This window comes from Bradysia coprophila, unplaced genomic scaffold (genome assembly GCF_014529535.1).
Source record: "Bradysia coprophila strain Holo2 unplaced genomic scaffold, BU_Bcop_v1 contig_350, whole genome shotgun sequence".
NCBI lineage: Eukaryota > Metazoa > Arthropoda > Insecta > Diptera > Sciaridae > Bradysia > Bradysia coprophila.
The window spans coordinates 3857138-3929226 of record NW_023503608.1 but is presented as its reverse complement, the minus strand read 5'-3'; the positions used below and the strand labels follow the sequence as shown (position 1 = coordinate 3929226).

At 34.3% G+C, this 72089-nt stretch overlaps 4 protein-coding genes and 1 non-coding gene across 5 annotated transcripts; 3 read left to right on the top strand and 2 right to left on the bottom strand.

The window, feature by feature from the left end:
- Nucleotides 1-20747: 20747 nt before the first annotated feature.
- Nucleotides 20748-50726, top strand: LOC119080314 (macrophage colony-stimulating factor 1 receptor 2). Its single transcript, XM_037188589.1, has 6 exons — nt 20748-21370; nt 23614-24347; nt 46706-49198; nt 49259-49452; nt 49514-49859; nt 49948-50726. Exons 2-6 carry the CDS (start codon nt 24218-24220, stop codon nt 50253-50255), a joined length of 3471 nt encoding a protein of 1156 aa, XP_037044484.1. The 5' UTR covers nt 20748-21370; nt 23614-24217; the 3' UTR covers nt 50256-50726.
- A 2168-nt stretch (nt 50727-52894) lies between these two features.
- Nucleotides 52895-53685, top strand: LOC119080315. Its single transcript, XM_037188590.1, has 4 exons — nt 52895-53011; nt 53075-53203; nt 53261-53325; nt 53384-53685. The coding sequence occupies exons 1-4, from the start codon at nt 52988-52990 to the stop codon at nt 53472-53474; spliced, it is 309 nt and encodes a 102-aa protein (XP_037044485.1). The 5' UTR covers nt 52895-52987; the 3' UTR covers nt 53475-53685.
- Nucleotides 53686-64283: 10598 nt separating this feature from the next.
- On the bottom strand, nt 64284-64386 carry LOC119081172. The gene has a single exon (XR_005088455.1). It is a non-coding gene; the product is annotated as a U6atac minor spliceosomal RNA (small nuclear RNA).
- Nucleotides 64387-64862: 476 nt separating this feature from the next.
- LOC119080313 (conserved oligomeric Golgi complex subunit 6) lies at nt 64863-67365 on the bottom strand. Its single transcript, XM_037188588.1, has 9 exons — nt 67206-67365; nt 67036-67146; nt 66326-66975; nt 66173-66264; nt 65954-66114; nt 65637-65888; nt 65394-65577; nt 65213-65331; nt 64863-65149 (listed from the first exon to the last, which is right to left on the bottom strand). Exons 1-9 carry the CDS (start codon nt 67284-67286, stop codon nt 64919-64921), a joined length of 1881 nt encoding a protein of 626 aa, XP_037044483.1. The 5' UTR covers nt 67287-67365; the 3' UTR covers nt 64863-64918.
- Nucleotides 67366-68484: 1119 nt separating this feature from the next.
- On the top strand, nt 68485-69517 carry LOC119080312. Its single transcript, XM_037188587.1, has 2 exons — nt 68485-68651; nt 68730-69517. The coding sequence occupies exons 1-2, from the start codon at nt 68588-68590 to the stop codon at nt 69158-69160; spliced, it is 495 nt and encodes a 164-aa protein (XP_037044482.1). The 5' UTR covers nt 68485-68587; the 3' UTR covers nt 69161-69517.
- Nucleotides 69518-72089: the final 2572 nt, after the last annotated feature.

Below are 72089 nucleotides of genomic sequence, written 5' to 3'. Positions count from 1 at the left end.
AATCGATCTTTTTTTTTCGTTGGCCGATGCTATAATATTCACAAATCAATTTTGTGATTAAGCAAATAATATACCTGCCTGCGTCCAAAATAAATTTCTTAATTAGATTTTTTTGTGTGGTATAACACAATAGTACATCAAATAAGACGATATACGGTATAAAAAGCTGCTAATCATGTTTTTAGTTGATAAAAAGACTGGAATTATCGCTTTGAGTATTTTATTCATATTTTTAGATCCTTATTGGTTTTGATCATAAAATTTTTTCTAACCGAAAAATTCTAAATTTGGATATTTGTAATAAAAGGGAGTGGATTAGAAGAAGACTCCAAGAATGGTCAGTAGAACATTATCTTTAACAATGAAGATATATCACCAGCGACTAGGCCTGAGCGATAATATTTTGGACTTTGTTGATAATTAGCGATAATAGATAATTGTTCTATCGAAAATTAATCATAAAATATCGATAATCATTTGTATTTTGATATTTCGATAAATCTATAAAAATAGTTAAAATTGTAATTCTATTTAACATTTAGTACGCAGCAAAGCGTTGTCCTTTTTAATTCGAATAAGATATATTTGATAATGATCAAATAATCGATAATGATTGGATTAATCAATTTTGTCGATAATTTCTTTCGATTGATATTGGCCATACTGGTGACGACGGAAATAAGCGGCGAGCTTAGGTTTTCTTTGTAATAAAATGTAAAGATTCAGAGCCGGTCCCTTGTAAGTCCATGACCTAACATCGACACCATAAATATTGACTTTTGACTCACCTTTGACTCTTGAGAACATAATCTGTTACGACGACAACAAAAGTAAGCAATTTGCTGTTGAGAAAATTTATAGAAAAAGTATATTGAAACTAATAAAGTAAAAGATTCTTCATCAAACACTAAAAACTAACCAAAGAAGTAACAAATTTGTAAAAAAGATTCAAACTACTTCAGATTTGAATGACGAATAGCTTGTTAGACCGTCCTGGATGAATTTGCGGAACAATTGTCTCTTTCTCTATTTCAGCTATAGAGTCGTGGAAGTAAAACTGTACCAAATATTAATTTTTTATTCAAATCGAAAAAAAAGACTGCTCGTATACGGCGCAGTCAGTAAAAAAACGATCTTTTCAATCAACAAATATTACAATAAATAAAAATCATCCGCTCTATTACTTCCTAAAGTTCCAAGAATACATGCCGCATTGCCTCTTTGTATAGCAATAGAAATTTTCTGCAACAGATAATCTCTGGAACCTGGCTCCCCTGATGCTCTCTTCATCAACGATCCCAACTTGTCAATAAATTTCTTTGTTTCTGGACCCATGCAACCTAATGATTCAAAGGCAAGGGGGGTAAATAAATAGTTTTTAGACCCGTACGAAGTACTGGGGTCTTATAGGTTTACGCATACGTTTGTAACACGTCGAATTGGACTCCCTGAGTAAGGGGAAACCTATTGTGGTTGTCTAGAGATGCCAAATCCGCGAAAAAAAAAATGTCCGTCTGTCCGTCTGTCCGTCTGTCCGTCTGTCCGTCTGTCCGTCTGTCCGTCTGTCTGTCTGCACGATAACTTGAGTAAACGCATCCGATTTTGAAAATTCTTTTTTTTCCCGTTTGGTAATGTCAAAAGACAGGCTAAGTTCGAAGATGAGTGATTTTGGATCGACCCCTCCCGAGCTGTGGCCCAATAAGTGCTTTACGGTTTTTCGAAGATATCTCCGGACATTTAAACGTTAAACTTGTAAGTGATACGTCAAATAAAAGGTATTTACAATACCGATCGACAAAAAAAAAGTTTATGGAAATCGGATGACCGACTCGTGAGTTAGACCCCTTGGTGTGGAACAGGCACAGGGCGGCAAGCAGTTTTTGCTTGTAGGTCGGCCACATTTGAACATATTTCGTCTGTTTTAGCTTTATTAGATAGGTATTGACCGTACCAATCAGGGAAATTTTTTTTAATGAAATTATGTTCTCCGGAGCGTGAGCTAGGTCTCTTGGAGTGAGCTCTTATCTGGCTACTCGGAAGTACAGTGAACGTGGTGTATTTTGACAATATCTCGAGTAAATTTTGACCGAATTTCATGAATTTTTTTTGTTTGAAAGGTATTAACGAATGTAAAGCGTCGGTACTATTTCCGGTCTCCTAACAAAATGGCTGCCGGCGGCCATATTGGATTTTAGTAAAATAGAAATATCTTGGGAAAAATGATACTTAGAGAGTTTCTGTTAACATGGAAATAATTTGTTATGTGTGTGGGGTTTCAGGGATTTCATATACGGACATCTATATATACCTATATACAGCTATATTGAGCTATATACAGGCATATAGAGCTATATAATAGCATATATTTATCTGTGAAATGTTTATTTATAGTGAAATATACTTAAATATAGCGGTATATAGCTGTTTAAATAGGAATTTATGAAATTTGTCTTCGTACGGGGCTGTCTATATTGCCTCCGGCAATTTAGTTGTATATGATAACAAGGCAAATAGTGGATAATGTAAGTGATTTTAAAGGGAGAATAGTTTTTCAGCAGAGAAGAAAATGAAGTAAGAGAAATGAAGAGTTTCACATTAAAGGCTTTTGATACGAATAGGTGTTTCGTACGGGTCGGCGTTAGCTATGTTCTTTAAGACGTATATAATGATTATGCTTAAATCTCTCCGCTTTATCTGCAATAGACCCTGCTTTCATAGAGGATTCACTGATGTATGAAGGAGCCAAAGTATCACGTATTGTTACATCCCATAAAAGTGATTTTCCATGACTCCACGGAACTACTGTCATACCATCAGGTCTTTTACCGTCGTCTCTAGAAATACCAGGTGGTTGCAAAATATTAGGAAATCCTGCAGAGGAAAATGCATGACCAAAAACATTATTGACAGAATCGTGTTTAGCAATAATCCCTATCTTTAATTTGCACGATAAACCATGCAAACCGTCCTTCTTAACCACATTACCACAATTACACTCTTCACACAACTGGGATCCTAAACGAAGACCGACAGCAATTCTCGCTGCATTGTTATCTAATAGTAAACCTAGTTGACTCGATGGGACAACCTGCAAATATTTGTTTGTGATATGAAAGTTGAATCAGTATAGGCTAGGATGGAGCCATTATCGCTTTAGGTGTCCAAAGTAGTAATAACAAATTTGAAAAACTTTAGAAAGTTTTAAGGGTTTCTTCGGCGCTCCTAGTCACAAATTTCTCTTAATTTCAAACATTCGTAGGTGCATCAGTAAATATGACTCTCTGTCCGTCTATTGCTGACTTTTTTTTCGTAATCAGTGTAACCAACCTGAAATTGGAATCTCTCTACAAATTTCGTTCTAGAACAAAAGTTTAAGCAAATATTTAGATTTTGAAAAGTGATTTACAGATTGATTTAACTTTTCATTATCATCCAATGATAGACTCGTCGTTCGTTAAAGATTAAGATTGTTTCATTTTTCTCGAATCAATTTTCTGATTGTAATTAACAGAAATTTCTAATTTCATGTTATCGATCCATTCATCTCCAGTCTCGACCGGTTACGAGACATTTTATTTTTTTAAATGTTGCGAGTATTGTCATTAAGAAACGACAAAATAATTCGCAGATCCGTTCAACGATTAAACATATCAAAATTCATTGAAGACATCTAGGGCTTGCCATTCAAAATTGTTAACAAAAAAGTTCTCTTTATTCATTACAACTCCCTAAGCTTTCATAAAACTTTCCAAACAACAATGTTAATTCATCGAAAACATTTTCAAACCACAGACAGAAGCGGTTAGCACTTTGCAATTCAATTTTATATAATTTTTGTTTAAGAAAATTATGATGAAGAAGACGATGATGTTGTTTTCGGTTGTTAAATTTCAGTTAATGGGTTATTATTATACGACCTTAATGTTAAAAATTTCCTTGTTTATAATTATATGATTTGATGAAAAAAAAAAAATTTGGAAGTCATCTCGCGCTTCAGTGATGTATGGTATAATCAGAAATAATCGCTAAACAAAATAATGATAATCAGAAATAAGAATCGTTAAGTGTTCGGTATGAATGAAGTCTTAAAGATAAATTATATTCAAATTTGTATTATATTTCTCTAACCATAAAAATTGGTAATTTTATTAGGTAGGCTGTACATAGGCAATATACCAAAGCAGATCATAGCAAAGCAAAATTTCAATTTAAACATGCCAATTAGAAAACTATATATACATGGTACGATACGTATGGAAGATATTGTTAATGAAATCTGCTGCATGGAATCAAAATGAAAATTATTAATTTAACAGACAGAATTTTATGTATTTTTTACGAAGCGAACATGTTTACCTGTTTACCATATTTAGTGAATTAATTTCTTAATTCGATTAATATAAAAACAATTCCCTAATCGAAGCGAATTTTTGAGAAATAAGTTGAATTTGACTTCCTTGAGTCCGAATAGCATACTAATATCATAGCTAACATCATTGACGTAGGTTCAATTTTATCGCAATAACTAGACTTAGTCATCTGAAAAAAACATGCGTTCCTGGCTAATGCCATCGAATACCTAGTGTAAGTACTTATAGTAAAATGTATGTTAAAACAATATAAGTAAAAGATTTTGTATGACCCACAAGGGGTTAGTTCAATTGAACTAATTAACAGGCCTATGATAAATTGCCGTACGTTTATGAAAGGTTTTTTACATCATTTGTTTGAGCAGAGGTCTTAGTCTTAAAAAATCAAACGAAGTGACTATCCGAGGATGTATGTATAGGTAAACTTTAAACAACATCTAGTTGTAATGACTTTCGTTTCTAGTCTCATAAATGTGCATTTTTGAAATTTAATAGAAGATTACGTTCCTGCTTCTAAATTTGTATTAATCAGTAAAAAGGTGCGAATTTTCCAACCACTCCAAACAACAAATTTTGAAGCTTGACGTACTTTATTCTACTACCTATTATCATGAAAATATTTTCGCTTATTGTCACGATTGCCGAATAGTACATTTCGTACCTAGGACTAAAAGTCTTTTTTAGCGAGTGAGAGGTTTCCAGAACAAGCCGAAGGCGAAAAACCCTTTTTGACCTTCTTTATTTTATGTTGTAGCAGAGGTGACAAGCACGACTTCTTTTTACCGAAGAGGAAGCTTAAGTGTGCTTTACGTCCCTCTAACAGATAAACATTTAATTGAACAAAAACCGAGGTGAATCCTTGGTTCATAATAGCCCACAATAACCCACACTAACCACTTGATACGATTTAAACGAACCGAATTTCTAACCTTCATTTCCCAATATTTCTTCCACATCACATCGTAATTTCCTTACAAAGTCAACAGCAATTCATTTATTAATATTCAACAGTCAAAAAAAAAACAACAATAAAAAACAAACATCTTCAATTAATAATCATTTATGTTTTATTGAACCAAATAATTGCTACGATCAATAACTTTTACAATATTCAATAGACCAAAAAGATGTGGCAACTGCAGTAGTAAAGCGACCTTAAAGTAATTTTTTTTTTGTGTAAGAAAAAGTCTTTAAAAAACGTTTTTCATTGCGGTTTTGTTTGATATATGGTCAATTTAAAACTAAATAAATAGAAAAAAAGGTGATGACTACTGAATTGCGTTTTAATTTTAAAAAGACAAATTGATTGATTTTACTTCTTTTTTTGATTGAAGGTATGCCAGGTGATCGTGATTTTGGTTGTGTATTTTTCACAATGCCAAATTCTTTTGTTCACTTTCATTGCACTTACAACAAAATTTTAAAATCAATTATTGTTGATTCGTTTTTTAGTATTGTTATAAGTTCCATCTATAGTGAGCTACAAGTTGTAAAAAACGAAGTCAGGGTATTGGAAACGAAAACAACTGCAAAATAAGTTAGAAATAGCCAGAAATAGTGAAGTTCAATAGAAAAAAAAATCACAATAAAGATTAATTTACTTTTCGATTCGAGGTGAGGGTTTCATTACCCTGCCTGGTGACAAGCCTTGAAATGATGAAACCCATTTTTTGTGTGAAAATCTGTCCTTTCATCGAATTTGACCTTTTGACGGCCTTGAGATGTAAAATCAGTTACAAAACTAAGGCAACAGAAGTCTCGGCTTCGATTTGGATCAAAAAAATTCAATAAACTTGTACATCGGTAAATTACAAGCTCAATTCGTGTCAGCGCTAATAAAAACAATTGCCAGTTAAATTCATCCAATCAAAAAAGTAGTGTCGGAGGTGCAATAGATTTAACGATCCAATAATTTAACCGAATTTTATAAATTTTCAAATTTCGTATGTACTGCAGTGCAGTTATAGAGTTAGGGGCTGTTCACATATGACGTCATATTCAAAATTTACAAAAAATAGTACGGAAATGAACAAGAATACCTTGAAAATGACTAGAAAAAGTCCAAAAATGAGTATTTTTGTTAGTGTGACGTCATATGTGATACGTTCCCAGAGAAAAAATGGTAATCGGCGTAGCCTTCTCATATACAACGTTGGGCTAAGCCTCAATAAAAAAATGTAGGTTGTCAATACTTTTTAAAGGCCCATAGAACTTAGCGTCATATTTTTAGCCGAGGCGGATAGATAGATACTCAAGCCAACTGCCTATACTGATTTATTTCGTTGATTGTCAAATATTTCTCTAGATATTAATCTAAATCTGTAAATCTTAGCACTGCTCCTAGCATTAACGCGAGTCAGACATAAAATGCCTCCAAATTTTGATACATTACGTATACGTGTTTAGTAAGTTGTGTGTCAAAGGCTTTGATACCATTAGAATCAAAATTAATATTTTCTCTGTTAATGTTAGGAGTAGTGCTATGTCTACTGTCTACACTTATTTATTCAATAGGTTTCTTCCATCGTACGGTAAAAACGAATTTTGACAGGCCGAAAACAACCGACCGTCATCCACAGAAGCAAACATAACCGCAACTTAAACAAATTTGTTCGTTAAAACTTCAAAGTGAGGTTGTGTTGGCTTCTCTGTGGATGACGATTAACATTTTGAACGACCTTGGAAGAAACCTATACTCTCCTTCAAACCAGACATTTTTTTAATTATTTTAATTGAAGAAAATTTAAATCAAAGTTCAGATTTAGGGTTTATCTACTAAGTTCAATAGTTATTTATGTAACTGTTGTGGACGGTATATCTTAGGCAATTTCGCGAGTGCCTAAAATAAACAGTCCACAACAGATGAATATACAACTTTTGATGCTGAGGGCCTAAATAACGAGAAAAATTCCGATATTTATGCCCAAAGCCTGAAAATAATATTCCGTATCGTATATCATCGGTGTACAAAAAAAAAGAATTACTAGAATCTACACACAGAAAATACAAATTCTAAGTGAGCTCTAACTTTCCTCAACGTTTTTTTCCAACTTTCATTTTTCAAAAATGCTTCAGAAGCATTTTGTTTTTCAGAAGTAAAAACAACCATTTAACCAACGTAAGTAGCCAAATAAAGTCGTATGTAAGGTGTAATTTAATGGTTGTTTGTACCGCTACTCGAAACCACCTCGTTCACGTCATTTACATTGTATAAAGTTTTGATTTTTCATTCATTTATCTTTCATTTTCATGATAGGTACTTTTGAGTCTAGAAATCTTGTACAAAACGAATTTCAGCACTTTGACAGCAGTAACTTCGTGTGTGTACGACTGTCATCATCAAATCCAAGAGTATACGGTGTGTTTACGTTTGAAAAGTGTAAAAACCCATCAATTTATCGACATAAATTGTTAGAACAACTACAATTTCTCACTAAAATTTAAGATTTCCATAATGAGTTCAATCGAGGAAACACTCGATGAAAAATCAATGCAGAAAATAGCAACAATTTATCGAAATAGCGTCTTAAATTATGTTTACATTTGTTGTTTGTGTGAGTGTTCGTTTACAAACATTGCGGACACCTTGGCCCACGTTGAAAGTCATTTTGATGAAAAAGTAAACATAACGGTTGATAACAATTATGAATTCGTTGATATTTCGGAGGTAGTGAGTGACAGATTAGACGGAAATCCAATTAAAACTGAACATGTCGATGATATTTCGGCAATCGATAGTGAAACATTGGAGGACGCCAGCTTTTTTGGACAAAAACGATAATGCCCCACAATAACAGTAATTCCCAACAATAATGCCCCGTCAAAAATGGCGACCATTGTGAATGCATACACATGGACAAGTCAATTTTCTATTTATTTTTGATTTTTATTCTAAAAGTTCGTCCGGATCTATATTTTATCACAGCAATCCGTAGATCTAATCTGTAGCTAGCTAGCGACATTGAGCTGGAAAAAATCTATTCACTTTACAACGCGCTGTACGACGACTAACATCATATGTTCCGCTTGCAGGTTAAGCACGTGTTTGTTATGTAGTGGATGATATTTGTCGTCGAACAGCGCGTTGTAAAGTGAATAGATTTTTTCCAGCTCAATGTCGCTAGCTCGCTACAAATTAGATCTACGGATTGCTGTGATAAAATATAGATCCGGACGAACTTTTAGAATAAAAATCAAAAATAAATAGAAAATTGACTTGTCCATATGTATGCATTCACGATGGTCGCCATTTTTGACGGGGCATTATTGTTGGGAATTACTGTTATTGTGGGGCATTATCGTTTTTGTCCAAAAAAGCTGGCGTCCTCTATTAGATGAAAATCGAGTTGAAAGTGAAAAGCAATTGGAATGTAAAGTAGAACAAAATTGTAATGATCTCCAGAACATCAACGAACAGGTGGAGGAATTCACCAGCAAAGAATTTGTCGGTCGTTGTAAACTATGTAATAAAACCTTCGACGCTGTAACACTATTGATAATTCACACCATAAGTGAACACGCCGGAAAACCTCCTTTCACCTGTCCTCAGTGCTATCAAAGTTGGGACAATAAATTCACATTTTTCAACCACCTGCAAAAACATATGGACGAAAATGAAGTAGCTTACGATGTCTTGATCGACAAGTTAATATTAGGCTGTAAAAAGATTGTTAAAAGACGCACTACTCCACTGCCTCAATATGAGACAAAATCGCAGAGGACTTGCGACATTTGTCTAGCGTCGTTTTCCAACAGAAAGGAAATCTATCGTCACATGAGAAAAGAGCACATCCAAAAGTCCACATCCATATTTGAGTGTGAAAAGTGCAATCGTAAAGTTACCGGAAGGTTTGCGTTTTATGCTCATCATTATGGTCACTTGACAGACGGTGATGCAGTCAGCACCCTCGATGAAAAAGTTCTGCAAGAAAAATTACGAAAATTTCTTGTCGACAATATCTACTGTGATGAATCAACGCCGGACAAAAAGTTTGGTTGTAAACTTTGCAGTCATTTGACTATCACCACTCGGAAGAGTGCAAATCTTCATTTATTGCAACGACACATCCATTATGTGAGATACAATATATCTAGAAAATATCCTTGTCCGCACTGCTACATGAGCTTCGCGTATGCTTCGACTTTGAACGTTCACCAGCAGATTCATGAGCAAGAAAAACAATTCTCCTGTTCGATATGCAAGAAAACATTTGCACAGTTGCGTTATTTGAGAACCCACGAAATAACTCATTCGGATATAAAGTCACACCAGTGTACGATATGCGGTTCAACGTTCAGGACAATGGTCCGGTTGAATTATCACCTACGAACGCATTTAAACGTTTCATCGAAGTGTACCATATGCGGCAAAGAGGTGAAGAAACACCGGCTGAAGCAACATATACGAGACGTTCACGAAAACAGTCATCGCCCGTACAGTTGCGGGGATTGCTCACAAACATTCAAAACAGCCAGAACACTGAAAAATCATTCCTACCGACATACTGGCGAAAAAAGGTACGGCTGTCGATTCCATCACTGTAAGGAAATGTTCATTTCAGCCGCTGCAAGACGGTCACACGAGCGGTCGAAACATGAACCTCATTAGTGAATTTTTCATGCGTTGTTGTTTTCACTCGAAAAGTGATTATTTTACTTTCAAAACTGTGTCGACCGAAAAGTGCAAAAAAACATTTTGTCAAAATAGTGAAGGTATCTGTGATAATCATGAGGATAATCAAAATCAACAGTCTGCTTCGACTCTGCGACCTTCGTATTTTTACTCACACATTCGGCAACATGTTTCCCGTTTTGAAAAGGTGAGTCAAAATTTTACTTTTCATTAAATGTGCTAAATAGTCACAAGACACAAATAGCGAGCGAAAGTAAACTAATTAACTGTCGGTTTAGTAGAATAGAAATCTCTTATTTCTATTACTTCTCTGATGTATAGCAAAACTAGGTAAATAAAACAGTTCTAAATCTTCAGACTATGTAGATGTTCATTGTTCAGCATCAAACTAAAAATTGCAAAATTGAGAAGGTAGACACTAGCACAAAAGGGACGTTTCTCCCCGTTTTACGTATGGTGGGCATTATTCATATAAAAAAAATTGCGGAAATAGCTCCTTAATGAATGATTTCTTTTTGGACACGACAATCTTTAAATCAACTTTTCTCAAGAAACCTTTATGTCCCATTTTTGGGTAAATGAAGAAGTAGATCATGATGTCTACTAAATTTTTCTTTATGGTATCCTGACTTCACAGTTAAAAACCGATTTAGAGTCTTGGCCAAAAATAAGTCAATAGATTTACAATCACAATGATAGATTTACAATGAACAATTTTCGTACATTTGTGAAGCGTCCTTCCCCCACTTATCCATATTTTACCGTCTCTACTCAGAATGTAAGAAATATTTACAGCGTGTGATAATGGCATAGCAAACAAGCATACCACTAAAAATAATTCTCAAATCTACTACTTCATTTGATCAAAACATTTTCGACAAATTCGAATTTAATTAGTTTTAACATGCAAAGACGCTTATCGTTTGTTTGTCTTGTCAATTGATGAAGCAGTGATGATTGTAAGCAAAACAATAGTTATTTACGTATCTATGTTGGACAATATGTTATTGGCAATTTCGCGAGTTGCAGCCCAAACGAAGTGAGTGCGACAAGCGAAAGTGGCTAAAGTCTACAGTCCACAACAGATCACGGTGTGGTTGAACAAAGTCTAATTTAAAGTGTTTTTGTTTTTCTTAATTACTATTGGTAATGATCTCCTGATCATTTTAGGCCTAAAGTAAGAAAAAAGTCGGCGGGCGGTTTTTGAGATACGTATACAACTTTTCATGCTGAGTGCCTAAATTACGAGAAAAATTCTGTAAACTTGTCCTACGGGTGGACTTTACTTTCGTGTTTATTCGAATGAATTGAACGCAATTATAAAAAAATATCGGAGCTTCTTTAATTGACTTCATTTTCAGAATTCGAACGATCAATTGCATTTAGTGAAACCGTTTATTGAAATAGTTGAAATTCATGTTTAACGATCGCATTCTTAAAAGAGTTATTATTTCGGTTTTAACGTGAGAAAAAAATATTTTAAATGAAACGTCGTTGTAAAATCGGAAGCAAATTCAACAATAAACATTTGTGCATCCGACAACTGAAATACGACCTATTTTGCCATGATTTTTCATTAAGAGGGATTCTTTTGAAAATCCACCTATCAAAATCGGACCCATTTCGTCTGGGATGGATATATACATGGTTTGAAAGGTCTTTGCCAGTAGACCTAAAAACAGGCCTCACACAGTCTCGAGCCACACCTGGTTGCTGGTGGAAGATCTCCGAAGTTGGAAAAATAGTGTTTTTTATCCGAAATTTTAGGCCGTTATAAATGATCGTTCCGGGTGAGAGTGGGCTCGTAGGAAAGCTGAGCTCAAGTACTTTCAGGTCATGCCTAGTTTGATTAGATTCAGTTTTTCAGTTAGATGTCAGTTTTTCCCGAACTATATATCGTGCGGGAAAAAACTTCATTTCTTTATAGTGCGGGAAAAGAATTACATGAATTTTTCTATGACTATACGATTGATTAAATTTAATATGGTGAATGTGAAGTGTGTATGTTTTCAAGTAAATTGATGTGTTTTGTCTATTTCAGTTGTCCGATGCACAAAACGTTGTTCGTACCTCGACAGGAAATGGATTTTTTCAGACTGGTGCTGTCTTGGTACGAAAAATACTATTCTGTGCCTTAGAATCATAATTCGACGTATTTCGTCACTGCACCTACGATCGAAATGTGATTGCTAAGAAAAGCTCAAATTGTTGCAATGTTTTTGTTTTGTTTTTCGTCTCATTATGATCCTTACGGCACACAAAACATAGTTCGTTACTCGTGACCAAAGCAGAATTTTTTCAGGACACGTCTTAAGCTTGTCCTACTTAAGCCTCACTTGTGAATAAAAAATAGTTATCTACAAATGCTAATCGATGCCACTCTTAGTACTCATAATTAAACCTGAAATTTCAAATACATTTCATACAACCAAATCCAACACAACACCAATTTGTGCAATAATTCTGAAATGTTTCCACATTACCGACAACTTAGACCTGAGATGTGCCCAGTTACGTCAATAGATTATTATTTTGCCAATAATTTTTCTCAAAATGCTGAAGAGTCATATATACACAAATTAAATGCACAAATGGCATGTGTAGTACATTTTGATAAATGGTTTTTGTCGTCGTGTAATAATAAAATTCCATAATTATAGACATTGAGCGACAAACACCTGCATATTTATTGTTTTTACAGATTATAATTTCAATTTTTTTTCCGATTAAATCAATATGTTTGCGATGGATCATCTCAACAAATATTAATAAACAGCGAGATAAAAGCCTAAAAATCGTGATGTTACCGGCACAGATTCATCATTCCATAAAATTGTCTTTATAGTCGTGATTGGGATTTTTTTTTCTCGTTTTGTTTTTATTATTCTTCATCTCAGATTATTAATTTATTGATGAAAAAAAAAATATTTTGTCTATTTGTTGATGCGGATACTATATTTATTTACTTGACAATAAAGTCGATTGGTTATACGTATAAATTTTTGTAAGAAAATAAATATTACATCATTGTTTAGGATTGTTTTTTTCTTCTTCTCTACGGTTGTTGTTGTTTTTGGCTATTTTAAGATAGAAATTCTTATCACACGCAATATACATATGAGAGGCAATACTCGATACACGAGACTAACAATCAAATTAAATGCTTTGTTGAATCAATTGAATAAATATTGGCTATTGGTAGGGAAGTAGGAAGTTAACTTTGCTAAAGATTGGCTAATAGCGCCATTCAATGATAAGCTTTTTAGCACCTCTAACTATTTCCTAATACTTCTGTCAATTGAAGTACCCAGGAAAAATACTTTTGGTCTTCTAATTAAAAACACTGTCGCTTGTCGCATGAGTTCTTTTTTTCGGATTCTTGACTATAAGAGGTATTATTGTGAGAACGGAACTCGTCAATCAATCATTTTGTTTACATGACAAAGTGTGTTTGAAATAAAGCTAAAATGAATGGAGGGAATTTTTAAAACAAAACAGACAAATTAATATTCGTTAGGAAAGTTTATGTTTTATCTGAGTATCATATTAGGAGATTATGCTGATGTATTAAACATTTTAGGGGTCATAAATTCAATGTAGACTTGTGAGGAAAACATTAGTTTAGGTGTTATTCATAATGAATCAATAAAGGAAGGCGATTAAATTTTTGCAATTATCGTCGTTTTTGGTTGAAATGTGGTTGTTGCTGTAAATCAATCAGTCACGAAATAAATAGAAACGTCTTTCAGACAACGCTACAGGCTACTTTTACCTTGGTGAGACCTACTACGGTAATTAGTATAAACACTGTCAATAATTTAAATAAAATAATTTTGTATTAGACATTCAACAATAGAGTTAATTAAGTAAAGTGGCCCTTATACCTTTACTTTGACACCAATTTGATTGTACTATTACAACAGTATAGGCTGACTGAGATGTAAAAAAGACATTGCCTAGGTCCTCCTAGAGTTGAAGAACAAAAGTGACTCACTATTTTCTTAAAACTACTCTTGGACCAAAATTTGTTACGTCAATTGTGTAAGCCCAAGTGTTTGATACAAAATCTATTACTTCAATACTTTTATCCCAAATTTCCAGCCGGTTTTTCTTGTTGCCGTTTTCGACAGTAGATAACGACTATAAGATTAATATAATGTAAGTCCAAACTCAGTGGAGCTTCATCCAACTAAAGCCATTTTAAGCCATTTGCTCTTTCTCAAGTAAGTAGGCAGTTGCAATACAACTGCACGCATTCCTAAACATGCATTGTAAGGTTCGTAATAGGTTTGTAAGCGTGATTTGAATCAGGTTACCTTCAGGTTCAGTTTAATGGACCTGAACTCGAAATTTATCATTTGAAGTTTGATGGTTTCAGATCGAATTCGAATCAGGTTGAGATTAAGTCAGTTGAAATTTTAAAAACTGCAAACGATTTCCTTTAAATGGAAGCAGCAACTCTTCGATTTTTCAAAATACTTTTTTTCGTCAAATTTGAGACGGTCAATCAACAACAGCTTGAAACAAATAGTTGCGATTACAGAATGAAATACCAAAACACACACATAATTCCGATCGCAGCTTTTTTGTCTAGATTTTCAAAAAGCATTCGTTTCAACTAACAGTAATATCTGTATCGTCTGCATAAAATCCACTTAATTTCAAAGTTACAAATGCTTAAATTAAAAGTTAAATCAAAATTGCAGTAATAAAACCGAGAGATAAAAAAACCCATCGAACTCCACGAAACAACCGTGTTAATCAATTCGATAAATAATTTATGTCTCGACTGAAATTAATGTGTACAATTGAACTCACTTGTTACATGCACTTTAGTTATACAGATTAACCTCGTGGTACAATATCAAATGTTTAATAATAAAATGGTTATAATGAGATCATACAAATCTGCAAGTTGTTCAAATAATTTTCAACTATTTAACATGAAAAACTGTAGCAATTTATTCAAATTATGTGTGGGAACTAAATCTGTGTTTTTGTGAAACGATTTTTGCTCTCACTTAAATCGTATCAAATGCAATACGAAAATGGTGAATAATAAGTGTGCAATTGCACATGAATAAGGACTTAAAATTTGTATATGGAATGGTAGTGTCATATATCAAACAAAATATTAAAAACATTCCGATGACTGACACTAATTTTCAGTTAATCTTGTTTATTGTGAAATTGATTGTAGTAAGAGGAATTTAAATTGTATCAAACATTAAAATAACAAGTTGAACGCTTTTCGGAATCGATTCGGGAAAAAATAATTGTTGAAAACGTACTGCCCTGTAGTGCAGGTTACATCGCTATAAATGGTGAGAAATACGAATATAATATTCGCATTCAATTTATCGAAATTTCTCATTCAATCATACAACATCGCATAATAAATAAAATATTCCATGAACCCAAAACCCAATAGCTGAAATAATACAATTTTATGCACTTTTACTTTACATACAATGAAACACAATGCATGGTATTAAGTATCACCATTATGGTCATGAAGTTGTAAAATTTTCCAATTACCTTACAGGTTTTATTTGCGAAGTTTTTTTTACATAAGAAAACTGTTAGGACTGATGGGTTGCATAGGGTGTCTTTGCGATCATTTTCTATGAATAACTAGACAATGATTTACAACTTTTGGAATGTACTCATATTGTGGTTGGATGGAAAAAGGGAGACCGACTTCGGAGTCAGTAGTCCCAAGCTGATGCATATTTCATTAAAATCACTTTTTTGACTTTTTTGATTCACCATGATTTACTGCATGCGATTTACATCGATTTACTGAAGATTTAGTGGAGTGAGTCACCTTTTTGTGGATGGCACTGCCCTGGGTATAAATCACACTTCAGTTGGCCCTGTTGCTGAAGGGACAGCTAGTCGAGATTGAAAAAAAAATAAAAGGTTTCGGGATTTGGTCTGTGCTTTGTCGGAGATTGTGAGTTCAATGACTTATATGCCTATATGTCTATATACAACATTCCATGGCTACAAACTAAGAAAAAGAGACGTATGTAGCGCGCCACTTTTGTTTACTAAATAGTTGATTAGGTTGAGACTTCAATAAAGTTTGTTTTTGGTAATAAAAATTTCAGAAAAGTTCTGTCATTATCAACTTGCCCCACTTCACTTTCAACTCATTATTAAGATTTTCTTGTTACAACATGCTTCCCTGTAATATGTTATATCCTTCTGCCAATCAATAATTGAATATCTTAGATTGGGATTCTGGAAGCTGCCAAAAATGTCTGAAGACATGACTTCCACATCGATCAATTTATTCAAACGTGTGATCACCCTGTACCAGCGGCTTTTAAATTCTCGTATAGAAATATCTACAAATGAATAGCTCCTATCTTCGAAATTTATCGAATAAATTATTGATAAACGTGTTTGGTTCACATGCATTAATATTCAAAATTGCAATTTTGTATTTCGTTAAAAATGGTTAGGCACAAAAATAGTGCAGCACGCAACTTAAATATACAAAACATGGAAACACAGTCAGTTCCACCATTGACTATACAGTGTGTCTTGTATCGCATTATTAAATTATTACTTTCATGTATCATTACACTCGCATATACACAGCACATACAATTTAGTTATGAGAATTTAGTATTTTTAATTACAGCATGTGAGTTCGGTTTCACGGGATTTGTACGGTAAAAAAAAGTTTATTTTTACTCATTACGATGTTTTCAAGCGATGGTTTCGATTTTTGAAATGGATAAGACGGTTTTCATTGCAATGGCAATTGTATAATATTGTAGTTTAATAGATTGTTGAAATTAAAATTGGTGACAACAACGGAGCGACCCAATCTAACACGAAATATAACTACAATGGAAAAAACAACTTATTGGATATTGTGTGTGGCAATAAAATGAGCATAATGTGTAAAAGGTTTTGTTAGAAAAACATGCAAATAATTCAAATGAGCTAATCGTTTGATTGTTTGAATACTATAATGTACACTCCGTGTAGTCATATTATATTAAAAGTGTGTTCGAGAAAGGAAACACCGTTTACGAAGCTTTCGTTCGTATATACACACAATATTTTATTAACAACGTCCGTCGTTCAAATTGCATAATATTTTGTGCAAATGAAATATTTTTCCAATGTTTTTATGAAAATAACAAATAAATATAAACAAGCCACACACATATGGGTACAATTATTACGTTCAGCATTTTGTTTGATTTTGATGATGATAAAAACTGTTCGTCATTTTGGACAAATAATGAGAAAGCTGGGAATTATGGTTACGAATCCATTTCATGGGAGAAGTAGACACATTAGCTATGTATTGCATCAGTATCTTGCATTTAACATACGTAACAGTTCTTTCAAACAAATGACAAGATCTTGGACACATGGTAAGTAAAACATATTTTAGGTCTGATCTTTAAACTAACAAATTACTCGTGCTGTTAGTGTGATGTTTTAGAAGATATATTTATCGAATAGATAAGATATAATTGTAATCTGCTTGAAATGAATAAAATGTTCTAGATTCGGTTGTTTCAACTGTTAGCGGCAGCGAGGATCAAAATAAGGTATGAGCTGACCGATGTGTGTTTATATAGAAAGAAATAAACAAATGAAGTAAACGATTTTAAAAATTAATGTTAAAGCAAATGAAGTAAAAGATTTTGTGTTAAAGCTATGAATTTTGACTTAAAGTTGATGATCAAAGTGTTGATATAATATGCTTGCCGTCTATGAAAGATTGACAATGAACCGTATCTTTTTGTATCACATAAAGAAAAAACCTCATCAACTAACATTACTACACCCATGTTTAACCAAACTAATGATCAATTTCGTACCGGATTTTTTTTTGTTCACTTTACTCTCGCCTTTATAATTCAAGTGGCAAAATCATGAAAGAAGAATGTTTTTTCTTCCAATTAAATATAATTACAGATCGTCTTGTCTCTTAGAATTGTTCCATTAGTCAAACTGGAAATTTATTTATAAACAAAAAAAAGTCTCTACACGTCAACCTGCAATGCGAACGACGATAAAAAAGACATAGAAAAAGTTGCTTCGTTTATACCATCCAATCTTTTATCAGCAAAAAAGTAGATTTTCGATTAAAAGTTTCGTTAGACAATTTCAATTTGAAAAAAAAAAACCTTCCGTGGAAAACATTTACTCATTAGGAATTTTTCATCACCTCTACCATAACATTCTTGATTTATAATATGAGGTGTATGCTACTGCTACATAGATCTTATTTAACCAGAAACTAGCACGACTTACTTGTTACTGAACTGGCAAACTACACAAAGTTATTGAATATTCCACTCATGTCCAAGTTTTTATAAACCAAATGATGAAAATTGATTTTAACATTTTTATCGATTTCCTATAAAAGCGAAGTAGGTACTTGACTTGACATGGTCTGAATGTTGTCCATGTGTTTCGTTATAATGTTTTCTTTTTTTGTGTTGAAGGAATTGACGGTTATTACACTCTGAGAAGTTTATAGGTTGCAACGATGAACGCAGATCCCAGAGGGGTTATTAAACTATAGATGGAATCTTGTTCGCTTTTATACCATCTACAATATCTTGAGTTATTTATTTCTGCGAGGATATAATTAAATTCAAAGAAAATATTCTTTTTTATCTTGCTGGGATCATGTCTCTTAAAATGAATGAAGAATTGTGATTGTTGTAATCGAAAATAGTTGTCTCTTAACGATAGAACGAATCGAGTTCAAGCCATTTTTAAGGCTAGTTGTGTCGCAAGGTCCGACGAAGAATTGTTACCAGCTTCGTACAAAATTGAAAAAAGTAATCATTCAGACTCAGCTTCAATTGAAAACCTATTCTTGTCGACTTTTTAAGTTTTCTAACGTTCCGCAGCTTTGTTCCACATCGATTTTAAAGTTCTTAATGTAAAGGGAAACCGATGTTCGACACAGGTCGGACACAGGTCGGAGATCTGAACCTGATTTTGCCCTAAACCTAATTGTGAGGTAAACCTAATTTTGACCTAGACCGAATTTTGACCTAAAACTTACTTTGACCTAAATCTAATTTCGGCCTAAAACTATTTTTGACCCAAATCTAATTTTGACCACGATACGTCACTATCACCTTCTACTTTAGACACTTGTTACGCAAATTGCTATTAAAATTGTGCATTTCTTTGAATCATTACCAACGATATAGCTAATCTAGATTCTAGAATCCTATGCAACATAAGCAGGTACATGTTGTTAAATTTACCTCTTTGAATGTCGGCGCACATGTAAGAAATCGATTAATGTTATGTGTTTTCAACTCGCTGCTGTTCAGCAAAATTCATTAAAATTTAATTAGTGACATTGCTGAGTGATTGTTTCAACTCTGTGTTATCCAGATGTTTGTTTTTTTATTGAAAAAGAAATCTGTTGTTAGCAATGATGTAAACAATAATAATTTTCAGTCTGTTCATCTCATTTAATACGTTTGTCATTAAGGTAATTACGATTGATTTTCAGCAATTATAAGTTCAGGTGTTTAACTTATTCGCGTGTGTTTTTGTGATGGGAGTGGTATTTCGGGTCGGACTACGATGATGTCATACACTTTTAGTCATTTATATCGCCAGATTATTGAATATACTAAACTATTCTCAATAATACCCTGTACAGTACGTGCTTCTTATCCGCAACCATAAATTGAACGAACCGATGGCCTTTGTGGATTACTGATACATATCAAAGCTGCATCGTAAATTCAACTTGTTCTGTTTGCTAAATGATTTAATGCAATACTCCGAACATAATCGCGTTGTATGCCGGGTGGGGCCTCATGAAAAAATATAAAAAGTGATTTTTCTAAGATTTGTTTGTGTTATGTAACTAATTCTCATGCTTAACATTCGTTGAGGAAATGATGTGCACAAAACTGTATAGAAAAAAATCGAATGGGTCCGTCCAACACGAGCCAATAAATCAAAATATTCTTATTTAACGTGTAAACTACTTGTTATTGGATTAATTTATTGTAACTAATTGAAAATTTTCGTGATTAGTGTATATAAATTTACAATTATTATCATTATTCATTGTACGGTATGCTCACGATGCAGTGGATTTCTACGTAAACTTTCTACGTTTTTTGCTGTTCATTTCCTTAATTCCTTTGAATTTTATAAATATCACTTCGATGCAACGAATGAGTTCATAGAATTTAAATGTAAGTTGTAGCCTACATGAACAAAAGCAACGATGCATGTACTTCCCGATCTAAATATCTTTTTAAAGTTTCCTTAAATCTATAATTATACCCTTAGGTGTCATCCCATCAAAATTCGAAGCCATTCTAGAACCAAGAACCTTAATTCGCTGAAATTGCAAATAATATCAAACACGATACATTAACGTCAAACAACATTTTACCTTAACGTCCACAAGTTCACTCTTCAATGGAATCGACTATATCAACCAATTTCATTCATAAATCGAAAGAGCTTTTTTCAATTGTTCTCTTACTCGAATTCAATCTAAACAAACCACAATTTTCTCTCTCTAATGTTTCAACAAAAATTAGGAGGGAGACCGAGAGTGAGTACGATCCAATCTTAAGCTCATCACATTTCTTCGTCTACCTGTTGCTTGTGAAAAGTGCCGATATACCAAAACGTAATTTACTCCCATACCAACCAACTTTTAAAGTTTTGAAAACTTTTTTTTCTTCGTCGTTGTTGCAGTGGATTTAGCAAAAACATTTTCAGTTGTAGTTCGGCTGTAGTACACGATTCGCGACGGCTGTTTATTTCTTCATGTATACAATATCGTTAGATTAAAAAAATCGTGTGTATGTCGACGATCGTAAAATTAAATGTTTCAATTTGATGCAGAAGAAGAAATCGATTCTGCAGAGCATGCATTTTTTTCTCATTCAGCATCGTGCACATTTCGAATAAAAAAACTGAAAAACGCCTTCCATGTAAAATATGAAGATGTGACTGAGTAACGTGTTATTATTGTAATATTCGTATCGGTTGTTTACAACATTTAAACAGGCATTCTTCAAGTATTATTGTTTCGGCGCTGTTTTTTTTATAAAGTTGATGCTCAGATCGAAAAGCGTTTTATTTAAATTGAAATACCTGTTTTCGTTCGTAGTAAAAAATTTAGCTGCAGAGAATAGCAATACTCGTGCGAAGTACATTTTCCATAAAAATTTTGTGAAAGTTGCGAGAAGAATGTTGTTTATTTTTGTGACTTAAACGATCGAAAAAAAGTGGTTTGACGATCGAATTAAAAATCATAGGAAAGAGGTGATTATATGTGCGACAAATGGCGACAAACAAGATCTAATTGGATTAATTATTTAATTGTGATGTAAGTCAATTTATTATACTTTCCATGGCATAATGTTGAGTCTATTTATTTTTGGCTGTTTAAATTTCTCTTGCATTTGCGTTGGTTGAGTAAGTTTAACGTTCAACTGTTATGTAGATTCTTTTTTAACACCTAGTTTACCTAGTTTAAACATTAAATGCAGGAAAATCCTAGCTATTAGAGCTACCAAGATTTACCGGAATTGATTGAAATTTTCCGAATTTACGTTTTGATAAATTCAGTAAAATTTGGTAAATTTCGGAAAATTTTGGTGAATTCGGGAAATAATACCAATTTAACTGTATTTCGTACGACTAATGTTGGCCTTGCTTTGACTGGTATTTTTGAACAAACCTCAGCAATTTCTGCATTAATGAGCCAACTGAACCAATCCATTAGAACTGGCGAGACAGTCGCAAATTTATTTAATTTAAAAGCAAGCCCTACAGCAACAATACATGTTGTCAATCAAGCGTTATATAATGCCGTTTTTCAAACAGTTACAACGTTAGAACGAGTTGTTGCGAACTGGTACTTGGGCAGGTTAAGTAATATTCAAATTTCTCTGAAAAATGCATTTGCACACACCTGTGCAAGAAACGCATAAAGTGCTGTTCCATTATTCGTGCACGAACAGAACTTTAAATATTTTTAATGTTGTCTATGGCTTGCTAAAGACATTTGATCGCTCGGCAAAATTTATGAATTTTGTTTCGTGTGCAGCAACTTGTACAAAAATTCGAAAATGATTAATCGAACTACAACAAACGTGACATTACTGATTGTTGAACGACGTTGAATGTATGCTATAGGCACGTATATCCATATATTTGTTGCAATAATGTCCTTACTGATATAGAGGTAACAGAAACTACGACGTAAAAAATGGAATAAAAAATTTCAAGAATTCTGAATGTTAAGTAGGTAGATGATCAATGTCTTATCATCAATAAAATTCATTGGTTCGTTTATCAACTCAGTAGTGTCAATGTTTGATATTCGCGTTGAATTTGCATTTGTTCGTTACAAACTTGTTGATTTTTCCACGATGTTTTTGAAAATTCGATTGCCGAAATTTAGCAATGTTCTAAAACACCTGTCTTGGATCAGTCTTCCATGTAAACTGTGCGTCATTAATCGTTTTTATCTAACCATGTCGAATAGAATATAGTTATAGAAATGAAATTGCAACAATAATAAGGAATATAGTCTTAGTGTCTGTCGTGCGGATGTCTTTATTAGACAGCGTCTTTGTTATTGAAACTCTCCAGAGGTACTGGCAATATTGCTTGCTTGATCCTAATATCCAATTTACACACTGCACCCCCTGGAAAACGATCCATTACTTCATTGTGGACGGTAGATTTCATTCATTTCGAGTTGTAGCCCGAACGAAGTGAGGGCAACAAGCGAAAGTGCCTAAAATCGTCCTACCACAACAGATTCGTATATAACGTTTCATGCAACGGGACCGAACTACGAGGAAAATTCCGAAATTTTGGTACTGTGGTATCAAAACTCATTTCCCCAAGGCTTAGAAGAGGTAATAATATAATCTTAATGTCATCCGTGTGAACGTCGTCAATGGAAAAAATGATGAAACTATGTTGAAGCTGAGAACATCTCTTGTTTGATCTTAGAACCTATTTTACTGCTGCATTTCCGGAAGATGAGGCATTACTTCATTGACACGATCGTTAAAACTGATTTTGCGGAGGGCTTGCAGGGTTAAGGAGTAAAGTAAGGGTGCTGCACAATGGCACTAACGAATATGGCCTCGGTGATATATTCCAAAACTATTATTTGAATTGTAATACGGAATATGCTCGTTAATAAAACCAACCAACATAGGAACTTACTTAGCGTCCTCAGACTTGACAAAATAAAAACTTCCAAGCAAGGACGTAATCTACTATTTATCAACTAAAATTTTCCGAGAGAAATTTTCAACAAATTTATCAGTTGGAGACATCGTACCATGCCTGCTTGTTTTTTGTTTAACTTTTTTTTCTAAATTCAGACTTCTTTTTTCGCGAACATCTGCTAAAGATCAGAACCTATAATTTTAAGTATTTTTATAACTTTGTCTAGACCAACTATAAAACTGCTCTAAGTATCGTTCAAATATTTAATACACGAATCACGTCTTTAAAAAAACGACTCGCTCCATACATTCATTAATTGAAAATTTATTAGCTAAATGAATGATAAATATTTAATTTAGAAAAAATATATACTTTCAGGTGTTCGTGAGAGATATCCAACTAAATGCGTTCATTTAATTGGAATACAATCCAGCCATATTCAATCTAACAACTCTAAATGGAAAGTTTTATTAAATTCAAATTAAACAACACGTTCAAGACAATCCCATAGCAACACTTATACAAACAGCTCCAGTTTTTGAATCGGTTCGGTATTTCTTATTAATTAACAGTTTGCAAGAGCTTCGGTTTTAATAAGTGAATTAATTCAGAATGTGAACCAACAACCATAATAAAGCAAATGAAAAAAGTGAAAATTTTAATTGAAGAAAATACACATCACATACAGCAATAATAAGAAAAAATAATAATTTTTTTTAAACAAAGATGCGTGAAGAAATTGTTACAAGATCTTGACAGAACGTGTTTGCGGCTGTTTTATTTTTTTTCTTCTCAGTTTCGGAATGAAGTTGCTTCAGAAGTGAAATAATATGAAAAATGTGAACCAATAAACTTGCGGGAATTGTTTCGGTGTTTACTTTTTTGTTGTTATTTTTCGTTTTTCTAAAGTTTATTGCTGCAATTATCTTATACGAAAAGTTGATTAAATGTGGATTATCCATAATTGGGATTTCGGTTATCGATGATGATTGTACTCATCATTTTATGTCTACTTGGCACTGGTACACAATTCACTGTTGCTGTGGACGAATTATCTTCGGAACAAATTGTTACGGTTGCTAACGAGACGAATCATGCTGACATCAGCCATGGTAAGCTTTTAAATAACTTTTATGTTTAAATTATTCTAAGTGGTGATTTGATCCGATTCGAACAACATTTTATTTCAATTTTTACTTCAAAAAATTTTGAAGTCCGGGCCGGACTTTGACTTTTTTGATTTTGACACCTATAAAATGCACTTAATTAAAAATCACAAGGATTAATTCCCACCGCCTGGTCAGAAAATCGTCTGGGGTCCGCCCTTGACGAAGCTTTGAGGTTCTATGGAAATGTGTAGGGGATTGATAACATTCAAAATAATTTTTTATTGCCCATGATTTCGTCTTATTAATCGGCGGTAGCTAACTCGATTGGAAACACCGAATATTCCCATCTGTTTTTTTTATAACAAAAGTTTCCATACTGGAAAACCATTACCTGCGAATTTCACTTCCTGAGACTTTTGCACTTTTGTCATTCCTCGATAGCTGTAACTATCTACTGTAGTACTAGGCTTGTACCTCGACTTGATTCCTAAGTAATTCATGTAGAAACTTCAGCCCTTAAGAGCAACAAATTCCTTAAAGTTTATTCGAATTCAATTAAACAAATTGCTTTCAACGTTAGTCATCTTAGACATCGTTAAACATCTTGCAAAAAAAAACAATCACAAAAGCCTTTTCACCAACTGCAAACAAACCGAATATAAAACTCAAAATTAGTAAAGTTTTTTCACTCAGATTCACCTAATTACAATTCAAGGCTATGCCGCTTAAGAAGAACTTCGCAGGCCTACATTCAAATTTATTTAATCACCTTTTGTATGGTCTCGTATTTGATAAATTTATTATACCCAAACACCCACCCAAAGTCACAGTATCATTAAAAGCGAAACTTTGAAGTAACAAAAGTGTTTTATGGCAGTCATATTTCACATATACCCAAAGACACTAACTAATCTAAATTTATATTTATTTTACTTGGAATTGTATGAAATAATAAAAACCAGAGAATATGAAACAATTACATAATTGCACCGCATACGTATGTTACTACTCGTCTCGTAAATTGAACCATGAATCGTAACAATTGTAACAATACATTAACGTTGCATAGAAAAGTTATAACAAGGCTTGTGTAGTATAATTTTGTTTGTTATATTACCATCATGCAGAAGAAGTAAATGAATATAACAAGGTGTGCTGACGAGCTTAACAACGAGTATAATATTGAATGAAAACTCAATCGTTTTTCTTGTTATGTACCGCTGTTGTCTATGATACATCACAATCATTACAACGAAGAATAATAAAAAAAAGTTTAATTTCATGTTGCCCCGTTCGTTTAATTTGAAATATATTAATGCATGTGTGGGTTTATTGTTTTGTTGATCCGTTGATCCTCTCTTTTTATCGTACAGTTAATGCTTTTTTATTGACCAATCCGTACTGAAATCTTTACTCATAGAATGCATTTGGAAATCGTAAATTATTATAAAATTTATGTGATCTACAAAAGAACAAAAATGTTTTCAACTCTGCTGTTTGGTTCCAACTCTTATTATGTTTTGTGGGTATTATAAGAAGATTATTACAAAATTGCAAGCATTGGTGTTGTTTATTTATAGCCAATTATAGACTGTAAAGAGTTTGTTCTCATTCTTGTTTAATGAATAGTTGGTGGCTTTGCGGTATAAGGTAGAAACAACAAAGATTCGTTCCATTCATTTGTTATTTAGTAATTTATTGCTGAAAAGCTTTGATGAATCAGAATCAGTTTGTTGAATTAACAGTCAATATTAACTTTGCCTGTTTTTATCAAATACATGATGTTTTTGAGATAAACATATGTCTTTCAGTAGTATTTTTGTGGAAAAATTACAATAAAAAAATACATTTTACGCTCTATTTTAAGTCGCTTCTGTCCTATGTTTATTGTTTATGCATCGATTGCGTTGCGTAAGGCAAAATAAGAAAATAAGACTACATTATTCTCGTAAAAATTTGAAGTTTTACAGACTGTTGAATCAACATATTTCTTGAAATTTTGTGAAATTTAGATCTATGACAAGTGCTTGCTATATTTTAGAACACAAATTAACGAAGAACGATCATTTAAGAGTTGTCTTTATATAACAAAAAAAGAAACATTTGATATTCGTCCAGGATATTCTCGGAAGATGTACCAAGTACAAAAATGTTTTTTTTTGTTATATAAAGGTCAGACAAGTCTTAAATGATCGTTCTTCGTTAATTTGTGTTCTAAAATATGGAAAGCACTTGTCATAGATCTAAATTTCACAAATTTCTGAGTAGCAGCGCACATTAGTACTTAACGGATGAGAACTGTGTTGCCCACCACACAAAAATATCACATATGGGTATCGAGGAAAAACTGAGATCTCCACATTAATAATAAACAGTAATCTATTAAAAACAGTTCGTTAGTGAGGGCACAGCCCTCGCCAAACTTCACCAAGGTTCCATCGCTTTTGAGAACTTTTCCAGAGGTCATATTTCCGGCCGTTTATCATCAAATTTTTTGAAGTTCATTTTTGCCCCGTTAGTACTCGAGCTCAACTTTCCAACGAAACCATACACGTCTGTGTCCTCGCCACCTTACGGAAATTATATCCGGACTACGAAACCATATTTTTCGACATTTGAGCGCTCACCCAGCCATGAACCGATTTCGGTCGGTCGAGATTCAAAAGAATCCCTCTTGATACTTCAGCTCCCTAGTCAAATCAAGCGCTCCTGCCTGATTTATTTTACTCTGTCGTGCTTCATATCTTGTTGGTGGTCATTTCTACACATAAATTTTGTTAGAAAATTGAGAGTTTCATCTTTGGTGCCTATCCACAGGCTTTTTTTTGAAACGACGTCTGTAACACCATTTTCGATTCGACAACATTTTTATTGCTCCCTCGATATATAAAAATGTTTGAGCTTAGTTGTAGAACCTTCCTTAGAAGTTAATCCGATCGCAAACATTTTTATTGCATTTATGATTGATGATCACCATTATCATCGGATCCGTTCGATAAATAAACAATTTGTTAGTCAATAAAAGTCTCACATTGCCGATGTCGCCAGCAAAGTCACACACACAGAACACGTTCAATAAAACAGTAACATCAATGAAAACGTTCTCAATTATAAATTTTATGTGAAACAAAACAGTGTCGAAAAAAAACAACTGAAAAAAAGAAAAAGAAAAAAAACTTTAAATTAAAGAAGGAGAAGAAAAAAATTGATCGTAAAAAAACGCTGAATTTAAATAATTGATTTTTAATATTCTCTTAAAGCTCTCGTCTGATCATTATTATAATAACCAAGACTGGTTTTATTATTAAAGACAATACGTTTTTGTTAATTCCTTCAGTTGAGATGATAACAAAACCCATCAGAATATTCCAATTATATCTGTTCATAGGTGGGTTAGCAACGAGAGTACCTACTCATTTATATATAGACAGACAGAGGCAAATGTTTTGCGTTGTTTTAAAATTAGTTTGTACCCAAAGGTGAATTGCAGGTCAAATTCGTTTCTTTTATTATATATATGGGATCCGGTGCGGTGTGTATATAACATTTGATTTGCCCATATTATATTAAAATCGCTTGCTTCATACTAAATTACATACCGACATCATTTGTTGAGAAAACCGAACAAATAAAACCAATTTTTAGCAAAACAAAAACCAAAATTGAATCAAAGTCATATTATGTTCAGCATTGAAGTTGCACACCGACTTAATTGTATGATCGATTTTTCAATTGGAATTGAAAATCTCATTCCAAACAATAGAATCTGGTGATCTAGTTCATGAAATCATTCTGCGATTTTGTTTACTGTGTTATTGTTATTCCAACAATTCAAATATGTTCGGTCTGTTATGGAGAATCGACAAATAGTATTCACATTAAAAGGGGAGTGGCGCATCCAACGATCAAAACAATTTGAAAATATATTCACGAAATGTGATCACAATACGATAACACGGATAGTTTGAACAAAACCGATCTGACTACTTTTTTTTCCATTGATCGATTGGTTTTATTGAACATTTTGAGATTGTTTTTTTTTTCCTTATTGAACATCGACGCGCAATAAAAATATGTTTATAATCAATCGATTGTCATGAGTCATATAATATAACTGAGAGCATATATTGAGATTTATTTAGACGTGCATGGTGTTACGATGGATGGTTGATGGTTGTCGATCGGATCAGATTAGTGATTGAGACTTAAACAAAAAATTAAATTGAAATTACAGGTGTGGATATAAATCACTTGCGATTACCAATTTAATAAGTAGAACTGAAACAATCATCTATCATTATTAAGATACGGTTGTTTCGGAACGAAAACAAATTTATTAAATTACGTTTCATACCTCCTCGGGACGCTTGACTTTTTTTTCGTAGGTTCATGCAACACGAGGCTTATAATATATGTGAATGTATTTACCGCCATAGTCATCAGGAAAAATTGTATCATGTCGTGAGCGTAGCTAATGTGTATCTAATGTTCAAAATTTAGGGAGCAGCAAAATATATTTTTTCAAACGCACAAAGAGTTCGACCACACAAAAAAAAAAAACAACAACTGGGATTGCAGAAAAACACTTTAGGCGCAAAAAAAACAATTATTTGTAATATGAATACTTCAGATCTCGCCGCTGTAGTCAAAATATTTCACAGTTGAGCTTTATCTACCAGTATCATAGTCTCTAATTTGGAAATAACTTAATAAAAAATTAATATAAATTGAAACCATTCAAATAACAGCTTCCGAAAAAAAAAGATTCGGCAATAACGCAATTCAAACAGGTGAAACCGTTTTTGTTGGTGGTATTAGGCCCGATCACCAAATTATCAAACGTTGATTTAGGCCGAAAACACACGATCAATTTTGTGTTGATGGGACTGACAATTATGCTGCGTTTGCCTTTCCAATATTCATCACAGGCTAAACAATGGAAAACGTAGCATAATTTTGTCGATTCCATCAACGCAAAATTTCTCGTGTGTTTTCGGCCTTATGCAGACGTTTAAACTTTAAAAACCATTAGAACTTAGTTTAGTCTTAGATTTTTGGCTGAGATTATCATTAACCTGTTACAGACGGCTGTCATCTGTTATCGACAACGACAGCAATAATAAACGACAAGATTTAACTAATGAGGTATTATATAGCAAAAATTATGTTCGAAACAAATGAAGTAATAGATTTCTGAAATCAATCTCTGAAAATCTTCGATCAAATTAAGTAATAGATCAGATATAGTAAAACTGTTAATATGCTTGCCGTCTGTGACAGGTTAAATCGTGATGACTCATTTTTGTGCCAATGTAAAAAAGTGATGATCATGTTGTCTTCAAAGAAATGATTTAAGGAATGTCTTGGTCAAAAATATGCGACTAACTGCTGCCCTGATTTGTATAATAAACTTCCCAAAAATGACAAGAAATTATTTTCATGAAAAATTTAATTGACAAATAATTCGTATTTAGAAAAGGACATTCACTCAAAGAAAACTCTAACAAATAATTTGCATAACAAACTTAATTCAATTATTTATTGTCATATTTGCCAGAGTTAGGGTTGTTATGCAAATTATTTGTTAGGATATCCAAAAAAACTTAACATCGAGAATCAACTTCAAATAATTTCAAAACGTCCTTAAGTTTCTTATGCTTTTAAATGATAACATTTTGGAAATTTCAAGAGAACCTTAACTTGAAAAAAATTATGACAAATAATTCGCACAAAGAAACTGAGCGAATTAGGTCAGAACTTCTATCGGTCTTTAATCGGTCAATAAAATTTGTGAGAAACATGAAGTGAGCTGGAAGATACTTCAAAATCGTAAAAATAATGAAAAGAAAGCCTATACTACACGAAATTAAGCAGCCTTGTCTAGTCTAAGTGACATTCCTCCTCCAGCAGAATAAATTCAAATTTGAATTTACAATTGCATAAATTCATGGATGTCTGGCCAATTTTGTAATGAGTGATTAGAAAAGCCTCGTCAAGGACAGTAGTGACGAGGAGACTATACGCCATTTACTGTAACTGCCTTCATTCATACAAATTTCATAACTTTTTTGTGCAAATTTAATAACAAGATTAGAAAGCAATCCTTTCTTCATCGGTCAATCAACCTGTGATTTCTACTTTTTCAAAAAAAAATTAATTTGTAAATTAAAGAATTAGAAGAGAAACTGAGCCAATGCCATTGGATTAAAAATGGAAATATTTGTCCTAATTATATTCACACTGCTGATGGGTCTTACAGAAGACGGAGTCTCTATATGCTCTAATCACATACCACTTGAAGTTTGTTTCATTGAGTTCATTAATGAAATGCATACCCACGAATACCTCATCACTTCAAGAATCCTACATTCTGATGTACCAATTTGCAGTAGCAAAAATATTTCTATAATTCAATGAAATCAAAAAAAAAATGCTTTGTCATATAGGTTAATAGAACATCAGATTTACAACCAAACATTTTACCATATTCCTATACCACAACTGAAATCACCAACTCAAAATTTATAAAAACAATCCAATAAAAACATTAACAACAAAAAAAGACCCATAAAGAAGAGCACAACATTCCGATTCATTTTACGTTATGATTATAAAAGTAAATCGCTTCGGGTCGTTAATAATAACGGCATTTTCGCGCAATCTAAAAAATATGATTGATATCGTAGCGGACTTCTGTTGAACTTTTTCTTTCGGATACATAATTACGTTTTATCGTTTATGCCAATCAAATTATCATCAACACTATTATACATTTGGCATCAATTTATGCTTAATGTACCATGGACTGTATATGCATTCATTGTACAATGAAAATGTTTTTTATTAGGCATTTCTAACATACACATCGACCGATGTGAGAAAGAAATGTGTTTTTCATAGTAAATTTTACATTTTGTACTTTACTGTGTTGTTGATGGCAATAAATTTTGAGCAGAAAGTTGAACCCACGATATATATAGTTTCCATTTCAATCTCTCTCGTACGTATTCGTATGGAACAAGTTATGCCACACAACCTCGATCGTGTTGGATTAAATTGCATGGTTTTAAATGGTACATTTTATGGTCTAACCAAATTGTATTTAAAAATTTCTTTCTGTCAGCGGTGAACATTACCGCAAAATAATGTCAAATTATGTATTGAAAAGATACGTATCTCTGTTGTGTGGCGTTAATAATTTCTTGAAAATGTCATTCGGTGTAGTCGTCTTAATGCGACCGTCGTTGTCTTACTGTGTGTATTTATATATTTTAAAATACGTAATATTCCAATATACACAACGAGAGAAAGTTTTGTTTTTAATTTAAATTTATTTCAATTTGCAATTGTTCATGATACTCCGTTTTGACCTTCAGTTGTTGTATTTTATTAAATTACATGAAGTACATGCGGATTGAGATGTCTCTTGAATAGCGTATTATTGTAAGCAGATAGAATCAATGAATCGGAAATAGGAAAGTTGTCGTTGAAGTTGAATTTATATGCTTAAGTGAATTTATTTCATTTAACTGTCCGGAACTTTGCATTTAAAAAACGATTGTTCCGAGCCAATTAATGTTGATTCTTTTTTTTCGATTCAAATGATAGGACGCATTGCTATTTTTTCATAACTCCATGCTGATTATGTTCGGATAGTAATTCGATATTACAGCGTATATATTCCGAGAAGTACGCATAATTATTTCAAGAAATTTTTCTCTAACCACAATACCCGACCCAGTGTGTATTTTGATACTAGGATGTCTCATAATGAAAGTATCTTTTTGATTGAATAACTTTATTCAGCTCGTTTAACTAAACTAATGGATACGTTTACCTCATCACTTCACTTTCATACTCTATTAATTGGATCGAAATCACTGCCAGCTGTCACCAAGTTTCATCACTTTTTCAGATTGTTTCTCTCGCCTTTTATTCGATCCAAGCGTTCTCTAGCCGCTTCAGTTACTTTTTTTTGCTCGTGTAAGATTTCTCTATAGCGTTCCATGCGTTGCCTATGTTCTTCTTCTGTTTTTGCAATTTGTTGGGCGTTAAACCTCCCGAAATCGAAGTAATCATTATTATTGTTATTCATTGTCACGCAAAACTTTGGACTTTTACATCTCAGTATGAACAATTGACAATTCGAACACAAGGTGTGAAACAAAACTGAAGTAAAATCCGACGATGGTGTGGCTAATATAGAGCTTGTGCTTGTTTTGTTTATTTTTCTTAGTGAAATGAACATTAGGCAAATGACCCGCTATTTTCAAAAGACTTTACACGAAATCAGCATTTCGTTACTCTTCATGTAGATTCAACCAGTATAGTTTGCACAAACGTTGTACAAGACTCCGACTAAACAAAATCTTATCTCTACGTCGACCTCACACAGAATTTATGGTTTTGCTGGTGTGGATATCGATTCAGACGTTCAATTTATGCATAACATCTTGCAAATTCTCTGAATAAAGTTTTGGCTGATCTCATTATTTTGAAAGCTAACAAATAAAATTTCTGATAAATAAAACGATAATTCAACAATCTGCCTAGCCTACGATTTGAACAATGTGTCGCATTCGTTACTTGTCGTGAACTTTTTGCTAGTAACAAAAATGAAGTTATCCTCCAGCGGCGATCACCCTTTATTTCGTGCTCTAGCTATTTCAGATGTTTCAAAAGTGTAAGCAGATACCTGCGTCGTTACTTCTTTTTTTAGATATTCTTTTGCGATATTTTTCGTACAGGTAGAGAAAAGTGAAATTCGATCGTTTCTGGACAATAATATCGCCCAGAGGCTGACACATAGTATGATGGATAGTAAAAATATATCTCCACTACCCGACAAATATCTGAAATTTTCGGAATATTGGAGTTTCCCATTTTTCCACCACGAAAGCCGCTTATATTACATCAACTATCAGGCATGGACACAAGAATGCTTTTCAAATGGAATATTAGAACTGAGAACTGCAGGAATTGATAAGTGGGCATCCTGATGAACTTGTTGAAGGTTGGAAATCGCAAGCTGGATGCTGACCCTTTATCCATCTCTCTTGTCACTTTTACATGGACGCAGATGTACCTTTTCTATAATTGCACATTTGTTAGTCTTTATGAAAGGCCATGATCCCACGGGGATCAGATTGTCAAGAATATTGACACCGAAATGACGGTGAATCTCACATACAAATCTTCCAATATGTACTTTGAACATAAATGTTGTAGTTAGTCGGGCTGTACGCCATTTGTGTGGTCAGTTCCTTGTCTGATTGTGTTTTACCACTTACCTGGTATACCTATCGTAATCTAGGAGGCATAGCGATTGAAATACATCGTTCGCTGGGTATAGTGAAGTCGGAGACGAAGGATGCCTCTTAAACTATTCAGAACAATGGAAATTCTTTTGTCTTTAAAATAGTTCAGTCTTTTATGCAAAATTACGGCTGTTGACTCTCTCCGTTAGTTTGCTTATTTATTCACTTACATTTACATCTCCTTTCATTAACAGCAAGTGTAACTTCTCGTAATGATTTAATGTGTTACTTATCTTGTTTAAATCATTAGTTACTATCTTGAATCTTTTACTTCATTTGGTTTAACATACGTTTCGCTTTATAATAGAACATCCTAAGCTCATCGTTTATTTTTGGCATCGTTGTTGATAACAGATGACTGAAAGGTTAACGCGATATGAATGAACATGAACGAATGCACTTTTCTCCTAATGTTTTACAAATGTATTCATCTCACATTTAACAGTGAAAAAAACTATTGTTTTAATTTTAAATGTCGTGTCCGAATGGAAATAGCAATCCATACATTATATGTACGTTTTAAAGGTGATTGGTATTGGTATTCTCACTGTAAAATGTATATACGAATGAAATCAGACACTTAAAAAAAACTGCAATGGCATGCACCGTTCAAACAGTGTGTGATATTTTGTGGTTTTTTGAAATTTGCACGATTTTTCAATTTTAAAAACAAATATCTAAAGGTTCCTCGTTTTATATGTATGTACGAATAAGTCATACCTTCAGGTGAAACTTGAACTATACGATTTGGATCGATGCAATTTTTTCTGGTGTTTTGTTTTTTTTTCTTTTTCTTTTCGTCGATTTGGTGCAGTGCTTCTTTATTATATATGTGTATCCGTTGTTACCGCTGAAAATGTCGACAATTCGTTTCAAATGCTTAAACAGATTCTTTTTGTATCCCATCGAAAGGTCTCTGTAATTTCCAATTCGACGATTTAAAGTTGTGAAATCTGGAAAAGTAATTTTGAACCTTTGAATGCATTTGATTGAAGTCTGAAACTTTCACAGTGTATATCATTTTATACGCATAGAAAAACCATATATATTGCAAGAAGCTCTGTGAACTTAAGTAATAAACGCTTTAAATTACGGATGCATTGCAAATGTTTTGAATCGTGTCGTATTAAGTAACACATCATAACGAACCGGCTATTGTGTATAAAGCGTACATGAGCTTGATATGCATTTATACTATAATGAAAGTAGAAATTGACAGCGGGAGACAATCGTTTTTATGAATTTTCCAGTTTGTTCATGTAATTGATAACATGATTTCCATAAAAACAACACCATGGGAAATGGTGTGTGAAAGTTGATGTTCCTTCTCACACATTGTTGCCCATTTGTGTTCAGTAAAACTCTAGAAATTCTATTAAAAAGACCTTTATCTTTGTAAAACACAAACTTTCGTTGAATTTAAACAGACCTCAGTTTCATGCTGGTCCCAGTGATCCCAGTACAGTTGTAGTTATGTCTTCTTTCGTCAAGGAAAACCGTCTTACAGCAAAAAATTTCCGATAATTTTTTTTTTTAATTTCTTGCAATCCGATAATCGGTAAATCATTCAATGACGGGTACGGGCACTATTAAATAGAATTGAAAATATTATTTATTTTCAAAGACTCGTAGCATACACAATTCACCGTACCGAGTAAATAAATTTTTAATGCAAAATAAATGTATGACCGATATGAGTCGATTTTGTTGAAAAATTTTTAATGTTTAAATAAGAGATTTAAAATACAATCGCCCATATATTACGTACCGCATATACACATTAAACGATATTATGAGTCTCAAATATTGAAATAATAATTTTGCAACGTTCACGATATGTGCATGCACATTTTGTATAATTAAAGATTTTTGTTTGATTAAATGAATTGTGTGCCTATTTCTGGAAACATTAATAGTTGCTCACACACAATATATTTTGTAATAAATTTATCGTTTTGTCCGATCATTTGTTTCTATATTTAAAACTAAAAAAAATGTTGAAATTTCGCAAAATCATCAGCCAATGGCACGGATGCCCTTTCAAAAATTGAATTTATGAATTTTTCTTAATGATATCCGCGGTTTACAACTTTTTTCTTCAAGAAAAAACTCTACATTTCGTCCATTTCCTAATCATTTTCAATTAACCTTGCCGGTCACTCGTTGACTTGTTATACTGTCGGTTGATGTGTTTTTTTTTTACAAAAATGCAAACCATTTTCAATGTGATCCAAATCAGATACAAAACGATTAACTTGGATTTATGGATCGCAATGCAATAGGTTAAGTTATGGAAATTAACAGTAGAGTGAAACAGAAACGAGTTTTCGGTTTTTGTATTTTTTCCTGTTGTAAAATTTCGTCACACCTGAAACAGATTAAATTTTTTTTTTTTAATTTTCTTGAACTGCCTAACGTTAGTGCAATCTTTTTCAAATTAAAGAAACGGTTGAACTTGAAATTCATTGCTTCGTTCAGGTTATTTCATTATTAGTTTTTTACATTGGCATACATAAACATTAGATTTTTATATTGTTGAGTCTATTAAAACAATAGACTTTTAATGAACTCAACAATCCACATTTTGTGTGAGAAAATTCTATAATTAGAAACACTTTATGTTTCATTCATATGGCAAATTACCTACCATTGTCCATCGTATAAAAGATTGTGTGCATTGTTGACTGAGTCTAAATGGCTAATGTTTTCGTTAAAAATTTACACATTTAGTTCCATTTGATTATTTACAATGAAATTAAGTTTCTGAAAGTAGACTAGAAATCATTTTCACAAAATCTTTGTTTCATCTTCAACAACATCCAATTTGTATTGCCACCAATTATAGACATACACATTTCCATTAAACATTAAGCAAGTCTGCTTCACATATGTTGAACGGAAAATACAACTGCTTATAAGTACGAAATACAGTTTTCATTACCTTGGCCCATTCAGGTAATTAATATAAAAATGAATTCATTTGTTTCATCTCTGTTGAGCACACGTTTTTTTTTAAATAATTATACGTACAATGATTGGTTATTTGATGTTTAATTGCGATTCTAATCGTTTGATTGCATGACAATAACACGATGAGTCAGCGGAGATTAGAGAGAGTTGAAATTGATATTAGAAGAAGGAAAAAAAAACACGATCGTTTATCATCTTAATTAAACTTCAACAGCAAAAGCGTTTCAAGGAATCATTTAAGACGTTTTGAATTGAAAAGAATTAGAAATTATAGTGAGATAGGTAGATGTATGAAACAAGCAGGGATGTATACAAGACCATGTATGCAATGGCAACAGAGATGATCATTAAAGAAAGTTTCATATTATAAACTGCCATAGATTCCCAGGTAAATCAATTTCATTAAAATATTATGATCTGACCAAATTATTAGCTGTAGTTAATTTGGTTCGATCAACTTTATAGAATGTAATGACATAAAGACTGTAAATGCGTAATTGTAGTCGAGGTAAAGTGAATGATCCGAGGGTTGAAGCTCGAGGTCGATTCACGTACCGCGAATCTAATTAACTAATTTAGTCCTTGCTTTATACGATAGAATGTAGTTCATTGTAGGCACTTATAATGAGCCAATTTTCTCCATGAAACGCTGAAGCAAAAGGACAAATGTTTTCGAACATAAAAATTATAGAAAGTTGGAAGTTGGAATGAAGACTCTTCGAAAACAGCAGGTGTCTCTGCTCTGATCCGCTAATCACAGGGGACGAACGATGGTATCAAACTTATATATTATGACATTACACATTGCATGTTGATGCTTTCGACATTCGAAATAGGTGCTATTCCTGTAGGGTTAGCGCATCCCAGTTATAATTTCCCTGAGACACAGCAATAAAGAAGTTACAGTTATCATAGTCGACTTTCGACTATAAACTGTAAAGTCGAGTCTATTAAGGTCTATTGTGTTCAAACAGGAAGATCGACCGTAATCCGAAGATTGTAGCCCCATTTGTGATGAGTTTTTGTGCTATAATTGGCCAATTATCGGAGCCAGTGCAACAAACGAAATTCATCTAATTGGGAATGGTTACGAATCAATTTGAAATTCACCAACCAAGACCATAAAATGCAAACAACGCAACATATTAGAAAGCGGATCATTTCTTCCCAAATGAATCGAGTAACGACTCACTGAATAACATTTTCAACCATTCATTGTGGCATTTAATGCCGCGATGAAATGCACAGATATTAAAAACATTTCTATATCGACTTGTTTATTTCGTTTATAGGCGCACGAAAACCGGCGAAAATAAAATGAAATTTTATTACGGATTTTCGATCTGAACCGCACCGTTCATCGGTGTATCTTGAACGAAAACCCGATCATCTTTTGCGAGAAAATTACTTTCACTTGAAAGAGTTTGTTTGGAGCCACACATAAAGTTAAAATTTGTGTATAATATATAAAAGCCTTGCCTTTTTGATATTTACAATTTATTTTCGTGTCTTTACACCATTTATAGGTATACAAGTCTTCATTCAACGTATGCCCGTAGGTAGGGTATTAATGAAGAAACTCAGCGATGAATCCGATAGCATTTTAAAGATTTAATCATACGCTTTCGTGCTTTAAGAACGCTTTTTTTTGCGACGTAACGTTTATGCATCTCCGCAAGGTTGGTTAAGCATCTTGTAATGATATAATGTCCAACAGTATTTTTTATCAATTCATTTTTTCGCAAAGGCAAAACTGTTTATGACTTCATGTATGACATGTATGTATAAAGGTTGATGTGTCAAAAACAATTTTGCAGGTACATCGCGTAACAGTGCACTTAAGTTACATAAAGAAACAGAAATGAAATTTTACCTTTGCACATCCGTGCAACATTCCACAAATAGACCAGCGTAATGTTTTTTTTACTTTAATAAACATCAGGCACGGTATTCTCCACGCATCGTGACAAATAAATGTCTCATTGATCATTAACGCTAATGTTAACACTTAAATAATTAAACAAACATCATTATTGACGTGGTAGTTTTTTTTGAAAATGGTACCCGTACAATAACTGATTCAATCCGTGAAATAAGCCACCTTTCAATGCAACTCAATAATCTAAACGAAAAGGTCGTTGGATATTAAGTGAAGTATTTACTCGTAAATTTTCTTCTCTACAATTCGTTGTGACGAATTCATAATCTACCTATCATGCGGTTGTTATTATAATTTATTTTTTCTGTTAATTACATAACGATCGTGCGTAAAGGTAAAACTACAAAATGAAATGGATGAATGATCGCGTCTGATGGGTGTTTACAGTGTCTGAGACATTATATTTTAGTGCAGTCTCTTGCTGGTAACGAACCTTAGCAATACGTATAAATATCGTACTCGTACACATAATTTCATAGTTTCAAATGAATTAATGAATATGAAATTTTAATTGGCTGCACTTGAAATTAGTCCAGCCGCCAAATCCACTGTGCACTGTGGTTGAATTTATTCAGAGACATGTTTTATGTTCACAATTTTCACCGCATTGACCGCACTAAAACCCGACACCAGATTATTATGTTTAACATTTCCAATTTGGATAACATTTTGTAGACCCAATGTTTCGTTTAATAATATTCATGCTCTCTAAACTGGAATTGTATTTATTGATGATTATCGGAAATAATGAATAAATAACAACAACATCCTATATAGCTGCGCCATCACAGAGGAGAGCTAATAAGTAAAAGTTTTGAAGTCTTTAATGAGTTTGCATTAATTATAATTGCATTTCTGTTTTGGAATCGGTAGAAGAAAAAAATTGATTGAAATGAATAAATAGAAAATGTTACTCATGTATGGTTTTTTGTTACGTAAAAATTTCTTTTTTATTTATTTTACATACTAAATCACAGACCGAGTCTTCAAGTTTCTTTATACAAAAAAAATGTATTTTGAAGCTTCTGATTTCCATAGAGACCATATAGATGTTCATTCACATTTAGCATTTCATGTTAAAACATTTATGGTTTGTAAAACCAAGAAAATAATACGAAATTTCCTGGAAACGTGCCTTGTTTTTCAACAAATTTCATCGATTCTTTTTTTTATTATATTGCGATCGTGTCACTTATACGGAAGAAACTTTTTATCGAAGTTTTTTTTTCTTTCAAACATATTGTTCGCTTGCACTAATTTACCATAAAACGTTTTGTTTACAATTTACCAATAATTCCACAAAATTCTAATAGATTTAAATGTTTCGTTTAAAGTTCAATTCAATCACAGCGAAAGTGTCTTTTGTTCGTCCAAATATTCTGATTTATTTTTCGTTTTGTTTGGTTTTTATTTCGTTTTGGAGTTTTTTATCCCCGAATGTTAGCCGTAATAGGCAATTTCCTATCAAATTCAGACAAATTGAATCAATTATGTTCGACATTAAACGGCAATAAATTTGATTAAACTTCTATTAAAAAAGGTAGTTTTTTACCGGCTATTTCATACCGAAAATAAATTACATAAAATCAAATTAAATCAATTATGATACGGTACGAGTTCGTAATTCAAACAGGAAGTAGCTAAATGTTTGGGTGGAAGATTGTTGGTCATGATGGTACCAGAGCAAGATGTGAAATATTATTTTTAGTTTATTGCGTAGAGATTTCAAGGTTCACACATTAAATCACAACAAATATTTTTTAATGGCGTTGTACCTCATCTTGCCCGAGAACCCATTCTGGAAGATGATCTGTAGGAACACAACTTTGGATATTCGAGATGTTCAGAAAATCGAAATGAATCGTAGTTTGAAGGGGAAATAGTTTGGAGAAATGATTCACATTGTACGATGTTAGACTTTGATTACATCAACACCTTTCTTGGGTCCTTCTTCAGAATGTGACCACTGACCAGTGCACCCTTTCCTTTTTCGAATCTCCAAGTTATCACGTTTTCATTGTAACTAACCAACAAGTAATTAAAATTTTAGTTACCAGCCCTTCAAACACAACTAGGCTCCTATACTTTTCCATATAAAAGCACTTTTAGAAAGCTCTCAAACCTTAGTTTTAATTTGTTACAACGAACTTAAGTTATTGCTCTCCGTCAACTCGCTTATATTCTAAGCCATTTAATTGACATATTGAAACAATGTTTCTGAACGCTAATTTTACGCAAAAAAATCACACCTCACTAAGCTACACACCTAAAACAATTACAATTTGAAAAAATACCAATTTTTCCCTCGTAAAAAAACCATATAATATAGTCATATGGAGAGTCATATACACCTAATCAACACAATGAATGAATACCAACAAATCCTTGTCCTCATATTCACACGTAACGAAATTATTTTTTTTTTTGTTTTTGTTACATGTCTACAAAATGTATTCACTCTCGACAATATAAATTCGAATACACCTTTAACTCCACCATTTATCAAACAATGAAACAACTGAAAATAATTTTCATAAATTTTTTAAGAAAGAAAAAAAATTCGTTCAACTAACGACAATGGATATTATGAATGAAATTGTATGGGTGCATTGTGTGAGTGTTTGGTTTTTAATTTTATTATTTATCGTTCATGTCCATTTATTTATTATTAATTTGCACTATTTTGTTTATTAAAACGATTTAAATTCATAAATGTTTCATTGAATGTTTGAGGTAAATTTATGTTACCCTTGCCTATGATACGAACATGGAATTTATACTTATGACCTCCATTACTGTGATAAATTTTGATGCAATTGAATGATGGAAATATTTTTGGTTAGTTGCACTTAGAAAAATGAAAGAGAAGTGGTGTGGTTCTGGTCGGTCATGCCATTTTTTAATTGTTTGGAATTTTGCAATTATTATTTTAGCCAATCAACTAGGTCGTACAATGAAGTTAGACCTACTTTCACTTTTAACTTGCGAATATTTTCTTTCATTTGAAATTAATTCAATTCATGGTATTTACCGAGAAACTTATAGAAAATAAGCAAAGTCAAGGCCCTTAAAAAGATGGATTACAAATTTACCTTTCAAAACTTTACATTTATGTCTATTTGCATAACTAACGCCTATCTCGCATTTCTCAATTGCTCGATATTTCCAACAAGGAGCCGCTAATTTTGAATGTAAAAATCAAAACTTCAGATTACGCACTTCGCCTACAACACGAAATTGCGAAAAATGATTACACTTTCTTTCAAAAGATCTACTGGTAGTCACAAAATTCGTACTGCTCGAAGGAAAATATCGACAAGCCGCAATTAATAATCCTCAAATTAAATTAGCCTAGGGTATAATATGACACCTCTGCCTTTCTGCACACATACACCCAGAGCATAAACAACAATTTTATTATTAAATTTTGTAACAATGAAAATATTAAAAAATTATTTCTTTTATTTAAAACATTCTTTTGCGAGATCATTGTTTAATTTTCGTACATATAATATATTTGTTGCACGTAATTTATGGTTTGCGGCTATAGAATTCTGTGCGTGATCATAATAAGTGATTTTCTATTAAAAATATTTTGAATTTTATTGACGCACGTCATTTTAATAACGAAATTTCATTCGTGGAAATTATGGATTCAAATGGAAGACACACTTAACTGGAGCCAAAAATAATAACAAAAAATGTTTGTTAACATGAAGCGAATTAAACATTAACTAAGTGTATTTTCGGGCAATCAATTCTGATACAGATCCGGGCCAGGGTCTATTAGTGGTAAATTTATTTGACGAATTTACTGAAACTTACCAGAATTTACTGAAATTTACCAAATATTTACTGAATTGTCTCGATAAATTAATAATAATAATAATAATAATAGGCCCTTGCCCGGGTTAACAGAATCAGTATCAGAATTAAACACCAACTTTTTACAAACTCAAAACGTATTGCGATGTAATCGTCTAATTATATGTTACTTCATTTGTTAAAAGATTTGCTTATTGTTGAGTACAAAATCCTCTACTTCATTCGTTTCTCTTCAATTTCACACGTTACTATATCAGAGGTTATTTGCTAAATCTCATCATTTTGTGGCCTTTATCGGTAACAGATGAATATCCGTTTCTAATAGGCTGTATAAAGGCAGATACATATTAGGCTATACTTTCGTCGCATTCCCAACAATTTTGCACCACAAAATACGATGATATCGAACGATACGATAGTTAGATGTGTACAACATATGACGCACAAAATACTGAATATTCAGAATTCTGCTATTCTGCATATTTCGTATGAAATGAGAATGCGATATTCTCTCTTTCGTTAAATATTGCGAAATATTGTATTCTCAACTGACACTAGATGGTAATGTGTATCTACTTGAACTGAGTCTTGCATTTTATAAAAATATTTCTCCCTTCAGAAAATTTAACTTTGACCTTACCCCGCCTTGACCCTCTATAAACAGATCCATTGAACAAATTCGACCGTGATTGTCGTACCATTTATAAAATTTTGTTAGCATCATGCAGAGAAAAATTTATCGTCGATATCGCTCCATCAATAAATATGTACACGATTTGTTGATGAATTGACCGGCTGTCGATAACAATAAACAATTGAAATCATTTGTAACTACAACAGCTTGTTATAAGCCGAAATCATCAATTACAGCGTTTCTGAAAATTCATTTGTCAAAGTTTATGTTTCGTGAATGATTTTTTCGGACATCAGATCCATTAGCGGATGTCATTTTATTCAAAAACTTTTTATTACAAATTCGGTGGCATTCATTACCACATAAAGTACAGTGCGGTTATTTCTTATAAAGAAAAAACTCAACACAAATTTAACATTGTTATGGTTTTTGAATGACTTTAACAGAGGTAATAACATTTTCAGTTTTTTTTTTACTAAATAATTTGACTGTGCATCGGAAATTGTACAAGGTTAGTAGGTTTCGGGATTTTTTTTTGCTTTTCGTAATTAAATTATTCATCACTTTATACACAAAATTTATGTCTTCATTTTGTTTTCTACATAATAAATGAAGATTGTCTGTATCGAATTGAGTTGATTTGAAAGATGCGGTCGTTTCGATTGTATAATTTTTTAGTCGAAAAGGTGTAGTTTTTACACCATATGGCATGAGCGAAACTTCTTTTTATGCATGATAATAATTCCACCTGAACATTGTATAGAGACTTCACCTACTACAGCTTACGGCTGAAAGGGGCACACCTATGATGACCAGAAAAATATTTTCAACATCAACCTGATCTGTGTTACTCCTTGGGACAGATTAGATTGTCTTGAAATTGTCTCGCCATCTATTTTAGTTCGGTTGAGGTAAGTGGCCGAACTGAAATAGATGGCGAGACAATTTCAAGACAATCTAATCTCTCGTTTATTTTACTGTCACATTCCAAGTTGTCTTCCTGTTTTTCTGGGTTCTGGCGACTTCAAGTCCAGTGTGGTTCGCACAGTTCCAACAGTCTCATCGTATGACCGTTTCAACTTCATTTTCGACTTATAATTGTTAACTTAAATTTCTCGCATTTGGTTAGGTTTGGTTCTTACAATTCGTCGCTTGGAATCTAGTCAAGTTTTTCGTATATAAGTACAATCAATGCAGCAATAGTGGCAAGCAATGTCTAAAATCGATGGGGAAGTTCCACTAAATTTATGGAATTTCTTCGTGAACCTAGAGATTGTTTTATAGTATTTCTTTAGGAGACATGCCCGAAATATTTAGCTTGGTCTCAGCTACAATCCAAACCATTCCACGCAAATATCCTCAAACTTTATTCTCTAAGAAAAACCTTCGTACCACCGACACCGAATTTGCAATGTAAAATACAATTCAAATATATTCAAAGAACGTTTCAGTAACCAAAATTATTCTCTTCACTGAATTTAACAGATAAGACAGCTTTATGTTCATAGTTTATGGCTGTGGCAGCCAAGTTCAACAAATTTGCCTTGGTATCTTTCATTTGCTTTACATATAAATTTGGAGAAACATTATTTGTTAAGGCTACAGCAATCACAATCGTGTGTGCCATAAATGTTGAAAAGTATCGCAGATATATTCAACAGTTTGTTGATAGGTGTATGATACTTCAGAAATGTATGAACTTTTGCAAAAAATGGATATGAAGTAAAAGTGGAATATAGTCTGATCACTTTTGTCAAGGTATACATAGAGTTATAGGGTCAATGCAAAACGATAAATATTCATCAAAGGAATAAACGTTTTTTGAGTCTGCCATAAAGGCTTATGTTTCCTCAAACATTGTTAACGTGCGAATTTCTTTTCGAACTGAACATGATTCGGTGGTAGAATTAAACCAGAACAAGATCAGGTTCGGTGGGCTTTTTCAATTTCGGTATGAGAAAAGGACTTTCTAAAACTTTGTAGCCGATCTAGTACTGAATAAGATTCAGTTACACATTTTTGAAGCTCGATTTTACATACTTTTGAAACATAAACCAAATTCCTTGTTTTCCCTAGGTGTGTAATAAGCCACTTTCGACCTTAGGGAAAACACAAGCATGTAATAGTCATTTGTGTACCTGTTTTGGACGATTGATTTTAGGCAATTTCGCGGATTGTAGGCCGAACGAAGTGAGGTCTACAAGCGAAAGTGCCTTAAATCAACCGTCCCAAACAGGTGCACATGTGAGTTTTCATGCAGAGGGCCGGAAACCCGAGAAAATTCGAAAAATTGCCCTCATTTTCGGCCCCGAAGCATGAAAAAGTATGTTAAGACATTCGAAATAATGCAAAAGCTTCTTAAAATCTGTGTAGAAGTCGATGCAAACTGTAAGTAAGTTGCAAAGTAAATGCATTATTCTCTTTTTCGAAACGTTGATCACACCTGACTTCATCAAACATACATGTACGAGTACGTATGCATATGAATAGTTTCGTTTTCAATCCAGGAAATACGCTTCGTTGCATAGCACAATACTGTTATTAATCGGAAACACTGTATGTTATTATAGGTGCACCAGCTCCGAATTCAACCATTTGTTACAAGTGGATTTTAATTCAGAATTTTTGCAAAAAATAATGATAATTTCATTATGTAACTCTTAGGCAAGAACGTTGATGTAAATTAATGATATATGATTTTGTGAGTTTTTGATTTTTCATTTGTCGTGTGTCGGTTCTGCTCCGCAGACTTTCGTTGTAACATGTTAAGATCTCATCGTTCGAGCAACTTATATCTATAATACTATACGATCAAAAACTGAATATTTTATTTTTTCTATTAACGATTATGACTGTGACTAAAACCGAACCATTCTTAACAGCCGTATAACTCTCAATTCAATTGTTCCAGCACCAAAGCAATGTGCGACAATTTGTATATATATCACACCGATTCTTATACAACTTTTTCGTTTGTTTAATTGAAAAACGAAATCCATAATTTCTCATTTGAATCCGAACATTGTGTTATAAACTTTACTGTGCGAACGAAAATGGGTTAATAATATACGCTCAATCAAACCATACAATGATTATGCATTCATTTTCATGCAACTAATTCAAATAAATCATATTCTTCCATTGTATGCTAAAAAAAAAACTTTTCCGAGATTTATGATCGAGAGGATGTAAAAATTCAATGGAGCAGTTACATTAGAAGTCGATGTGCCAGACGCAGACGGTGTTCAGGTGCATTATGTTGCAAAAGTTGTATCTGAAATTGTTGCATTTTTCATTACACTTCACTGAAGGAATCCAACGACGTAACAGAAGAAAGATGTTGACCAGAACTTTGATGGTAACATGTATGTTAGTAATGAAAAGCTTGCAAAGGAACAGTTCGGACGGAAGGACCTACGAATCTAAATTTAGGTTTCTTGATAAGTATTTTAACAACCATTTATTAAGTGGTCTTATAAATGCAAACTTGACTAAGCGATAAAAAGGACTCTAGATTTAGAATAACCCCTCATACTATTCCAAGTTTAAATTTGTAAATAAGTGCTATGCGTCAGTTTCACCTGTTGTTCGAAATGGGATTTTCTTTTTAAGTTTTCACAAGTTTGTTCAGTTATTCGTCCAGCTTTTCACTAACATTATCATTTCTTCTTTCCAGTATCCACATCAACACCATCTTCGTCACGGCGATTGTCAACCACTGCCTATCAACAATCATCTGCCGGCAGAAATAATAAACAACTTATGTTGGTATTGGCAGCACGTCGGGAAGCACTGATGAAAGATCGCAATAGATCGCACCACACACAAGATTCTACATCATCAGCATCAACAATTACGTTCCAAACGGCGCAGTCACCGGTCGAAAAGCTCACACCACGCCGAGAATGCGAAAGGAATTGTACGAGCAATTTTACAGCTAGAGGATCGGCTGGTTGTATGCGCAAGTGTGCGATTTTGTTTAAAGCGGAAAACAGTACAACTGAATCGAATCGACGTAATATTGAAGCGTTGAACAGTCGTATTCGGGTGGGTGAAAAGGAATTCAATACGATCGCCGAAGAGTTACTGGAAACGGAGGAGTCTCAAGCGAGTGGACTGTATCAAGAACATCCTCGAAGTAGATATGCACCGAATGTGCCAGAAACCAAAGATAGCACGAATAGCACAAATAGTAGTAAGCGTAATTATAAGCCAAGTAACGTAATTGAGAATGAAGTGAGGCAAACATCTACCGAAAAGGTGTACACAAAATTCGTTCGAACAACAACTGAAGGTAGACATAAGCGCACCAATCCAACATTAGCGAAACATAGAACAGTGAGTAATGAAAATCTGTCCACGTCCGAGGAAAGTGAACTGTTGCCATACTCCATTTTTGGACAGAAAATCGCGACTACGAAGCAAAATGAGTCGAAAAATTTGGTTACAACATCACCCCGACGCTCGTCAATCATTGATTCGTCATCTCGGCCAGCTAGTAAACTGAGTGATGAAGAAGTCATGGAATTTTCGGTATCAAAAGTTCCGTCATATGAACGAAAGTTTCGAAAATTCAATCCAACGCATCGGAATATTGTTGCAATGAGTCGAAAAATTCAGAATGGACCGCATAGTTCGGATGCAGGCATTGTGTCGACTGTTTCACGAAGTCGCATTCCCGAAGGTCTTGTCGTGACTAATAATTCAGTCGATCCAAAGTCGGAAGGTTCGTCCGTTGTGGAAAATGTTAGTTTGCTGAATTACACCAAGGAAGTTAATCAAAACGACACTCTGGGTTCAACAATTGAGCCAATCGTTCAAAGTTCAACAACAACAACAACAACATATCCTATATCCATAGGCAGTACCAATAAAATTCCTCTTTCCACTACTACCACGAGACCTATAAGTACGACAAGACCTACAACAACACCATCAACTACATCAAGCTCCACAACTACAATACGCTCCACAACTACAACACGCTCCACAACTACGACCTCCACAACTACAGCAGCTCCCACACTCACTCCTAGAACGACATCTACAACTACACCAAAAACATCAACCGAATTCATACGAAATGTTCGTAGCTCAACCGAAATTTCCGTTGTTGAGAAAAATGACGAACCAAATGACTCAGTGCATCCGTGGGTAATCTATATTCCAGACTCGGAACCCACTTCTACATCTACGGAGACCGTTACAAGTCATCGCAGCGTACCAGCGCATAAAACTCCAACAACAACTGACAAAACGATAGAGAAAACTTTACCCGCGACACCTGCAACATCATTAAATTTGCCAGACAATGTGATCAAGCCGCGAATCAATTTTCATCCAGAAGAAACTCCAAATTTGATTGTATTTTTCAAGCCCAATACGACAAGCGATGAGTCGACAGCGAAACCCGACGATAAAAACTTTTCCTCGAGTACGACCAAAAGTTTTACCCGAACCACAGTATCATCGTCAGTTCGGTCGACTGTTAATCCAATTGTGAAAAACCAGTCCACCGAGGATTCATTTTCTTCGAGTGATCCGATGGATGTTGTCGCCATTTCATCTACAGAGTCAACGTCTTACAACGACGCCAACATATCGTCAATCTATCAAAATCTGTCCGATATTTTCAAACCCACGAGAAAGCCGAATTCAATAAGCGACGGAGTGTTCCTCAATAACAACAACGATGTAACGATTGAAATGTATCGCATGAATATGGCAACGTATGTGTTGGCTGCTTTGGGAATGTTTCCTGTATTACTGATCGTCCTGTACATCGCCAAAATGATCATATTCCGAAGGGACGATAAGTCTAACTGTGATTTGGAACGGTACATCATATCCGATAGTCAGAAGCAAATTAGCCCGGTAGTGAAACTTGACCGGTCAGATCACCAGATTTACTCGGATGGATCCATTATGACTGAGCACAGTTTCAATCGAAATCTGTTGAAATTTAAGAATTTATTGGGAGAAGGTAATTTTGGTCAGGTCTGGAAAGCTGAAGCTGACGATTTGGCTGGACACTTGGGAACAACCAGAATTGTTGCGGTTAAGACTGAACGATGCGTTAATGGGGGATTACGGGAGGAAGCAGCAATTATGAGAAAGCTGGGCTCTCATTCCAACGTTGTGACTCTGCTGGGTGCTTGTGTTGAAAAAGGTAAGAATTTTATGAATTATCTTAACATATGACAATTTCACCTACGCTTTGTTTCATCAGAACCACATCTTTTAATTATGGAATTTGCAATGAGAGGCCGACTGTTATCACTTCTAAGAGCCGCTAAAACCGCAATAAACAACTCTCACACGATTGCAATCGGATCGAGAAAGTTCGCACCATTGTCACCGCGACGACTAACTGGATTCGCGCATGACATTGCCAGAGGAATGGAGTACATTTCAGAGAAAAAGGTAGCAAAGTTTTGACAGTCTATCGCTTTCCGATCTGTAATCGGTTACGTTTCCCTTTCAGATTGTACATCGTGATCTCGCCACAAGAAATGTTCTACTAGATCACAATGGCGTGTGCAAAATATGCGATTTTGGAATGTCCATTGATCTGGAGAAAACGAAATCAACTCAATCGAATACACGAAAACTTGATCTCCTTCGACAACAGAGCAGTCCCGAATCGAATCGCTTCCGATTCGATTTTCATCGACGTTCATTCGGTCACGATCGAAAGGCCGACCATTGTGTAAAACGACCTGCTCTACCTATACGGTGGATGGCACCGGAAGCGCTGCAGTATCACATCTTTTCCACGGAAACTGATGTGTGGGCTTTTGGAATTGTTTTATGGGAAATAGCGTCCGGAGGTAGGATTCTACAGTTCTTTCTAATTCCGTCTATGTCATTCGATAAGCCGCCGCATTTTAACTTTATTCTAAATATTCTTACCCTCAGGATGCACACCATATCCAACTCTATCTGGCCGTGAAGTGGTTCGCAATATTCCAAATGGTACTCGTCCCGAAATTCCGTCCGACTGTCGTCCCGAACTGTACGAATTGATGTCACGCACATGGCGTAAAGATCCACGGCAACGGCCTACATTCAAAGACGCTCGCAACGAGCTCGCCCGGGCGTTGTGTCAGTGGGAAGTGGATGACAACACTTCCGACTACTTGGACGTGAGCGGTTTTAGTGAAGATATCGAACACGGAATGGTTTATTTCAACCGACGAATATCGGAATTTGAATGTGAAATTTGATATTGAATGGAAATGTTTGTTCGACAGACAGTATTATATTCTTAATCGTTTAGACTATTACAATTGAGTGCTCTTACAATGTAAATTAGAATTTAGTGGAACAGAATGACAATTTCATATCCGTTTTTAGCATATAGTCTCTATTTTGTACATACATACACTAAGGTTAGCATTTTCTATTATTAATTTGTCCTTTGAATGACTTTCATGGTTTTTTTTAGAAATTTTCTAGTCTCTTCAATTACTTAAATTAAATTAAAAAAAAAAAAAAGATTATTGGCAAAGTGTCATCAACTAAAAATTTTACGTATGCACTTTTGAACGAATCAATTCGTTCGGAGAAAATTACCGAGATTTACATTATAATTTAGTTGGAGTCTCGTTAAGTTTTTGTTGAATTTTATATTCCTCTTTTTGTTCTTTTGCTGTGTAAAAACATTGAAAGAAATAAAAACTATTTTCAATTTATCGTTTTGTTTGTTTTATACTCAATTATTTCCCAAGCCAGCACACTGGAATGAAAAGAATCGACCAACCCTAAGACCCAAAATGCCGTGCACACACACACGGTGAAATGAATTTAATTGAAAGAATATACTTTCGTTCGTTAGGTAGGTGCGACGGGCATTTTTGAAAATATTGATGAAGTTGGAGGTTTTTTAAGTCAATTTTCATACATACCGTAAAGGTGTGTCACCAAATCTTTATTTAGCGAAGGTCCTGAACTTGGGATGTTGTTTATTGAAAATGTTAGAGGAATTTGCTACGAGTAATTTGCAAGAGAAATTAAAATCCTTTAGCAGGGATAGCGTATAAATTCTCCATGTATTGAATGGAGTTTTAAGAATCCAATGGGTGGTATATGATAGAAAGAAGCTCCTAACCAAAGCACCTAACATTTTCTTTGTCTTAACATTCATTTGAGACCCAATACACCACCATTTAGCTAGACGAAATTCAATTTGAGAATTTATATGGTATCCTTGCTAAAGGATTTTAATTTCGCTTGCAAATTACTCACAGCAAATCCCTCTACATTTTCAATAATAATGTCCCATGTTCACGACCTTCGCAAAATAAAGTCGCTCAGTTCCACCGTGTGTTTTGTATACGGGATTTCGTGATGTAGAATTGTTTGGTATTACAAAGCCCTTTTATTACGACGAAACCTTTGGTTGTAGAAAAGAACATGAAAATCATTTGTTAGGAGAAACCTCAAATTGAAAAGTGAAAATCCTTTTTGAAAACCAAGGGAAAATTCAGCAAAATTGGTTTGCAATTAACAGATTGCAAGAACTGAAATGCAGCACACAAAAACCAAAACAGGATTCCTTTTCACGTTTATTAACTTTTAAAGAAATATCTTTCGGAACGACAAACAGAGACATAGCTCTCCCATGTAAAAAAAAGAAGAAAAGCTTCCAGTCTACAATTTCATTTCGTGAAACATTTAGGGCGAAAACGTACTCAATAATCATCAGATAAATTTCAGTGTCTCAGGAACTAATTTTACCGAACACTAATTTTGGTTCGCGCTTTGTGTAAGTTTCGTGAATCTTCTTTTTTGTTCAGACACACATGACCAAATATTTTGAATCATGAATGACTATGAGTTCATTAGATTTCGAAAAAGTGTTGAGAATAAGGGAAACGTCAGTAAACAGTTGACCCTATTAATCAAGTCCGTTGATAAAATTATTGTCTACTAACAACAACACCCATTATATGTGGTTGGTAGGTGCGGTGGAAAGTACGTTTTTGATATGTTAAACACTTACATGCGCCTGCACTTTGTGAAAACGGGATTTCCAAAAACTCTTCATGTCATATTCCACAGCACAAACTTTCTCTGCAATAGGTTATAGATCATTAGGGGCTTTGTTATGCATTAAGAAAATTCACTAAAACAATAATTTCTCTTTCTAAACCGGAGGATTGTCGATGTATTCTCATACATATGTTACATCAACGCAAAACAAACCATACGAAAAGTTAAAAGTTCCGCGCAATTCATTAGTTCTTCACTTTTACATAGATGTCTCTGTGTTGTAAATTATACTGAATATTACCAACATTACTAATGTTACCAACCAGACGGTCATACATTTTTTTTAGATTCTGTATTGACTGAAAAAAAAGGAATTTCAGCGATTTTTCTTTGATCTCTTTACTTTTTTGATATTTTTAGAAATGGTAAATCAAAAGTAAAACTTTTGAAATCATAAGCTTTGCGATCAGCAAATAAAAAAAAAGTATTTTATGAGCATCGAACCCAAAATATCAGTGGTGGAAGCCTAACCACTTTGTAAATCGTACCAAAGTGAGCTGTGACGTCACAGCGTTAAATGCCAATGTAAAGTGTGTACCATTTAATTTCTCACAACTCAATTTTATCGAACATTAATGCTGATTTCGTCTTATCAAGACTCATCAGTGCACCTATGTCGACTCGACTTTTTTATTTTTTTTTATTTTTAATGTTTAATTTACCTTTGCCTTTATTATGCTTATTTGTACTGATAGTCCGCTTATCTTAAGTTGACTTAAAACGAAATAAATAAATGAATGAATGAATGAATACAAAAATACAAATTCAAATTTTTAGCGCTCTAAAAAGTCATTATACTGCGTTTGGCTCGATGAGCACGTCTTGTTTTGGAACTGACGGCACTGACATTGGTTTTCATTTGTTTTGTTGTGATTCAGACAATAGGATTTAGACAATAGGATTCATGGCGTATTCAGAGGAAGAAAGCGTAAGTTTGAAATTTAATTAATTATAATAATTATACAACAATCTGACATTAATTATATTATAGGTTATGGATCGTGTTCTCTTCATAATCAAAGACGATCTGCCGAAGAATGTGTTGGGCAAAATTTGGCAACCGTTAAGCAAAATTAAAAACGTCAGGCATATACAGGACATGACGGCTTTCTTTCTGATTGTAAGTAAAAGTGCAAGAGGTTCGAATAATGACAGTTCACGTATAATTATCTTTCAGGAGTTCATTACAAAAGTTGATTGTGATGCTGCAAGGGCGAAAGGTTTTGAATATGTTGACAACAAGTAGGTTTCCTATGATAAAATACTGGAGAACGGTCAGTAATGTACAATTATATTTCAGTCAAACCATCGCAGGTGAATTCGTCAATCAAGGAGTCATCGCGGCATATATGAAAGGAATCTGCAAGGATGGAATCGGTGTTGGACGTTAAATTACGCTGTCATTTCTTTTTTAGTTTAAAAAAATTTAAATTCAATTCCGTATCGAAAGTTTTTGAAAGAAATTATAAAAATTTGATTGAATGTTTTGCAATCTTTCACCCAACGAAATAGTTTGAAAAAGTAGCTAAACCTAATTTTACCTCAACAACTTTTTTTCTGTTATCTTCTGTTACGCTTCGTAATCTGTCCCACTCTCAATCTTCGTTCTAATCTTAATTAACCTGCTAGATTTCCCGAACCTAAAAACGTGTTACTTTAAGTTCGGTGAAAATAAATTTGATTTTCCGTTTCAGAATTCATGATAGTTGTCACACCCACCATAACGACTAATATAGTGTGCAGCCGTCCAAAAATTTGGAAAATAATTTGCAAAAACAGCTTAACAACAGGCAGCCATTGTAACCATTTATATGTTTACGGCACTTAAAGAGCTGTACAAATTCTTGCGCCAACAAATCACAACACAACTCTAAGTGCATCAGAATCGCAACATCAATAGAAAATAGCTCTCTGATATGTTTTTCGACTTCCAAGTTTACGAAGTCTGGATTATGAAATTCCAGTTGTGACAACTGTGGAACCTGCATAACATTGCCGGAGAAGTATTAGCCGTATTATTGATTGATTTCTATTCAAAAGTTCGTAGAAAATCTTCTCAACTGTTTGAGCAACATCCGTTAAAATCTGGACAACTATTAATTTAATTAATCGATAAAACAACGATTAATGAGTTCTAAATTAAACTACAACAGATTTTAGATTTCAACATTTAATTCTTCTAAAAGACATATACATTTCGCATGCAACGCATGCATTATCAAGTCTTGTATAATTCGAAATAAAACAACTCTCGTCAAAGTCATACACAGTCAGATCATTATTCGTTATCACAGACTATGTTTCGTCACACACATAATCAATACAGTCATAGATATACGGACGAAACAAATGCATCACACTAACATCTGACCGTGTATCTAAATCAAATTAAACAAAATCGAGTTGACGTTGCCATCATTTTGATTCATCAAAAGATTAACTCTACCGTTCTTAATGATCTGAATGTTTTCATAACACTCGAAAGCACAAGTGTTTCTTCCATTCACTAATTGAATCAACTTAACATTAGAAATATCTGTCACATGTTTGTGTTCAATTAAATGATTAGCAACTGCACTTTTCATATCACATTTCGCATAGCAGTAGTCATGCTCATTGTAACGAATCGTGGGGTTTCGTTCAGTCTTTCCTAAGTATTTGTAATCACATCCAGATTGACATCCAATCTCGTATATTCCAGATTTCAGCAAATCAGGAATTTTGTCCTTGGCACTACCTATTAGTTTCTGTACGCTGTAAGAATTCTTATTCACTGCTTGGAATCCACAATCACGATAAATGCGGGATAATTCATCGGTGGTATGATGAAAATACGGCAGAACTACGTGTTTCGTTTCCTCGTCTTTTACTTTCGTAAACTGTATTGACGCATCCATCCGTTGTTTGTTGAGTTCATGTCGCTTTATGATGTTACTAACAGTGCTTCTCGGGTATCCATTGATCTTGCCTATTTCAACGATACGATTCATTTCAGCTGTGTATCTTTCTTCATTCACAGGAATCGATGTCATACGGTTAGCCATGGAATGCAGAGCAGCCATTTTGTGTCTATAATTGTGGAATGAATCACTCGTGATGATTCTACCAGTAAACGTCGGCTTTCTGTAAATGTCGAATTCTATGTTAGAGTTGTTGTTGATGACTAAGACAGGGACTAAACTAAGGAACATCGCAGGTGGGAATTTTCCCACCTGCGCCCCTCTAATTCCCACCTGCGAATCCAGATCTGCCCACAAGAAAAATTACAATTATCTGACTTGAAATAGTCAAATGAATGTAATTTTAATACAAATTTTGCCTGCGGCGCATTGAACCTAGTGGAAAATGATATTGACATTGTCGATATCAGTTTTTTTTAATCTTTTATCACCATTTCGATGGAGATACAGATACAGAATCAAATTATTTCACATTTGTAGCTTTCACTTTCCTAAAAACTAAAAAAAAAAATGGAAAGAAAATAGGGTTTGCATGTAAAAAGTGACACTAAAGGAACTAAATCATTCGAAAGGTCTTGGCCTAGAACTACTTTCAGTGGAGTGGAGTGGCGTATGAAACTCCAAAATGGTGTTATTAACAAAAATGTGAATTTTGTTTCTCATTTATTTCTCTCTGGTGTGTTAACGTAAAAATAGGTAGAAATTCTTAAAAAATGTCGGTATGGAGGGTAAACATCCGAGATTTTTTCAGATTTTTTCAGATTTTTTGGACCCCTTTTAACGATTGAAAAATTCAATGATTTTTTTCCATTTGCTAGACAAAAGTGCTACTACCGTTTTTGGTCACTTGATTTGTCTTCATGGAATGTGCCTACATTATGTAATTTACTCAGATTTTTTAAAATGGCGGAACACACCCTAATTTAACGAAGAATATTTGAATAAATAGTTTTACCTCTAAGTAGGGGTCCAAAAATTCTGCAAAAATCAGAGATGTTACAGACGTTACTTGAGAATGTTTTCAGTTACATCCATTGAGATATGTAAATTAAGATAGACAAAACTCACCCTCATACCCAAAAACTCACCACTATTGTGATTTTTAGGGCTGATATTCTACCAAAAACACCTTTTAGTCCAGTAAACCGATAATAATCTGCAATTTTCTGGAATTGGATTTTTAGGTCATATTGTGGACGCATTTTCCACAGGTAAAAATACACCCCTAACATGACCGAAAAATTAAATTCCAGAAAATTGCAGATTATTATCAGGTATGATCGGAGACTTGACTAGACTTTACATTTTGAATGATTTTTTGGATGAAAGAACTTACGGTCAGGGGAATAATTCTCTTTAAATCTTAAAACATATTTACGTCAACGTCCTGAACGCATGATATTATTTTTGGATAAAAAATTGTTACTTTGGCGCCCAAGATTTTGTGTTTAGGCGCCCCTTCGAAAAGTTTCCCACCTGCACAGAAATCCTTATTTTAGTCCCTGGACTAAGACATCCAGGAATGGAAGGACATTATTCTGTTCTACTTCATTGGTGAAGTTGATGGAGTCTTTCAGAGAATTGAGCCAATCCATAGTGGGCTTAATTTTCCGCCTATTCATTATAACGAAGACATCGTCAATGAACCTGATCCAAATCCTCGGAAACTTGTCATCTTTGCTAGCTTTCATCTCGAAGTCAGCCATGAAAATTTCTGCAATAAAACTTGACAGAGAATTGCCCATTGCTGTGCCATATCGTTGTTTATAGATCTTCCCTCGAAACATGAAGTAGTTTTGTTCCATGCATAGACGTGTGAGATCAATATACATATCTATATACGGTTCGGCTATTCCATTCGATATCAGCCATTTTTTCAACAAACTAATCGACTCTTCAACTGGGATGCTGGGATAAAGGGATTCAACGTCGTACGAAGCCATCATCTCGTTCCTCCCAATCTTAACATTTTTCAGCTTGTTAGTAAATTCTGTGGCGTTTTTAACAGAAAAGCTTTTCGGAGGTGTCATTTGACTAAACTGTTTGACTAACCATTTAGCGATACGTTCGCACGGGGCATCGATATTAGAAGAAATCGGTCTCATTTTATCAGGCGGATCTTTATGCAGCTTCGCTGTACAATGTAAAATCGGAATGTGCGGATTTCGATTCTTAAGCTGGTATCTAACAGATTCATCTAACTTACTGGACGCGTACTTCGTATGCGGGCGAGGTTCATTGTAAAAATTAGGACTAATCAACTCAGTGAGAACGTTAATGTGCTTATTGATCGTCTTGTGAACATCGTTAATTAATGTCGTGATCGGGTCGTCGTCAATGACGTCATACGGACCATTATCAGTGAGACTTTGTACTCTCTCGTCATAAGTTTGTTTGTTCATGATAACAACATTGTTAGTCTTGTCAGCTCTCGTTATGTAAACATCTTTGGATTTCATACCTTTAATCAAGTTATTCATCTTGTACGTGTCAATAGAGGGCAAATAATTGTCCTTTAATCGTTCTAGCGTCTTATAGCTGTCCTGTAATATCCTTGATTTAGTATCTTGGTCCATATCTTTTGTCTGCGATTGGACTGCTACTATGAGATCCTCAACAGGCGGTACCGTCGGTTGGATCGAAAATTTCAATTATTTATTCAAAAGTTTCAGTTTATCATCACTAAACTCTACTGATGACAAATTTTTCACAAAATCGTCGATGATTTCAGGAACAACGCGCAACTTTTCAACCACCGGACGTTCTTTGTTCACAATAACTTTAAACTTCTCGTTTAAGAAAGTTGTTGCGCGAAAATCATATTCATATTTTTCATGGGCGCTCGATTTCGCGTGCGAATAGCCAGTACTCGAAAAACTGATAAATCAACAAACGGCAATGTAAGAGTGACTTCATTTATACACAGACAAGTGTCGAAATAGTAATTCATGCAACAAGTTGCGAAAAGAGGTTTCGCAACGTGTTACATACAAGGTTGTTTGAAAACTCAGAACTACATTCGCCATACATTTAATTCCATATGTACGGAAAATTACGTGATGGTTAGAGTTGTTGCTTCATGAGCAATTGGTTTTAGTGTCATGGGTTCAAAATTTGTTCAGAACAGAATTATTATTTACCATTAATGGCTCAAAAGGAGTGATAAAAAGTGAGCTAGAGTGATTAAAATTAAACTTGAGCATTAAAAAGATTCTTCAGTCACCACCCAAAACAATCGTCCAGATAATCATATTGATCATGCCAAGCCAATGCAAAATGGACTATATAGAACATTTTAAGCCATTTCGATATTGTCAGCATTAAAATGTTCCAATAAAAATAATTGTAAATTCAAATGTTCCAAAACGTTTTTCGCTTTATTCTACCAAAAAATGGTTTGTTCCAAAGTGGAACAATGAATGTGCCAATATGAAAAAGAATGTGGACATACCATCTTGCGTTAAAGTTCGTAGGAGGCTAAATTAGTTAGCATCAACAAACGCGTTTACATTTTCTCGATGGAAAAATTCCCTAAGATCGAACGAAACGCTTTGTCGTTTCATTAAGTCGTTAAAAGGAAAAATTCCCTAGGAATTTTTATTGTGACCCTTTCGATATTTTTACTTTACTTATTTTGAATTAATTTAAAACAAATCCATCATTTAATGTAACGTAAGTTTTGGATATTTTGAGTTAATTCTGATCTCAAAATATTTTTATATGTATTTTGAATGAATTTACGCTATAACGACAAAATGGAATCGTTTTGATTTGAGATAAAATGTGGATGCGTGCGAATAGTCAAACCGAATGTAAAATGGCTATTCGCACGCGCGTGCGAATAGTCAAGTTCAATGTGAAATGACTATTCGCACGCGCGTGCGAATAGTCTACTACAGTGTGTAATGGCTATTCGCACGCGCGTGCGAATAGCCACAGTGTCAATTTCAATATTAAGTTCTTTAAACCTCCTTGAAGCCTGCGAATAGCTTATGACAGGTAGATTTCTCCCTATTTGCTCGAGATATCCTTTTATAAATCCTACCGTTTGCCTTAGACCAATCCTAAATAGACAAGTTATTATATGAACCAAAATCACAACTTTATCGCTGTAAATGTTGTTTCCACCGGCCACTTTTGGACTATTTTCGTACCAATTTTCTGTTGCTTCATTAATAAAATGAAAAATATTTCCTCTTTTTTCAAGAAATTCGTTATATTCTCTCTGGTTACGGACTCTCATTTTTTGTGGCATAAGTTATACTTATTAGAAAAATGCCTATTTTACAATAAAATGCGTTAGTAACCATACATTTAATGACTTTTTCCTCCCTAAACTGCACTAGCTCTAGCTATGCAACAAAGCCACATCGGTGCCAGCTAAACCTACACCTAATACAATAGGTGTAGCAGCTATCGCCGCAGCAGTAGCTGCTGCTGCAAAGATTTTTCCTGCTACATCCAACTTGCTAAACTCTGCTTTTAAATATGCAAGTCGTTCCATTTACAAGTTTTTCTATAACATTTTCTACTTTTTCAAAACTCAATGTTCTATCATATTTAGCTTCTTTTATTCGCTCAAGAAGTTTTTCAAGTATTTTAGTTTCAAGTTGTGCTTGTTTACTATCATCAAAATTAGCTAAAGGCTGTAGATAATCCGCTATGTCTTCATAAAGCTCTAAACACCCTTTTTGAAAATATTTTTCATCACTTTCATTAAGAGGGCAGACTAGGTGTGAAGTAGGCTATATATTGAAAAATTGGTTTTAAAATTAATGTAGACCATTTAATGAAAATCTGTTCCAGCAATTAGATGAGCAATATGTTTATCTATCTCTAAAAAATGAAAAACGATTTACAATAAGCAACAGTTGGAAGAAAACCGATTTCCAAAAAAATATTGCATAGCCTAACTTTAAGCGACGTTCATATTTTGGAAATCGGTTTTCTTCCAACTGTTGCTTATTGTAAATCGTTTTTCGTTTTTTAGAGATAGATAAACATATTGCTCATCTAATTGCTGGAACAAATTTTCATTAATGGTCTACATTAATTTTAAAACCAATTTTTCAATTACAGCCTACTTCACACCTAGTCTGCCCTCTTAATAATATTTGCTAGTTTTTGTGCATTAGAACCACCTTTCCTTAGTATTTCTGAAAGTTCATTAGCTACATCTCTTATTCCAGCAACTTCTGAGTTTTTTAATATTTGCACACTCTCTTGAGCAGCTCGTGAAAGAGCAAACTCATCAAAACCCCTTTCTGCATCATAAAGTTCATTAGCTACATCTCTTATTCCAGCAACTTCTGAATTTTTTAATATTTGCACACTCTCTTGAGCAGCTCGTGAAAGAGCAAGCTTATCAAAACCCCTTTCTGCATCATTAACTTCATCAACAATAAGTCTTAGATCCATTGACAGAACCCTTGCAACGTATTGTTCATCAATATTTCGTGCATAAGTTGTAGCTTGACTAGGCCTGTTCATTTTAGAGAAATAGTCTCAAATTCATCTGGCATGGTGTCTATCTGGTCCGGAAGGCTAAAATATTGGACCCGTATTTTTTTTTAGAATTTTAAAAAATAATTTAGATCTGGGGAGCGAAGCATTTGTTCAAATGTACGAAAGCATTGGTTAGAAGAGAGGAGGTTGATGGTGTATATCTTTTTTACTCTTCTAACATACGCATTCGTGCATTTAAACAAATGCTTCGCTCCCCAGATCTAAACTATTTTTTAAAATTCTAAAAAACAAGGCATCAGAACAGTCGGAGCGTTTGCTGCGACTTAGCCCCGTACGACCCGTAATCCTACTTCCTCCGTAAACATAATACGTCCGTAGCCGTAATACGCCCGGAACCCTAATACGTCTACAACCCTCTAATGCGTCTGTTACCAAAATACAAGTCAAGTTGGGCATGGTCAAATTTACTGAAAGTGTTCATTTTTAAAATTGCGCATAGCGCAATTACGAAAGCCCGTACGAAGTACCTCTCAAATAAAACCAACAATTTACGACATAATTTTTTGCCAACTTTCCATTGGGTATTCAATTACCTCTCAAATGAAACAAAAACTAGCAAAATCGGATGAGATTTACTCGATTTATGTGCAAAAAACACTTAGGGCCGAGTAGCGGCCTTAGTCCAAGGGTCCAAATTTGAAACTTTTTTCGCCACGTTCTTTTAGGTATTCAATTACCTTCCATAAAAAACTAAATCTAGCAAAATCGGATGAGATTTACTCGATTTATGTGCAAGCCCTCCCAACAAGCCAGCGTTGCATCTACGGCATATTAATCTTATAAGCCCCCAGTACTTCGTACGGGGCTAAAAATACGGGTCCAATATTTTAGCCTTCCGGACCAGATAGACACCATGCCAGATGAATTTGAGACTATTTCTCTAAAATGAACAGGACTAAGCTTGACCTTCTATTTTTTCAGTTAAAGTTTTTTTGTTGTCCTTATTTTTCAAGTCAATTTTGCTAAAATCAATACCTTTTAAGTCTATTGAATTAGCAATACGATCAGCATCTAATTCTACACTTACACCTCTAATAATTTCTGCTATATCTTTTCTAAACTTTTCTCCATCACTAAGGGCTATATTAACAAAAGGGTTGATAGTGCTAGTTTGTTTAGGGTAGCTATCAGTTTTTGAATGAGCAAGTTCATCAAGATCCCTTTTTATTTTAGAATTAATTACTTTTTCTTGAGAAGCAGTTATTGGTTTATTTTTGCCGATAGAATTACTGCCAACTCAGGGGTCAGAAGCTCTCGAACCCGCACTTTTCTCTATATCATTTAGAGAAGCTTCATTAATCTTTTGCTTTTTCTCATCACTAATTGCTTTTAATTTTATTCCTAATGTTTCTTTTCGAATTGCAATACTAATATACTTATTTGTAATGATGTCTTTTAATTCTTCTTCATTCTCTTTCAAATCCGGAACTAATTTTACCGAACACTAATTTTGGTTCGCGCTTTGTGTAAGTTTCGTGAATCTTCTTTTTTGTTCAGACACACATGACCAAATATTTTGAATCAGCACGTGTTGTAGTGGAATGCTCTCAAAACTCGAAAAATAGTCTTTCTTATTACCTGTGTGATTTCCGCATGAAGTGTAGAATATGAATGACTATGAGTTCATTAGATTTCGAAAAAGTGTTGAGAATAAGGGAAACGTCAGTAAACAGTTGACCTTATTAATCAAGTCCGTTGATAAAATTATTGTCTCTACTAACAACAACACCCATTATATGTGGTTGGTAGGTGTGGTGGAAAGTACGTTTTTGATATGTTAAACACTTACAAAACGGGATTTCCAAAAACTCTTCATGTCATATTCCACAGCACAAACTTTCTCTGCAATAGGTTATAGATCATTAGGGGCTTTGTTATGCATTAAGAAAATTCACTAAAACAATAATTTCTCTTTCTAAACCGGAGGATTGTCGATGTATTCTCATACATATGTTACATCAAAGCAAAACAAACCATACGAAAAGTTAAAAGTTCCGCGCAATTCATTAGTTCTTCACTTTTACATAGATGTCTCTGTGTTGTAAATTATACTGAATATTACCAACATTACTAATGTTACCAACCAGACGGTCATACATTTTTTTTAGATTCTGTATTGACTGAAAAAAAAGAATTTCAGCGATTTTTCTTTGATCTCTTTACTTTTTTGATGTTTTTAGAAATGGTAAATCAAAAATAAAACTTTTGAAATCATAAGCTTTGCGATCAGCAAATAAAAAAAAAGTATTTTATGAGCATCGAACCCAAAATATCGGTGGTGGAAGCCTAACCACTTTGTAAATCGTACCAAAGTGAGCTGTGACGTCACAGCGTTAAATGCCAATGTAAAGTGTGTACCATTTAATTTCTCACACACTCATATTTCTTCATACCTTAATCGTGCGATGTGTTAGAAAGAAAAGAGACCGACTAATGCAGTTGTCGTGAGTGTGAAAAGCAATAACATAATACGTGACAGTGTGTGACGTCAGTGTAAACAATAACTACAACATTTAATACAACATCTTCAACTGGAAGGTTGGCATCTTCTGTAATCCGGCTACTCGGAGGTTGGGTTGTAGACTGATTTGAGGCTGGGGGTTCTGTACATTGGCCAGGCCATGTTGACGGGACGTCCGCACTAAGCTTATCATCAATATGGGTACAACGGAGGAGTCCGATGTATTCAGGTTGACTAAGGAGGAATGAACCGGGTGAGGGGTGAAAACCAGCAACCAAGAGTTCCCGTGGTAAGCAGTAGTGGGATAGCGTCCCGGAGTGAACTACCAGTGTCAGCCTAGCTAATAAGGTCACACTACAATCTTTTTGCAAAATAAAAAAAAAATAAAAAATTTTGGTCGAGGCTCGGGTTGAGATTTTTTTATTAAGAAAGATTAGTTTTTGTGGCTTGGTCATTGCGAGGTTTTGATGGGGAAAGGTTTTTTTTAAATTAAATAAGTTGAATTGAGTCGAGCAGTTTCTGTATTTTTTTTTATTTTTGTTATTTGAAATCAGCAATTTATTTCGCCTGGTGGATGACGAATCCCGCTGCCACAGATAATTAATTCTTTCTTTACCAAAATAATAAATGAACAAGCGAATAACTTGATTCAAATGTATCAATAACCAGTTCAACAGATAACAATTTGGTTGAACCAAAGCACTGACAGTGCGTTGGTTGAACCATAAGAACAACTGGAACTTTTTTTTCTTGCGGATAACATTTCTAATGAGTAAACAAACATTGAACGACAACAATATAACAAATGTTCGTCCAATAATTATTTACATACGTCACGTATGATACGTGTCTTGGACGATTAATTTTGGACAATTTGGCGAGTTTCACTTCGTTCGGGCGACAAGCGAAAGTACTTTAACTCAATAGTCCAAGACATGTCGTATGTAACTTTGTAACATGCAAAGTATTCATGCAAAGGGATGAAAGCTCGTGAAAAAAATCCAAAGTTGACAACATTTTCGTTCCACATGGAGCATGAAAAAAATTGTTTACTTTAGGAGTAAGGATTCCTGTCCGTGTTTCTTTATTTTGCTCTGTTATTAATTTCATTACGTCTTGACTCTTCTCTGTTGACAAGTTGTTTTATCACCTCCATCAGCTCCACATATCATCTGAAATAATGTACACCATGTTCCATTGTTGCATTTGAATATTGAGAAACAAATCATCCATTCCATCTAAGTCGTTGAAATAAAAAAAAATGGTTTGATCGAACATTTTTCATGTGCCGTCCGATCAAAATGTGTTCCATCCTTGTCAAGGGGAGTGCTAACCTGCTCTCCTTTCAAATTTCACAATGACAACCGAATTGACTCAGCCTTTTAACACAATCAGTGGTAAAATTGGGTCTAGCGAATTGTAAAGAAAATGAAATATGGCGCCATCCGTCAACAAACTGTGGTACTATTTTTGGGCGGTTTATTTTCGGATTTTTTCAAAAAGATTATTTTTGTATGATTTTGGCTGAGTTATTTGCCGTTAGTAGAATTGGTTGATTGCCTGTATGAACTTGATTACATTCTCAATCCAATTATTTTCGAGATTTTACTGAACAAATAGGTTAAAAATTGAAGCAACGTTCGACGTCAAAATCAAAGCTTCTCCTTGATAAAGATATGAAATTACTTTTCAGTAGTATTCCGGGTCAGTTTATATGGGAGTGTCGAATTTTTACCTTGGGACAATACCAGTCATGAGAGGGGTTATGATTCTTCCATATCTTCACGTCCCAAACAGTCAAATAAATGAAAATTGTTACCCAAACATCTTCTGATGATTGACCACCATTTCTATTACTTCTCGAATAACAAATTTATTGAACCTAAAATTAACACGACAATAATTCAGCCACTTCTTCCGGTGTCTTCTTAAATACCGAACCGGTGTTCTGGTATTCATTGCTGGGATCGTGAACTCGCTCATAAAGCTGCTTGTAGATAGCAACGATTACACTCTGGGCTCGTTTCTGCACCGTTAATCGATGATTTGTGCTTTGCAACAGAGTTACTTGTGGTAGTAACAGAATTTCGGGCATTTCCACAAAGGCATCCAACTTATCCTGAATATTAACAGACGATTTCGTTACGATTTTGCAAAATTACTTTGTTTACAACACACGTACCATGAACATTTTCAATTGATTCAAATCCAATTTTGTGGTCGAACTCTGTAGGATGGTGTAAATTGGACCTAAATTCAAATTTGCCACCAAAGACGATGCTTGTTCCGAGGTCAATGTATCTGTGAAAAATCCATTTTTAGTTAAACTTCCGCATTTCGTTGAAACCTTTCGTCGACACAACCTATTTGAGCATCCGACTGCGCTTGAAGTCGCTCCATACGATCGTCCATATACTCATACATTGCTAGTGTTGACTGCATATTGTACAAACAGTTCAGCATGTAACATGCCATATCAACTGATGGTAGATGCGATGCAGATTCGGTGACGGAATGCAACAGTGGATCGATAACGCACGAGACAATCTGTTAGAGAAACCAGAATTAGCGACAATTGAACGTTGAAGGGGATATCTGTGTCTTGCCTTGGTAATGTCACTTTGACGACTTTCAACCATACTGGCCACGGACAAGATTTCCTTTAAAATACTCAGCAGTTTGTTGACGCTTTGTGGTGGCACCAGATCACTTTTCGGCGGCTCTAGCCCGATGTTAGTACTTCCTGGCGGCCCCTGCAACAAAACTTTCACCTGTTGTGACAAAGAATTGAGGTATGAATGTTCGCTGAAGGCTTGAAGATTTTGCAGACATTCCTCTAGTTGACCGCCTTTGACAACCTGTCAATGGAAGTGAATACATAAATTGTTTGGGACGATGTGACGCAATCGAATTTCCAATTTACATTGTTGACGATATTCTGATAGAATCGCATTAAGTTAGCCACAGCGTACAGTACAATCAGGTCCTTTTCCGAATTGAGAACGGTCTCAACACGAACTTTCAGCGGATGACAAATTCCGTCAGAGATGTGACTCAGAGCGGTTTGGATTTGATCCGTTAAATCTGCCAGTAGAACGACACTTTAGGGGATCGATTAGGAATATTCTTTTAGCAAAATTACCGTGTTTGTCACACTGTTTCAGCAGAAGCAATAAATTTTCCTTTTCCGTTGGAATTGCTTGATGAATCCATGCAAACATATCGCCAATGTATCTATCGAATTACAAAAATTGTCATCAATCGTTCACCAACCGCCACACCACATCCTTCTTACCTCTTGGGATCATGAGCGTGCAATTCGATCGGCTTGGGATTCCCATTCGGCCCACCAATAGTCAAAGCATCAATAAAGTTCCGCACCAAAATCGATCGCCTAGAAGTTGCATACTCATCGATTACATACTTGAACAACACCGGCCGATCTTGCAGTTTCTGCATTGCCATTTCCATCAATACGCCAATCTCATTCAGATCGATATTACGGCAATGGTGCTGAGTCCATCGATATAAACGTTCCAGAGCACCTTCTTGATGCAATGTCATTTCCTCCATTATATCCAAAGCGGCCGTCTGATAACCCGATTGCATCAGGACTCTACACTCGGAATGGATTTTCTGGACACGAGCCAGTGCATCGAAGAATTCCAATTTGATGGGATCGTCTCTTGAACTACCATAGAGCTGTTGATGTTCGGCAATGGTCAACTGAAATTTCGATAGGAACGCACCGGCTATTTGTTGTTGCAATTGCAATTTGTCACTTTCCGCCTGCAAATTGTTCGTTTGTTGTATCAAATCGTGCGACTGAGATTGAGCGCTGTTAAGACACTCCTGCATCTCATTCACTGCCGATGTCATCGAACTGATGTCGGAGTAAATTGCATCAACAGCTTCTTTCACTTGTTTCAGGGCGGTGAGAAAATTCTGTGGAATTTAAGACACTCTTAGGGACTGATCATCTCCAAGTCTAACTTTTTGCAGAACCTCATTGATGGCCAAACTTCTCTTTTCAATTTGACTTCGTAGATTCCGTCTCGTCTGCAAAGTGTTTTCATGGAAAAAAGTTGATAAGTCGGTCAAAGCTTCAATAGCTTCCTGAAAAATGCAGAATAATGGTCACTTCTGTGTTACAGAGTGCAAGGATACGCGTCTACCTTGTCTGTGTCAAGGCGACTTTCGAGAGTTTTATTAATTCTTTTCTTGATTGGATCATCATTTTTTGAAATTTCACTCATTTTTTAAGGAAAACAAATCGAAAAGAGTTGAAAAATAGACAGAGTTGACTTGACACGTCTTGTGTTGTGACATCTGTCATTGGGGGAGAGTTTACAAAACGGCATTATGAAAGTCTCTATCATCTGCATCGTTTGCGTCTCCGTTGCGAGAATGTCGTCAAAAATAAGCAATGAAGATACTTTGAATCATCGCATGAGTGGGAGTAGTACTCTAAACAGGGTACTGAAACTTGATATTGTGTAAAACACAACCACAAAACACTGTAATAAACCATTTCATGCAAAATAGTATTCTATTTGGCAGCTGTCGTCTATGATCACTTTTGCTTGAAGTGCATTGTTTGAATGCATGAAGATGTAGAATTCGTTGCCCAAAAACCTTTCATCCCAAGAATCCGTCATCTCAGCAACAATAGAATTCAATGAACATTACTCGACTGCATAACGAATTATCATTCATGACAGAGGTTGCTCCGGCTAAAAATATGGCATCGCTTCGCAGGAATCTGGTGCCTGGTACATCGGTACGTTACTGGATAACAATGCAATCCGGATGTTGGTTGGCCTTCGTCTCGGCTGTGATCTCTGCTATGAACATCAATGCGTTTGTAGTGCTTTTGACGACAGATCTGACTGCCAGATGACAGATTCTGGCATTCCTGGTTTGAGTTCAATTTGAACAACATCATCAAATGTGGATTGAATTTGGTCGAATATACTGCTTAGATTAGATTGGAACCGACTGGTTTATGTGGAAGCGATGATAAACGTCCAGATGGCGTTGCTATAGTGCTCCGGGCGAACAGTCAGATAATGGTCCGGGAAGTCACAGCTGTTCTCCCCCGTCTAATGTGAAAAGACGCGTCTTACGTCAAAAAGTCTTCTTTTCAATAGGGTTCAGTGACTGAACTTCAGTCGCTTAACATGCTGTAAAGGTGAAAAGGAGGTTGGTTTTACAGGGTAATTATCCAATGAAAGTATACTCTATAACAGACCATACCTGGTTTGTACTTTCATTGATATTACCGACCCCAATTATTGATTTGTTCTAAATTTGAACTCTGATGACTGTAACATCTCGCTGCTATTCTCTTTATAGCACAAGGCTGAATTTGAAAACATTTTACGAAAATTGAAACTTTTTGAATTACGTCACATTGCGTTCCCCCTGACCAAGTACATATGAATCACCGGAGTATCAATACGTTCGCCTTTCCGAAGAAGAAGCAGAAGGAAAAAGATAACAAAAATATATATGGCGTACAGAAAATTGTTTAATCATTCAATAGTGTAGCATTAAAATGATCCATTCAAGTGTTCTTTGGCTTCTATTTACTTTCCAAATTGTGCACGCCGTTCACGATTGTAAGTTACTGCCGAACGCACAGTTCATTCTTACATAAAATCGTTGAAATTCACCCAGAAAAATTCACCTTCTTCCAGACAAAAAGTGCAACATTTCGTCATGGATAAATGGTTGCCCAGCTAGTACAAAATGTTCCCAAATAGCCGAATCAAATTCATCATCATATGCCGGCGAATGTCATTGCATTGGTGACAATTACGAATTTAACAAAAATTATAAGAGCGACAGTGATTATTGTCTGTTTGTTGACAATCGAGTGATGGCCAGTAAGAGTTCATCGACCCACTCGGATCAGGATGCTGCTAATAAACCAGTCAGTTCGCATCACATCCTTGGCGGAATATTCATATCGATATGTTTAGTAGTTGCATTCACGTTGATAGTTATTGGCGTTAAGAAATTGCAAATCAAGCAACGAATTAGAAATTTGCGAATGACACAACGTAATCGGCCGTTGTATGAGGACGTGATGATGGGCAATGACACGGATGATCCACCTTTGATATAGAAGAGTCGGGCGATGGTGAAGATTTTTGCGAATGGAAATGGAATTGGTAACGATGGAAGAGAGGGCCGGAAAGTCGGGTGAGATGTATATTATACGCAGACCACATCACATTATTGTTTAGTTTTAAGAGGAGAAAAAATGTCTCGGAATTAGTTATGTAAATATTTTGTTTGTTTCTGTACACTGTATGACTGTATGACTACTGACTCATCGAGTCGTCGACTATGTATAAATTTAAATTTCTGTTTAGTATCAGAGCAGACGCAATCATCGATGTTTACTCAGATATAAATCGTAAAAATTTGTGTATCGTGAAAACATTCGAACATTTAAATAAAAAAAGTGAATCAAACCGAATCCAATAACAACCTCCAATGTAAACATCAACAGCATGATAAAGATGCACACAATTCGTTTTACACTCATCACATTGCTAAGTATATTTGCTCATGATAATCACGAAAGTGGTATAGGAGGCATCTGTTTCATTTTTGAAAATAATTTATTTAAGACACTGTTTGCATAGCTTCGGGATAGGACTTCGGGATAACTTAAATTGGCAACTAGAAAGCTTTTTTCATGTAATAAGTTACCGTATCTTGTCCACACAAAGTGTAATTGGACTTATGCAATCGCAGGCTTTACATCTGTTTATGATTGTATGCGATAATTGGAATCTCTCCCATATTTTGATAAGTCACACTGTACTGTCAAGCAAACAAAACGCAAGTCAAATTCTGAAAGAACTGGTTAAGACACCTCTAAGTTCATCACTAAGACAGTGGCACCCAAATTTCTAGAGGCGCCTTCACGAAATTGAAAGAGAATTTTCTGTTTTCAGTGCAGGGCCTATTTTTGGAATTTTTGCCAATTTCCAAAAACGGTGAACGTCCAAAAACCGAATTTTTCCATAATTTCGAACTGTTTTGGCAACTCCGGAGCTCAGCCTTATGTTTTAGCCGGCTCTCAATGATTTATGTTTGATTATTGACGCTCTCATCTTTCAAATTAATCATCCTCGTCTTCATTTGAAACCTGATAGTGTCAAAAAATAATCGAGAGTCAGTTAAAACGCAAGGCTGATTCAGCAGTTGCCAAAACCGTTCGAAATGGTGGAAAAATTTGGTTTTTGGACGTTCGCAGTTTTTGGAAATTTTTTTAATTTTTTTTGGAAATTTTGGAAAAAAAATTCTAAAAATAGGCCCTGGTTTGCAGTGCAGGGCCTCTTTTCTGGAATTTAATTCTTGAAAATTCCATTAAATTCTTTTTACAAAAATTCTCAAATTTTTGAATTTACAAATTAAAAAACTTTCAGGCCCTGACCTTCAGGCCTATTTTAAAGTTCTACAAAATTCTTAAAAATCCTAAAGTTTAAGAATGTCCAAAAATTCTTTCAAGAAATTGCTCCAATTTGTACTAAAAGTTGTTAATTCGCAGACGTCTTAATCCCTCTTTCAGAACCTTGAATGAAAACAGCACTTCATGTATAGAGTCAGAGAACTTGTGTGTGTTTGTTTTATGCAGTGAAAAATATTGATCGTTGAAAAAGGTGATAAATGCAAATCGGCTAGGGTCAAGATAAAAACCTGAAGGCGTATAACTTACCTGCTTTACAGTGAACGACATCTCAAATGTCTCACTGTCATTTTTTTCAGAGAATGTCATTGTGAATTTGCAATGACACAATAAAATTCTCAGAGAAATTTGACAGTGAGACATTTGAGATGTCGTTCACTGTATTTCGTTTACTGTCTTGGGACAAAAATTCATTTGAATGATCCGACGAATCAGATTTGCATTCAAGTGCAACCAACTTTTTCTTTTCAACCCAATAATTTTTTTGCTCGCTGTCCAGCACAAATTTACACCTGGAAGTACACGATTATGACGTTTCACGTAACACAATATATTTTGCCTTTGTTGTCTATTGCAGTAATCCTGCACTTTTCAACATTTATTTTCATGAGGGTCATTATTACCTCTCTCATAATCCATCGAATTAAGCAGAGCAAAAATTCTATTTGCATAATAGATGGTGTCGTCATTTTCAATAAGAAACAACAAGGATATTTAGATCAATTTATGCCACTCAGCATCATAATATGCAATATTTGCAAACTTTGGATGCCTCAGTGGCATAAAACGTTGTATGAATCTCGGTGCGAAGTACTTTATTAGGCTCAAGATGTGTATTATGACACACGGCTTGTGGCCTCGTAATTACACACCTAGAGCCTAATAAAGTACATTGCACTCGATGTCATAAATAACAATTAAGAGTTCAATCGAAGTATAATTTGCATACTGTTGAGAATGCATAACTTACGACACTGATTGCTAAATTTTAACTCCTATGCCGATTGTAAGAGGTCAAATGCTGACTATGTTGTTGTAATGAATTTATTTTGATATTACGCATCATTTCTGCCTTTTACAAAAAAAAATTGAATCTTGTACTTCCTTCGTTTAAAAAAATATTGGCTAGTATCTCGGTATTACACGAAAAATCTTTTACTTCATTTGTTTTAGCGCACATTTTTGCTACATAAAGATGCACTAAAATGAGTTTATCGCTCGTTTACGTTGTTGTTAAAAGATGACCGTTTGTCCTTCAGTCTCCTTCCAAAGTATCCAATTGCAACAGTTATCATCATACGTAATATGGATACATAGTAAAGATATTACAATTGATGATGATCTGAAATATGTTTATGCCGTTGTATGTGACTGACATCGAAACGATTTGCGTTTGAGTTTAATAATAAAATTAAGTGAAACTTTTAAATCCTTTTAAGAAATGTTAATAATTCAAATGGTGATCTAACAATATTCTGGTAATCTCAATTCGTTTTAAATTCTCCGATAAAACAATACTTGCACAAAATTTCGATTTAAATTTGTTAATAAATATAACTTAACGATATGTCCT

Bases quoted from the DNA above. Each gene is read 5' to 3' on its own strand.
- LOC119080314 (XM_037188589.1), top strand. From the start codon at position 24,218: ATGATGATTGTACTCATCATTTTATGTCTACTTGGCACTGGTACACAA. The intron at 49,199-49,258 runs GTAAGAATTTTA...TTGTTTCATCAG, and splicing joins GGGTGCTTGTGTTGAAAAAG to AACCACATCTTTTAATTATG. The intron at 49,453-49,513 runs GTAGCAAAGTTT...TTTCCCTTTCAG, and splicing joins AGTACATTTCAGAGAAAAAG to ATTGTACATCGTGATCTCGC.
- LOC119080315 (XM_037188590.1), top strand. From the start codon at position 52,988: ATGGCGTATTCAGAGGAAGAAAGC. The intron at 53,204-53,260 runs GTAAGTAAAAGT...ATTATCTTTCAG, and splicing joins TGACGGCTTTCTTTCTGATT to GAGTTCATTACAAAAGTTGA. The intron at 53,326-53,383 runs GTAGGTTTCCTA...ATTATATTTCAG, and splicing joins TTTGAATATGTTGACAACAA to TCAAACCATCGCAGGTGAAT.
- LOC119080313 (XM_037188588.1), bottom strand. From the start codon at position 67,286: ATGAGTGAAATTTCAAAAAATGATGATCCAATCAAGAAAAGAATTAAT. The intron at 66,265-66,325 runs GTAAGAAGGATG...GTAATTCGATAG, and splicing joins CACGCTCATGATCCCAAGAG to ATACATTGGCGATATGTTTG. The intron at 66,115-66,172 runs GTAATTTTGCTA...TTCTACTGGCAG, and splicing joins GAAACAGTGTGACAAACACG to ATTTAACGGATCAAATCCAA.
- LOC119080312 (XM_037188587.1), top strand. From the start codon at position 68,588: ATGATCCATTCAAGTGTTCTTTGGCTTCTATTTACTTTCCAAATTGTG. The intron at 68,652-68,729 runs GTAAGTTACTGC...ACCTTCTTCCAG, and splicing joins TGTGCACGCCGTTCACGATT to ACAAAAAGTGCAACATTTCG.